The sequence below is a fragment of the Cucurbita pepo genome, chromosome 6, assembly GCF_057944985.1.
Source record: "Cucurbita pepo subsp. pepo isolate OVF chromosome 6, ASM5794498v1, whole genome shotgun sequence".
NCBI lineage: Eukaryota > Viridiplantae > Streptophyta > Magnoliopsida > Cucurbitales > Cucurbitaceae > Cucurbita > Cucurbita pepo.
In genome coordinates, this window is record NC_141803.1 from 13,638,551 (window position 1) to 13,707,073 (window position 68,523).

A 68,523-nucleotide genomic window follows, 5' to 3' on the forward strand; every position below is an offset into this window, starting at 1 on the left:
CACGTAAGACTCACAGGGGTCTTAGGAAGGTGGCTTGTATTGGTGCTTGGCATCCTGCTAGAGTGTCATTTACAGTTGCCAGGGCTGGTCAGAACGGATACCACCACCGAACTGAAATGAACAAGAAGATCTACAGAGTTGGAAAGACGGGACAGGAAGCCCATACCGCCATCACTGAGTTCGACAGGTTAGCTAGCTACTACTCGAGTTTGTTCATAAGGAATTCCCTTGTAGTCTCTAATATTTGGTTCTTGCCTTGTGTTTGAAACAACAGGACTGAGAAGGAGATTACTCCAATGGGTGGTTTCCCTCACTATGGTATTGTGAAGAGTGACTACTTGATGATCAAGGGAGGATGTGTTGGACCCAAGAAGAGGGTCATCACCCTTCGCCAGTCGCTTCTCAAACAAACTTCCCGTGTGGCTCTCGAGGAGATCAAGCTCAAGTTCATCGATACGTCCTCCAAGTTCGGCCATGGTCGCTTCCAGACAACACATGAGAAACAGAAGTTCTATGGTCGCGTCAAGGCTTAAGCTTATATCTCTGCCTGCCTGCCTGCCTGCTGCCTGCTGCCTCTGTTACTGTCACCCATGAATTTTTGTTATTTATTTATGTTATTTCAGGATTCTGAGTAGTTGAGGTGTTTTGATTTGTTACTGAAAACTTAAATTTTGAACTTATAGCTTGCAATTAATCGGATTTGATTTCACCTTCTACCATATACTCTGACATTTCAATCTTGTTTTAATTTGACATTAGTTTTTGAAGGTTTAATCTATCTTTAAATGATTCATAATAATTAGAGGTGTAGTTTGTTAGAATTATGACCTAGTAATTTAATATACGGGTTTACATGGAAAGGATTGGTTGTCGGATAATTTATATATATATATATATATAGATATATTTTTTTTAATGTTTTTAAAAAATTATTTATCTACATTATATATAATTATTTGATTCATGTTTAAAGTTTTCAAAAATAAATTAAAAAAAAGTTTATTTGCCTACAATTATTTGATTCATATTAAAAGTGTACCAACATAAATTAATTTATTATAATTATTCAAATGAAAACTCAACTGAATTTTTGTTTGATAGGCCTTATACCAATGAAGATAGTATTCTTTGTTTATAAATTTATGATCATTCCGAGAGATAGTATTCTTTGTTTATAAATTTATGATCATTCCCTAAATTAGCCGATATGGGACTTCCATCATCCAACACCTCCTCAAACAAAATTCGACTTCTTTGTTCGACATTTGAGGATTTACCAATTTATTGGCACAACTAAGTCTAGGGCATGACTAAAAAATAATTCATCCCAATGATATATTGATCCAATTCAACTCCTATAATTCGCACGACTAAGTCTAAGTCTAAGGCATGGCTAAAAAATAACCCATCCCAATTGATATACTGATCCAACTCAACTCCTATCATTCAGGTTGGGTTCTTAGTTTAATAAAGAGATTTTTTTTTTTTTTAATTTTTAAAATTTTCAAGCTCAAACTAATACCAAACAGTCCCTTTCAAAATCTTTGAAAGACTAAATATAAAAAGACGAGTAGAGGGTGCGGAAGCATAGGGAGTTCATGCCACATGCCATAAACAATGAGTGTTCGTCTTTGGTTTATGTGGATTAGGGGTCCAAGAATGGGATTAGAGTAAGAATGGGATTAGATACTCTGGTAGTCCATGTTGTAAGCAATGAGTGTTTGCCCTTGGTTTACGCAGACAGGGGCCCAAGAACAGAATTAGATACCTTCGTAGTCCATGCCATAAACGATGAGTGTCCGCCTTTGGTCTATGCAAATTGGGGCCCAAGAATGGGATACCCTGGTAGTCCATGCCATAAACAATGAGTGTTCACCCATGGTCTATGCATATTAAGGGCCCAAGAATGGGATATCCTAGTAGTCAATGCAATAATCCATGAGTGTTCACCCTTGGTCTATGCGGATCAAGAGCCTAACTAACGCGTGAAACACTAACCATTAAAGACCAAAAGTATTGGCTAAGAAAATTTACAAACAAATAGAAACTAAGTTCCGAACAAATAGAAACTAAGTTCGAACTTCAAAATAAACATCCAAGTTCGACGACCTTTAGCATTTTAAACTAAATATATTTCATTATAAAAAATAAAAAAAAACACAAATAATCTGATAAACAATTTATGTGCACAAGAAGCTTACAAGTGGAAATGGAAAGATTTAAGTTCTTCTCAAGAGAGGAGATATCCAGAAACTCAAGCCCTTCGGGATTTGGAGGCTTGTAACTTCCTAATCAAATACTCACCCAACCCAGAGCCTGCTTCCACTATTCTAGTGTCTCTTCTTACATCTTTCTTCAAAATCTTCTCTAAAATTTCACATAACTTTACAGTGTCCTCAACTTCACAAATTCCAGATATAACAATCTCCCAAGTTTCAGAATGAGGAGCTTTCCCATCCTTCAGCATGTCTTCAAGAACGCTACACGAATCGTCGATTCTGCCAACGTTAATGAAACCCTTAACTAAAGTATGAATGACAGAGAAATGTGGGCAAAAACCCTTTAATGTCATCTCCTCAACATAATCCTTTGCCAATTCAAACATTCCTTGATCACATAATCCATTAGTCAAGCTCTGGTAAGACACTAAGTTAGGCAAACAACGGTTCGACTGCATATCCTCCAAAATCTTACAAGCGTCGAGAGCGCGCCCTTCTCTGCAAAATCCTGTTATAACTGTATTGTAATGAGCAACATCAGGATTGCAACCCTTAACCTTCATTCTACAGAGAAGTTTATAAGCTTCTCTCAGCTTTTTCTTCCTACATAAACTATTTAACAAAGTGGCATAGCTCAATGTGTCTGGAACGTAGCCTTTGTTTAACATATCTTCTAGCAAGTCGACAGCACCAATCACTTGATTCTTCCTGCATAGACCCTGCATTAATATCCGATACGACTCGACATCTGGAACGACATCCCGTTTGAACATTTTGTTGAACAGAGTGTAGGCAATGCTAAGATCTCCATTCCAACAGAATGCACGCATGAGGATGTTGTAAGACTTGGTGTTGGGCAACACACCATGATGACGGGCATTCTTGAAAAGATCAAAAGCTGGCCGAATGAAGTTACGGTGAGAAACCAAAATTTCTAGTATGCGGTTCAACTGTTTGGACGATGGCGTACAGCCAAACTCGATCATAGTATAAAAAGTTTTGAGAGCTTTATCTGGTAAATCAGCTTCACCATAGATTTTGATTATGTAGGAGAAGACAGTTGGAGAAAAAGGGTAGCCTCTAGACTTGAAGCTAAGAAGTAGATCATCAATAAGAGAGAAGTACTTGGAACGCCCTAGCTTGAGGATAAGAACGAGAAAAGAGGAAGACGATGGGCGAAAATGGGGTTGACGACAAGCATAATCGAAAATTTCCTTGGCAAGAAGAGGATCAGATTGGGAAGCAATGAGTTTCTGGACCCTACATGGAGACCCAATTGAGAAATCTGGTTGCTCTTCAAGGCGTTTATGGTTTATGTTGGTGGCATTCAGAGTTTTCAATTCGTTATGAACATTTAAGTCTGGTTGATAAAGAGAGGATGATGAGGAGATTGAGTTGTGAAGCAATGGAGTTTTGGGGGCAAGATGAACAGCAACAGTTTCTATAGTCTTATAGTTACACGGACGAAGAAGGTGTTGCCGCATAATTTCAGCAACAGTTCACAAAGGCCAGATGAATTATGTAAATGTTTTAGAAGAATTTAACTACAAGAGGCTCAATTCTATATTTTCCTGCAACCAGCAAATTCAACTACTCCGTTGGAAAGACAAAATTCATTGGCACTGTTTAGAAGAACAATAGGAATTAAAGGAAGTCTAGGCTGAGGTTTCCACCAGCTAATTGAAGAAAAACAAAAACTCAAAAATCACAACCATCCAGGGATTCTAAGGATCAAAATTTCATAAGATTAAGACTGATGCTAAGTCTCTTAGCAGATTCTCACAATTAAGGTGCTGGAAAAGTGCTTACAACTGCGATGAACATAGGCACAAGTGAGAATTTCGCCGCGCGGAACGGACTTGCTTCAAGTCTTCAACCTATTGCACAAGGAAATGGAAATGAAGGACTCGATCTCTAACTTCACAAAGAGAAATGAGAATTACGCGGCTCACCTACTCGCTTCGGTAGATTCTTCCATACGTCAAACTCGTGTGGATGGGAAATTGATGCATAATCGGCGAGCCCTTCCTCGTCAGTGATTTTTGGTTTTGTGTTTGCGGTGTTAGGGATTTCGATTTTGAGAAGATCAAAAACAAAACTCAGAATGAGCAGAGAGAGAGATCAGAAGTCAGGGCAGATGATATACGGCGTCAGGGAAGCCGCGGCGGCGGCGGCGACTGTGAGGGCTTGTAGGAGGAAGATAAGGAAGTTGAATAACTTTTTTTATTTTGTGTTAATTAAGTTTTGTGCATTTTTTAAATAATTTTTTTTTTTTTCTGAAATAAATTTAATTATAATAATTAAGTTAAGTAACGAAAGGTGGCCAGTGGTTGAGAATATTTACTAAAACCACTCGATATAAATTAAATAATTACAAAGATAGAAAAATAATAATAAATAAAAAGATACGGTAGCGAGCAAATATATAGATATATGTATATTTTAAAATATTTATTTTTCGATGTAATTTTTATTAAAAGTGTATAAAAAAATTATAAATATATATATAATTATTTTAAAATATTCATTTTTCAATGTAATTTTTATTAAAAGTGTATTAAAAAAATTATAAATATATATATAATTATTTTAAAATATCCTTTTTCGATGTAATTTTTATTAAAAGTGTATAAAAAAATTATAAATATATAATTATTTTAAAATATTCATTTTTCAATGTAATTTTTATTAAAGGTATAAAAAAACTTATAAATATATATAATATTTCTGTAACTTAATTTCTAAAGGTTTAAATTTTAATATTACAACTTAATCTTTATTATTAAAAAAATTTATAACATAATTTTTAATTTAAATATAACAAATAGAGTATCAAAATAAATATATAAATAAAGCAAATCGGGTAATTAGGAGAGCATGAGAAATATAATTTAGTTTGATATAATGGAAATAAAAATGTTTCACTCACTTCCTCATTTATCATCTAAAAAGGAGAATCCCCTCTAAATTTGAAGGTGAGTAATGATCGGGAGGTAACATAGGCATCTCTAGTTTAAACGAGAGGATTCTAAATTTGAAGTTGATCATGGTACGGAGGTAAAACAAACATCTCTAGTTTAAACAAGGGTTTTAAATTTGAAGCTGATTAGTGGCCCGAGAGATAAAATAGACATGTCTAATCTAAACAAGAGGGTTATAAATTTGAAGTTGATCAGTGGCTCGGAAGGTAAAATAGACAACTCTAGTCTAAACGAGAGGGTTCTAAATTTGAAGTCGATCAGTGGCCTGGAAGGTAAAATAGACACCTCTAGTCTGAACGAGAAGGTTCTAAATTTGAAGCCAATCAATGCCCAGGAGGTAAAATAAACATTTGTAGTTTAAATGAGAGGACTCTAAATTTGAAGCTGATCGTGTTCGGAGAGATAAAATAGACATCTCTGGTATAAAGTTGATCAGTGGCTGGGAGGTAAAATAGATATCTCTAATCTAAACGAAAGGGTTCTAAATTTGAAGCCGATCAGTGGCCCGAGAGGTAAAATAGACATCTCTAATCTAACGAGAGGGTTCTAAATTTGAAGCCGATCAGTGGCTCGAGAGATAAAATAGACATCTCTAATCTAAACAAGAGTGTTAAAAATTTGACGTCGATTAGTGGCCCGGGAGGTAAAATAGACATCTCTAGTCTAAACGAGAAGGTTCTAAATTTGAAGCCAATCAATGGCCTGGAGGTAAAATAAACTTTTCTAGTTTAAACGAGAGGGCTCTAAATTTGAAGCTGATGAGTGGTCCGAGAGATAAAATAGACCTCTCTTGTATAAAGTTGATCAGTGGCTGTGAGGTAAAATAGATATCTCTAATCTAAACGAAAGGGTTCTAAATTTGAAGTCGATCAGTGGCCCCAGAGGTAAAATAGACATCTCTAATTATAACGAGAGCGTTCTAATTCGAAGCCGATCAATGAACGGGAGATAAAATAGACATTTTTAGTCTAAACGAGAGGGTAGGGTGGGGTCAACCATGGTTGAAGGCGAAGAGAGTGATCTAGGCGCCACTATCTCCTTCTCCACCCATCATTTCTTTCAGATATGGTAGACGCGCAGACACGACGAGGGGCTCATAGCTTCTTGATTCATCCATCGCCCAAGATAAGACCCAAAGCAAACGCCCATCTCCAAAACCCTCAAGCTTTCACCCTCCAAAAATGGCTTCCCTCGCTCACCCAACCCCCTCTCTCCCTTCTCTTCTCCCATCTCTATCTCCTAAAACCCCTTCTGCTATCAAACTCCCATTCCCTTCAAGATCCTCTCCTTCCCAGTTTCTTGGAGCCCAGATTTCTCATCACATTTCCCCTTCCTCTGTTCCTTCTTCTTCTTCCTTCAAATTTACTGTCTCTTCTAAGGTAACCCATTATCTTTTAATGGGGTTTTTATATTTTTGAAGTGTTTGTTCTTACATTTTGGGTTTGTTTTTTGATGGGTAGGTGAGTAAAGGCCAAGCCCCACCTGCTTTCAATTTGAAAGATCAGGATGGACGGAATGTGAGCTTGTCTAAATTTAAAGGGAAGCCTGTGGTGGTGTATTTCTATCCTGCTGATGAAACTCCTGGTTGCACCAAACAGGTACTATTTCTATGCTTTAAAATGTGATTAGTTTGATGCTGCTATGTCTTGGGAGTCGTTCTTGCTAGTCTATGCATGAGCGGTGATTTGGTTGTTTGGGTCGATAAGCTTAGTCTTGGAGCATGAATGGTCCAACATGGTTGTTGCTAGTCTACTATGCATGAGCAGGGATTTGGTTGTTTAGGTCATAAGCTTAGTTTTGGAGCATGAATTTAGTAAAAGGTTATATTGAAACTACCAGAAGTTGTATAATAGAAGAAAGATTAGATAATATAGACTGAATTGTATATACCAAAAAGTGGGGAGTCTCCGAAAAACAAGATAATAAGACATAATCGAAGATCAAAAAGTGGGATGTTATGTCTAAAGGTGCCTTGATTGACGGGCTTGTTCAGTCTACATAACCTGTCTCCACCCCACAGCTTGGTTCATTTTTCTAAACTCAAACCGAGACCGGGAGAAACTCCCTAACCTAATGTGGCACCGGGTTTGGGCCGCAGGGAACGGGTGGGGGGTTCTCTTAAGAAAAAGAAGACAAATAGAATCTAATTCATGTTCATGCTAACAGAAGAGCGAATCCAATACCAAGACGACTTCTTTCTCAGGAAGTGCAGCAAGTACTTGAGTCATTTTTGGGTATCATGCCCCACGAGTGAGTTGCCAAGTGCCCCTTGAATGGTCCGGTGTTGCCCAGACTCGTGTTGCTAGTGTATGGCACGTGAGTGGTAATTTGGTTGTTTGGGTCGATAAGCTTAGTCTTGGAGAATGAATTTAGTAAAAAGTTGAATGGTCCAATGTGGTTGTTGCTAGTCTAAGACGCACGAGGGATGATTTGGTTGTTTTGGTTGTTTTGGTTGTTTTGGGTCATAAGCTTAGTCTTCGAGCATGGATTTAGTAAAAAGTTGAATGGTCCAATGTGGTTGTTGCTAGTCTACAGCGTACCAGTGGTGAATTGGTTGTTTGGGTCATAAGCTTAGTCTTGGAGCATGAATTTAGGAAAAAGTTGAATGGTCTAGTGTTGCTGAGGCTCGTTGCTAGTGTATAGCACGTGAGTGGTGATTTGGTTATTTGGGTCGATAAGCTTAGTCTTTGAGCATGAATATAGTAAAAGGTTGAATGGTCCAATGTGGTTGTTGCTAGTCTACGGCGCATGAGTGGTGATTTGGTCGTTTGGGTCTTTGAGCATGAATATAGTAAAAAGTTGAATGGTCCAATGTGGTTGTTGCTAGTCTACGGCGCATGAGTGGTGATTTGGTCGTTTGGGTCATAAGTTTAGTCTTGGAGCATGAATTTAGTAAAAAGTTGAATGGTCCAGTGTTGCTGAGGCTTGTTGCTAGTGTATAGCACGTGAGTGGTGATTTGGTTGTTTGGGTCATAAGCTTAGTCTTGGAACATGAATTTAGTAAAAAGTTGAATGGTCTAATGTTGTTGAGGCTCGATGCTAATGTATAGCACGTGAGTAGTAATTTGGTTGTTTGGGTCGAGAAGCTTAGTCTTGGAGCATGAATATAGTAAAAAGTTGAATGGTCCAGTGTTGCTGAGGCTCGTTGCTACTGTATAGCACGTGAGTAATGATTTGTTTGTTTGGGTCATAAGCTTAGTCTTGGAGCATGAATATAGTAAAAAGTTGAATGGTCTAGTGTTGCTGAGGCTCGTTGCTAGTGTATAGCACGTGAGTGGTGATTTGGTTGTTTGGGTCATAAGCTTAGTCTTGGAGCATGAATATAGTAAAAAGTTGAATGGTCCAGTGTTGCCGAGGCTCGTTGCTAGTGTATAACATGTGAGTGGTCTTTTGGTTGTTTGGGTTGATAATCTTAGTCTTGGAGCATGAATAAGTAAAGCGTTGAATGGTCCAATGTGGTTGTTGCTAGTCTACGACGCGATTTGGTTGTTGTGGGTCATAAGCTTAGTCTTGGAGCATGAATATAGTAAAAAGTTGAATGGTCCAGTTTGTTGAGGCTCGATGCTAGTATATAGCACGTGAGTAGTGATTTGGTTGTTTGGGTCGAGAAGCTTAGTCTTGGAGCATGAATATAGTAAAAAGTTGAATGGTTCATTGTTGCTTAGGCTCATTGCTAGTGTATAGCACGTGAGTAGTGATTTGGTTGTTTGGGTCATAAGCTTAGTCTGAAGCATGAATTTAGTAAAAAGTTGAATGGTCTGGTGTTGCCCACGCTCTTGTTGCTAGTGTATGGCACGTGAGTGGTGATTTGGTTGTTTGGGTCATAAGCTTAGTCTTAGTTAATGAATTTGGTAAAAAGTTGAATGGTCCAGTGTTGCCAAGGCTCGTTAATGGTGTATAGCACGTGAGTGGTAATTTGGTTGTTTGGGTCGATAAGCTCAATCTTCGAGCATCCAACTATTGCCAAAAAATCGAGTTTAGCAAAAGAATGTTAAACGACAAATTAGTTTGATGTCTTTTGAAAGTACTCTTACCAATTTTTTGGACTAAAAACATTTAAGACACGTTTGGATTGACTTTTTAAGGATAAGGTCAGTAAAAAAAAAAACATGAAGGACATGTTTAGATCGACTTCGAAGTGCTTAAAAAGTACTTAAAAGTCGATTCAAACCAGTCTGAAGGCTTGTCTTGGCAACGTTTTTTACTTTTGAGCTTTGAAAGCACGTGTCAAGTTAGAAATCACTGAAACTGAGTTTGGATCTAGGACGGGAAATTGACATTTTTAACGATTGTTTTGGTAAAAAAAACATTAAGGATATATTTAGACCGTTCTAAGTTCTTAAAAAGTACTTAAAAGTCGTTTCAAACTCGTCTAAAGGCTTGTCTCGGCAATGTTTTTTTTTACTTTTGAGCTCTGAAAGCACGTGTCAAGTACTTTTGAACTTTGAAAGCACGTGTGAAGTTAACTAAATCTCGAGTTTGAATCGAGCAAATAGGACGGGAAATTAACATTCGTGCAGGCGTGTGCTTTCAGAGATTCTTACGAGAAGTTCAAGAAAGCAGGAGCTCAGGTTGTAGGCATTAGTGGCGATGATTCATCATCACACAAGGTAATTCATCATCCAAAATTTGTATTTGATCCAACGGCTATGATTTATTTGAAACATTTATTTGATCCAACGGCTATGATTTATTTGAAACATTTATTGGAATTATAGGCTTTTGCAAAGAAATATAGACTTCCATTCACATTGCTAAGTGATGAAGGTAACAAAGTGAGAAAAGAATGGGGAGTTCCTTCTGATCTCTTTGGTGCATTACCTGGTAGACAGACTTATGTTCTCGACAAGAACGGCATCGTGCAGCTCATTTATAATAACCAGTTCCAACCCGAGAAGCATATCGACGAGACGCTCAAATTACTTCAGACCCTTTAAATCTCCCTTGTTTATAGCTAGGATGTTTGTTTGTTCGTATCGTTCGAGAGGCAATTATTTGATTCTGAATCGCTAATATGAGCGAAGAATGATGATCGTTCTTGTTTTTGGTTTACTACTCGAAAGTGAAATTATGTATATTTGGATCATAATGCATTCTACTTTAATATGCTTTAGATCAAATTGTAGGATTGTATGAACTTTTGCATGTGAGAATTGATCGACCGTTCTTTTTACAGGTTCAAGAGCAAAACGTTCGACCAATCCTTTCACAAGTTCACGACCCGACTTATACCATTCTTTTTGAAATGGGTTCGAGTTAAAATTACTATAAAGTTTTTACGGGTTCAGAATGAAATCGTTACAAATAATTTTTTGAGTTTATGATTAAATCGCTATATAAAATCTCATGGTGCACTACACTATTTATTAAGATTAATCGAGAAGGTGAAAATGAATATAGCATTGAACATAACTCGTTGTGGGAAACACTTGCACTATTTATTAAGATTAATCGAGAAGAGATTACACGACATTCGGTAGAATAATAATTAAATAAAAAACTAACCCATCAAAATTATTACATTATGAAATTTAAAATTTAAAATATAAAATCGAGATTTTAAAATTTTTTAAAAATACAAATGAATTTTACCGAGCTTACTTGGATACTTGTTACCTAGATAGCTTGGAATTCCTTTATTTCTTTCAGTATCTTGTTATCCCGAATGTGCTCCAACATATCTTCGTTGACCGTGGTTTTCAAGGCAAACATTTTTGTCTGCTTTGATTCTACATTTGCTTAAGGTGTTATTAACATCCTCATCTGGAGGTGTAATTTCGTTTTTCCAATGACCTATCGAAGGCCTTGTCCTATTAGATAGGATACCGTGCATATTGCTCACGAATTATAGTTGTTCGTGTTTAGTTTCTTGATTTCTTCGACGACTTGGAGATCACCCGTTTTTTTTTAGCAATACCTTAGTAATACCAAACAAGTTTTTTCAACATAAAACTTGTAGAGTCACGGGCTACTTACAACACAAAGAAACTCACTCAGTAATAATCTCAATAGATCAGACACCTATAACACATAGAACATGCTTGCAAAGTACAAAAAGAAGATGGTTGGGATTTATGCCATAATTTTTATTATTTTATTTGTAATTTAATTGTTATTCATTATATGAAAATTCAAGGTTATTAATGTAATCTTGAACGTGGTTGACATACAAAATGATCGTGTTCAAGTAATAACCTAAAGAGTCTATAGTATATGGATAAAGTTGGGTGCCTTATCCTGGTAACACTATTGATACAGCCCACTTTGTAATCGTTACAAATGATTTGATTCAAATCGTTCATGTGGAGACATGTAAGTGAGAGTATCTTATACAATGAGTTTGTATAAGACTGGACAAAGAAATATTTAATCTCTCTTTATAAATCCGTTAATTGAGAAGATTAATATTTCATATGAAGATCATATACGACTCGATCTTAATCCTGAGTAAGTTATGAACTCGTGCCTGTGAGGGCTTGTCCTTTAATTTACATGGGTGAGAATGATTCTTTTGGCGGATTCAATATACCTACCATTTTGGGACTTTGACCAAATAGGGAGTTGGGAACATAATATCATGAGATGAAATTCACTCTTTTCATATAAGAAAAGTAGATGAGTTGTTCTCTTAAGTACTGATTTCGGGACTTGAACAATAGGAACCCACTCTCTCATTGGCCTGAGAGGGACTTGGTTTATGGTTGGATCATAAATAAATTGTTGAGAATCAGTGGGCAAAAGATGTAATTACAGGGATAAAACGGACTTTTGACCCAGCTGTAATTATGAACAACTCGTGAGATCGACTTACTTGTAATGATTATATCAATGGACATAACTTGATTAATTAAAGAGTTAATTAAAAGATTCAATTTATTTGAAAGAAAATTTGAAGGGTTCAAATTGATATTTAAATACAGAGGAGAAAATAAATTTAATTTGGAATGTCAAATTAATATTTAATATATTAGATATAGAGAAAAATATATTGATCTAAAGAGTTTAAATTATTAGATATATTAAATAAAAAATATATTTATTGTATTTTGTAAAATTAAATATTAAAATAATGTAAATACATTCCATAAAAATATATTTGAAATTTGAATGAGATTCAAATTAGTTAAATATATATTAAGATATCTTATAATATCTTAATATATTAAATATGCAAATATATTATTTGATAAATATTATCCCAGATTTCATGAATAGGACCCTTGAGTTGAGCTAAATAGATACCAATCTCTCCTATTTTCTTCAGGGATTTTCTTTGAAGAGGCTCCCACAAGTCTTGACCTTATGTTCGAGTCATAGCAATCTCGTGGAATTTTAAATAGGTTTTGCATGGTTGGAAAACTTCAAGGACTTGCAAGCTATGGTTTCTACAAAGGTAGAGTTTTTGCTCTCGAGTTTATTGCTTTTGTTTTAATTCTTAATAAAAATCAAAACGATTCATAATGCTTCTGCTACGTGGATAAAGAGTTCATTCCCTTTAAACCTAGACTCCCACAAGAGGCGCAAGTGGAATTGATATGAACCAAGAGACATCAATCATATAATATACTTTAATGAAGATGTGAAGAAAAGGTTGTCAAAATTATCAAAATATGTTTCAATTCATGTCACATAATGAAGTTTGATTGTTATAAATTTTGAGTGGGTTACAATTTAGAGTAATTTAGAGTTATTGTATTTTAAGACTTTTTATTTAATTTCGGTTACATTTACCTAATGGCTAATTATGGCCATAAAGTATGAATGTTACAACTCTTGTAATGTTTTTAATAGTTTCATTTTTTGAGGCTATATAAAGCCTCGTATGTTGTATTTGTAAGCAGGCTTGGAAAATATAGTAAAAGAAGCGTGCTCGTTTTTTAGCCAATGACTAAGTTTCTTTGCAATTCTATGTAGTTTAGGTTGCATGTAGAATCATTCAAGCTCGACATGATCAATCTTGCTTGTGGAGTGATTCGAATCTCAAACAAATGTTCTTGCGTTGAGATATTTGATCATCAAGAATCATTCAAGCTAGACATGATCGATCTTGCTTGTGAAGTAATTCGAATCTCAAACAAGTGTTCTTGCCTTGAGATATTCGATCAACAAGGTAATCCGAATTTTACTCCCCTTGTAGTTGATTTCCTTATCTTATCAGGAATTGAATGGAGGAGAAAATGATAAAGAAGCTGATCTGAGAGCATGATCAGCTACACTGAGACTGAGATATGACCCACGGACTCCTACGACAGGCGCAAATGAAATTGGAGGGAGGAGAAAGTGACAAAGAATTTGGTCCATGAAGATGATCAACTACACTGGGACTGAAATATGACCGAGACTCCTACGTGAGACACAAATAGAATTGGAGGGAGGAGAAAGTGATAAAGAACTCGGTCCGATAGGATAATCAACTACACTGGAATTGAGATACGGCCTAGACTCCTACAGGAGGCGCAAATGGAATTGGAGGGATGAGAAATTGATAACGAACTCCGGTCCAAGAGGATAATCAGTTACACTAGGACTGAGATACGACTAAGACTCCTTCCGGAAGCTTCCTATCTAATAGAATAGGATCCCACGATCTTGAATCAAGTTGCTCTTCACCTATTGATAGCCTCTACTTGTGTCTTAGCTCATCCCGACTCAACATCAAAGTAGTCTCGGGAGCGCCATCCAACTGAAGTCATGAACTTAAAAAAAAAAAAAAAAAAAAAAAAAAAAAAAAAAAAAAAAAAAAAAAAAAAAACTAGGGCACGTCCAGATAAATCTGTTTTATTAATACGGATGTATGTCTTCTTTACACGCTTTTCACCGACCCGGTGGCTACACGGAAACTCATAACCTCTTCCTTCGCCGGTCCGGCTGCTGCATAGAAGAATTCTTCGGATTATATGCATCTGCCGACATGCTCCAATCCAATTTTATGAGTGATTCTTCTTCCACAACAACAGTCGTTCTTCGTCCAACGCGGATTTCTCGTCTTCTTTGTCATCGTCGTCGTAATCGTTTTGTAATTTCCAGGTACACCCTGTGGAACGATATTAAACTTCTTTAACTTATGCTGGAACTCTGTTTTGTGCATTCTGGATTTTGGAATTGTTCTTCCGTAATTGAGGAATTGTATTAGGGTTCGTGTTTTTTTTTTTTTTTTTTTTTTTTTTTTTTTTGTCGAAATCTTTCCCTGTTGGAGTTCTGGGCAATTCGCGTAGTTCGCTATTGAGATAGGTATGAAGGGGCAGTCGAACCGCCTTCAGAATATGGACCCTCCTGATGATTGGGTCAATGGTTCGTGGACTGTGGATTGTATCTGTGGCGTCAATTTTGACGATGGGGAAGAAATGGTTAATTGCGATGAATGTGGTGTCTGGGTGCACACACGGTGTTCGCGTTATGTGAAGGGAGATGATATTTTTGTTTGCGACAAATGTAAGGGGAAGAACGAGAGGAACGATCGTGAGGAGACCGAGGTTGCGCAGTTATTAGTTGAACTTCCTACCAAAACCATGAGCATGGAGAGTGCATATATCTGTAATGAGCCATCCCGGCGTCCACTTAGGCTTTGGACTGACATACCAATTGAGGAAAGAGTTCATGTTCATGGCGTTCCGGGTGGCGATCCTGCTTTATTTAGCGGGTTGTCGTCGATATTTACTCCACAGTTGTGGAATTGCACTGGGTATGTTCCAAAGAAATTCAATTTTCAGTACCGGGAGTTCCCCTGTTGGGATGAGGACCGGCGCGATAACACAGACAATGAAAAAAATGAAAATTCTGCTGACAAGGGTGCTGGTGTTCTTTTCTCTTTGTCGAAGGACAATGTGTTGGCCACGCCTGTTGCAGCTTTGATTGGTGTGAGAAGCAAAGTTGAGGATGTATCATGTGACAGGAATGGTATATTGAGTGAAAAGCAGGGGGTAAGTGAGGATTTGGATAGATGTGCTGAGAATGGTGTGAGGGAGAGAAGCTTTCTTCGACCGCTCATACTACATTCTGGAAAGTGCAAAAAAGAAGACTCTTCGGTATCAAAAGATCAATGTGGGAAGATTAAGTCTACACCCTCTGATAAGGCGACAAACATGAAAAAGAGGATTGATCATGGTAAAACAGGTACTTCATGATCATACTTTCTTAATTGATATCTTAAATTATTATGAGGGAAACGTGTTCGGTTTTTCACATCAGGCACCATTTTGTTTTGTTCTGTTTTTTTTTTTTTTTTTTTTTGCCTGTTGTTATGACTAGTGTTCACATCCATGAATGATGAAAAACAATCGGCGGGCAGAGATCTGAAGCACTTCAGAGGCGACAGTGAAAATCCTAAAAACAAGAGTTCAAGGGGAACGTTGGTTCGAGAATCTTCATCGGATGCATATGATGTGGCTAATAAAATTGTCGATAAATCTAAATGTAGTTTTGAGCTCTCTCCTGATATTGTTTCTTCTGAGACAGTTAAAACCAATAGTGTCAGTGCAGTTGCACCGAAGGAAGAAAATGGAGCTCAAGTTACTTTGGCAGTTGAGAATTCCACAAAAATTGATGGAGTTGCACTACCCCTCTCTGCTAAAAAGGATGTTGGAAACGTTGTCATGAAGCAGGCATGTCCATCTTTTGCATAATTATCTATACTGCATTGCGTTTCTTGGTTTTATGTTGGAAGCATGGCATTAGTGGCACACATATTTTCATGATTGCAACGATTCCTAGAGTGTTTTAGATGAAATTTATTATTGTATTGAGGAAATCTCATACAGGTGTGGGGTATATAGAGCCAGTTTTTTTCTTGCTCCTGAGTGGATTTCTTATGCCAATGAGTAGTTTGTAGTAAACTACACTTCTGTGGTTATAACACTGGAGTTGTAGATAGCGTATACTCTCTGACTTCACTCATACAAATCTGTGGTCATGATCCTCGGGATGGGGTTAGTCTTTTGCCCTTCCGCGTCTATTTATTATCTCTTTGCCAATTCATGGTTTCTGAAAGAAGGGGGAAAGTGAAGAAGATAATCACAAAAGTTTTTGAATTTTTCAAGAATGTGTTGGGGTTGTGAAAAAAAGAGAAGCCAAGCTTCATGAAAATTACTGAAAGGCAATATCAGAAAGAGAGCGTAAAATAAAGGAGCGGTTTTAGAAAGAGAACTTAAAACAAAGAATATGGACAGTTATGGAATTATTTTCCCCTTTGAAACTCAAAGAGAGATTAACTTTTCGTAAGCCAACACCTCCTCCAAGGTCTCTTTAACTTCTAAAACTTCTATACATCCCAGGAAAAAAGTAGCTCGCGGGCCTTCCCTTCCCAGAAAGGACGAGTGAAACAATACGTCCTCCATCAGAAACCAACATGTTTTGTTGCAAGCCAAATGTACCCTGAAAATCTCCAAGATTGATGATCAACTATATAAGAATTTAATGCCTGTGTTAATCTATTTATATTCTGGAGCTATTTCTTTTTATTACACATTAACTTCTAGGGGGGTCGTGTTCTTCTGTTCTACTTTTCATTGTTTGGTAACTCGATCATTCAACTGCAGGGGAGTTGTACAGCACTTGACTATTTAGACGATGGTGTTGAAGGAAATTTTAGGAGTGCTGTGAAGCCTTACATTGAAGGTTTAGCTAGCTCTGCACATGAAATCAAGGATGCTCAGATTCATCAAGATGTTAAGTGTGGCAATTCAATTGATTCATTGAAGTCAGATGCCAAATTGAAAATAGAGAAGCAACATGATGTATCTGGAGAAGCTTTGAACTTCCAGGCTTCGTTGCACGCTGATGCTACAGAGCCGCAGAAATGTAAAGATTGTATGCATGAGAGTTGTAAGGTGAATTCTGGTGGTGCAGTGTGTGGTTCACAATTGGATGGCCACAAGGCAGAAGAATTCAACAGAAGTTCTGAAGCTGCTAGCAATTTTCGTCTTGAAAAGGCTGATGAACAATGTAGTAATCCATGTGAGCTTAAACAGGAATTGGACTTGCCAGAAGGCAACACAAAAGTGCATATTAGTTCTATGAAACCCCAAAATGGCTCTGAAGTTGGTGCCGAAAAGCCATCAAAATCAGGTGGAATGGTTTTCCACCAATCTGCATTACCTAGTCAACACAAAACAACACTATGTGTTGGGATGTCTTCCCCTGCATCGGCGAATATTATAATTTCTAAACCATCCATATCCAATGATTTAAAACCTGCAGATCCTGAAAACCTAGAAGGTACTTCTGCCAAACATGAGACTGTGTCTGGAAGTTGTGGTGGCAGTAGGAAAGAACGTTCTTCAAACGTTGACAGAGACGAAGAAAGGGAAAAACTTCCAAGGAGAAGAGTTAAAGAGCATCCAAGTACCGCAGCAAATTCCTTATACTCTAGGGACTTGCAAGATCCTATTTCAAAAAGAACCACATCGCAGTTAAAAGATTCTGTTGTGCTCTCAACGGTTAAGTCATCTATGGTACATGTATCGGACAGTTCAGGCAACAGTGAGTCAGTCGAGTCACATCTCAATCATAAGGGTTCAACTGCACAAAACAAGAGTGCAGACTCGTGTTTGCCACAAAAAGTCGACAAGCCTAGCCAGACGAACGTTCTTCCTCCATCGAAGGTCAATCAGCGTCATGCAACAGCCATGTGCCCTCCAGCAACTACAAATCCATCTGCTGTTCTGAGTGATGAAGAGGTTATTAAAAATTTTCAGTTTTTTCTTATTGAATTCTGTTAATGGGCTTTTGATATGACTTTACGTGTAATACTGTAATTACTTTGGCTTGTGGCAGCTTGCCTTCCTTTTGCATCAAGAGCTCAATAGCTCACCTCGAGTTCCTCGTGTACCGCGATTGCGTCAGCCAGGTAGCTCACCACAGTTGGGTTCTCCAAATGCAACAAGCATGCTAATAAAGCGATCTTCTTCTTCTAGGGGAAGAGATCATGCTACGGTAAAATATATGCATATATCTCCTTCTTACGCATGTACCAATTTACTCTACTTTTAGATACGCCGACATGTTAGTTCTAAGAGTTATCTTTAAAGTATTTGTGGTTAGATATTTTATAGGCTTCTAGAATGAAAAACAATGATGTCTTGAGAGATACATTTCGCAGTGCCTGTGAGCCTGACGACGATGTTAAAAGAACTGATGAAGTTCTATTTTCTCCTGATCAGAGAAGGCAAGAGACGAGTAATTCTGCAGAAGCTTCGAAGAGGGAAGAAAATGGAGCTCAAGCAAGACTGAATGCTCTTAAAAAAGGTCTTCTTTCAGCCTATGCTAGAAATACCACAAGTAGTGGTCCATCATCATCAGTGGAGGCAAATGATCATAACAATTCATCTATACGTAATTCACCAAGGAACACATCTGATGACGATACAGGCACCATTGGAGAAGGTTCTGTTCATCACACCTTACCTGGTACGTGTGTGAACTGAACTGTATATGTGAAAGTTTTCGTCTCATTTCCATAAAATTAACGAATTTTACAATTTGGGACATCTGTCTTATTTCTATATAGGCTTGATCAATGAGATTATGAGCAAAGGAAGGCGTATGACTTACGAAGAACTATGTAATGCCGTATTGCCTGTATGGTTTTTTTCGATATGCAGTTTTTATTTATTTGAATGTTTAGGCTTATACATCCCTATTTGCTTATTTGTTTGGACAATCATAGAAGATTTATTTTTCTCCTTTTATTTTTTGTGTATTTGCTTACTTTGCTACTTTTCTTTGCAGCATTGGCATAACTTGAGGAAGCATAATGGAGAGCGCTATGCTTATTCAAGTCATTCACAAGCTGTTCTTGATTGTCTAAGAAACCGACACGAGTGGGCTCAACTGGTTGACCGCGGTCCAAAGGTATGCTTGTTATTTGTTTTTGAGCCATTTCTATTCCGCAACGGTGTATTGTAAGAGTGAGCACTTTGTGCCATGGAAGTTACATTAGAAATAGATTATAGTAGCCATAGTTGAGCCCTTTGTGCCATAGAAAAGCATCCATTTCGCCGAAAACAATAGCAAAATTAGAAAAAACTACCCAAAAGGAGATTACAAAATCTTTAGATAGGGAGCACCAAATGGAAGCAAACATTGTTACAAGGTCTCAAAATTCCTCAGAATAATCTCTCCTCCAACAACTCTTTGGTTTCTCTAGAACTATAGTCTCAAAATATTGGCTATTGCAACATTGAACCACAAAACAATCACTTGGTTCTTAAAAGGAGAAGCTTTCATCACCCTTTTGAGTAGCACCTTTCCAAGCCATAGGAACGAAAGAGTTTGGATTGGCTAACAGTATGCAAAAGGTTATGTTGGGTCTCCAAATAACTTCCATGGTTCGCATGAAAATCGTTTTCTTCGGGAATTTATATTAGTTTATACGATGGGTGTCGAATTAGGATTTTAATTTATAAATCAGGGAAGCTTTATAATCTTACTTTCTTTTAGAATCAGTAGAAAGAAAGAAATCAGAAAATATTTGCAAAAAAGACACAGACCTACACAACTTTTCGACAATATTGTTTACCAAACTATATCTTGGTGTAAACCGTCTAATAGTTTTACTTCCTATAGTTATACCTCCCTCGTTGTAAATTGGGAAGGTCTTTTGTAAACACCACGGATTATACATCCTTTCTGAAAATTTCAATCATAAAAAGAAAGAAAGAAAGAAAGAAAGAAAGAAAGGTGTATTGGGTTAACTTTCCATCTGGCTGCCATAGTTTTTAATGGGGGATAATCTAATTTTGAGACATTTTCAATACCAGACAAATTCAAGTAGGAAAAGGCGCAAATTTGATGTCGAAGAATCCGAGGATAGTGAATATGGTAAAGGGAGAACAACAAAGGCAACAGAAGGTAAAGGCCTCGAGACCCAGAAAGAAGAGTTTCCGAAACGCAAGAGAAACACTCGAAAACGAAAACTATCTCTTCAAGGAAAAGGTATAAAAGAGATTAGGAAGAGACGCAAGATGGAGATGTTTACTGACGACGACGACGACGTTGGGCTGCTTTCTGATTCAAGTGATGAAAGCGTGTTCAGTGAGGACGAGCTACAGGACGTTCATGAATGTTCAGAAAGAAGGGAAGCCTCTGGCTCCGATGACTGAGATGAGTAGTTTGGACGGTATTCTCCGAATTGTGGATGTAATTTCTTGTAGTTGTATCCGAGTTACGACACGTCATACCTAGCTAGGGCAGCCTTTGTTACATAGTTCTGGTAGTGTTTAACTTTTACTTAAGTTAGTTTCATCTTCATCAGGTTGCTTCATCTATCCTTTTTAGAATGGCAATTTGTGAATAGTACTGCTACTTGTGCATATATGTATTGATTCTAATATCTTTGGTGTATTAATTAGTGAAGAATTAGCCTTATTTTTCTTCCAAATACTGCTGTTAAGTAGGGTTCTCATACGGGCTTGCTGTGTAGGTTGTGTGGAAATAGGTTGGAAGGGCTATACATTGATGTGATGTGTAAGATTTTAATATGTAATATTGGATAATATTGATTAGCAAATTAAAACTGATCTTTTTGCTGTGTTTAATCCCGTGTTTAATGTTGTTTTCGGGAATAATTTGAGCCCCTAATCTTTTAGTTGAATGTATATTGTGCTTGGGCAGTGAGAGCTTTCAGCCACATGGATCGTTCAATGTGTTCATTGGTGCCTGATCTTGAGATGTGGATCATCCGAGGCACATTAGCATGGCGTACTTCTCTTGTTTGAATTGAGGTTTGAAACCGAACTTCTCCTCAGGAGGATAGATGGGTCAATTCAGGTGAGATCAAATGTAGATCCAGTTTTCTATTCACTCGTGGGATCTGGCCGGTTTTAGGGGACCACCTTGGCTCCTCTCTTCTCGAGAATCTATGCCATCCCTTATCAGTATGGACAGTTATCTCTTGAACACAGGTTTAGGTTCGGTCTCAATGGGAAAATAAAATGGACCACCTAACAATGTATCTTCATATGCGAAGAACTACGAGATTGCCCCTTTCATTCTGGGGTGACGGAGGGATCATACCGGAGCTTTTTTTTTCATGCTTCTCTCGAAGGTCGGGAGGAAGCTCCAATTAATAGGATTTTCTTAATCCTCCCTTCCTCAAAGCAAAAGGAAGAACGTGAAATTATTTTTCCTTTCTTCTACCGAGACTTGGAGATTTGAAAAGGGATCTTAGAGTGTCTAGAGTTGGGCTAGGAAGATTTCTTAATGCCTTCTTTTTCTTCTCATCTGAGACTTGATGTTCATTGAGATATAGCTAATTCAAAGACTATATTTTGCAACAAACCGAATTGAAGAACGCTATGATGATCCGTTTGTTTTATAGAACATTGAGGTGTTCGGTCATTTGGAGTCGATTTAACCTCACAAATGTACATATTTCAAACATTTTGTAAGTTTTTGCCATTAAGCATCAAATAGTACAAATACTTCTCACTATAAGCGAACATGAAAACTATACACGAAGTTAAACTCTCATTTGACTCAATCATTGTCAATCATTTAGGATGTCTTGGTTCTTGTCTGAAAATGAATATTTAAAACAAAAAAGTCGAGTACTAAAAATACCTAATAAATTACCTTTTTGTTGAGGGTCGTGTAATGCAACATGCAACATGACATGTTCCTTCTTAATGGGACCTAAAACCATGGTTTTGGGTCCCAATTATTTTATGTTCGGGATGTGTATCATTTCATACACATAGTTCTATGTATACCCTCAACCACTGTCTGTATGTGGAGCCCACCGAGCTCATACCACTTTTGTACATTTTGAGCTTCGCTTGGTGCACACCACTTTCATATGTAAGTGATATCAACCAACATCACAATTTACTCAACCAAATCTTCACAACAACTTAAGTCGAAGAGGAGCTAAGATAACAATGGTGTATAATATGTGAATTTGTACCTAACAAAAAAAAAAAAAAAAAAAAAAAAGGGGGATAAGGAGAAGGAGAAGGAGAACGGGGTTAGTGACGTCAACAACTACTTTAATAGAAAGTATTAGCGGAGAATGTCAGCATGACATCAGTCAATTTCTTTGATCTCGTCCATTTATTTTTTTTATGGTTTTTGAGGCTCATGGAGTCCATTTTCGAGCGGTTATCACCAAATTTATTCTTTTAATTTAATTTAAGACATTTTTGAAGAATTTTAGAAAAATTATAATTTTCAATGAGCTCGAACCAACCCCGAGAATTCAACTGGCCAAGTAAGTCATGGACATAAATTTTGCCGAACAGTTATAGTAAGACAATACAACATGAATCAAATAAAGGGTTTGAAACACTCTATGATTATACTGAATAATTATGAATTTCGAATAAATACAAAATTTTAAAAAAACTTAAAAAAAAAAAAAAGTTAGCAATCGGAGAACCCAACCCGAAAATAGAGGGTTGGGTTGTGAAAATTTTTGGGTCGGGTGAACCAACCCAACTCTTGAGTTGCATGAAAAAAAAAATCTCTCAACCCAACCCAATGCAACCCGAACCATATATACCCCTAAATTTCTTGAACGAGCATGACCAACCTTGCTCAGATTTTAATTTAAAAGATTCACTTTATTATAAGAAAATAGATGAAGTGATAAAAAACAAAAACAAAACAAAACAAAAAAAAAAAAAAAAAAAAGGGAAAAAGAAAAAAGAAAAAGGGAAAAAGAAAAAGGAGATGCAATGCTGGTGGTATAACCAACCTCTTGTCGTTGCAGCAAAAGAGCAAATTTCCCAGTGAGGAGCGCTTGAAGCAAACACAATGGAGTGTTGGAATTCTCATCTCTTCCCTCTTGATTCAAAAGGAAAATGTTTCTTCCAATCTTCATCATGAACACATTCAACTCCGCGATTATCAACTTCGATTCCTTTTCCAGCCTTGTTTTCGCCGAATGACAAATGTAGATTGAGATATGGCTTTATCATCCTATTGCTTTCTTTGCTTGTTTCATTTCAACAAATCGAACAATTGGTTTCGCCAAGAGACCAAGATTTACAAGGGATTTGCTGGCGGAAATGGAGATTTCATTACTTCGCAGTCGAGGCAAGCGGCTGATTCTCTTATCACTCGCCACATTTCTTCGAACTGGAGACTGAATGCTATTGGCCTTGACTCGACAACCAACTCCCAAGCTCGTATCCCCACCATTCACGACAAAGCCCACAATGCCGCCGCCGTTGCCACGATTGAAATCCATGTCACTTGTTACCAGGTGATTCTCTAGCCATCTCTCCTGTCCTCTTTTTGGTTTAATGATTTCTCTGCTTATTTCACATTGATGATTTGCTAAGGTTTGTGAGCTTTATTGTGGTCTATTCCTGTTTTGCATTGATGGTGTTGTTTTGTCTGAATCCAGTGGAAGCATAACTCTGATCCAAATTTCATGCTGGTTTCTTTTATTCTTGTTACATTTTTTTTTTCTGTTTGGTTTCTGTTCGGTAATGGATTCATCCTTTGATTTTTTGTAGCTTAGCTGTAACTTAAGTTTGTAGAGATTGTTGGATGAACAAAATTCTGTTCATGCCACTAATTTAACGTTTAATTTAACGAAGCATTAAATGGCAAGGTCCTTTCCATGAAACATAAAATGACATTAATTTGTAGATTTCTTTTAAATACTCATGATGCCATCCAAAGAAGGCTCCCTCATTATGCCCACTCCCCAAGTTAGGGCATCATGCTTAAAAAGAATGCTGAAACTCGGGCATTTATTCACCAAGTGTGAATTTCCTAACAAATTCTGGAATTTTCTGAACTCCTTTGGCTTGCAGATTCTGTAGTATCGTGACATTAGTAGGCTTCTTCGTTCCTTAATGGTGGGACACCCCTTCAAAAGAATAAGTAGATCAGTTCGATGAAGTTAATTAGGATTTTTCTTTGGAGGTTTTGAATGAAAAGGAACAACAGTATATTCAAAACGGTTATGAGTCTTGGGAGTTTGAAGTCTCTGGTCCGGATGGTATGGACAAATAATTTTTTTAGTAAGTCTTAGAACATTGTGAAAGTTGATTTGCTAAGGGTGTTTCATGATTTTTTTTTTAAAACGACATGGTTATCAGAGAACAACTATAACGTAATTGTGCTTGATTCTAAAGAAGCTGAGAGCTAACTGGGTCGGAGAGTTTTGTCAACTATTGAAAAAATGCAAGCTGCGTTCGTGGAGGGGAAACAGATTCTTGATGCAATCTTAGTAGTCTCAGAGGTGGTAGGGGATTATTTGGGATCCCTCTTGGGGGACAACACAAATCCTTTTCTTTTTGGGGATCCTTTGGTGGACAAGTTCAGAAACAAAATCACTAAGTGGAAAATTCTTTACTTTCTAAAGGATGAAGGCTGATCGTGGTTAGTTCATTTCTAAATGGGCCTATATTATTTTCCCTCCTTAAATCGCTGGCTGAAGTTAATAATAGTGTGGAGAAAATTAGGCGATTATATAATGGTAGTCATCTTATGAATTGGGAAATGATATCCCGGCCTTTACATCGTGGTGGTTTGGTGTTGGGTTCATTTAAACATTGAAATGTTGCCTTCCCCTTACCAAATGGTTGGGTGTTTTGCTATTGAATAAAACACCCTCTGGAAACAGGTGGTGAGTAACTATGGCAAGGTGCCCCTTAGGTGGAGCTCCTCCCAGCCTAAAGGTTGCTCTAGAAATAGATGTGGTTTGACCTTGCTTGTTTGACCTCCATCTTTTTTAAGTTTGCTATTTTTAAAGTTGGGAAATGGCAGATAATTAGATTTTTGAAAGATACTTGTTTTGGTGAAATCCCACTCCCAGAAGCTTTTCCTGAAATTTATAACATCTCCTTAAAAACAGATACAACTATGACTGATTGTTGGGATAATGTGCCTCGAAACTGGAAATTGAGCATCAGACGGAGAGCTTTTGGGAGAGACCTCCTTGCATTCGGTAGTCTATTTGAGATGCTGGAGTCCTTTTGAGGAAGATGCCCATTTTGGTTGAGCCATTGTTTTTCCTTCTTTGTAGGTGGACAACTGAGGACCTTGATCATATCTTTTGGAGATGTGATTTAGTTCACGCTGATTGGAGCTGTTTCTTCTAGGAGTTCTACTTATGCATAGCTAGACATAGTGGTTGCAGAGAGAGCTGTGGTGTGTATTGTTTTATGGGGCCTTTGGAGCGAGAGGACAATGCTTGATAGGTGTTTGAGTGATGTTTGAGTCCTTGTTAAGCTCGACGTCTCTCTCTGAGTTTTGGTGGCAAAGCGTTTTAGTAATCACCCTTTAAATCTTGTTTTATTTTAGCAATCACCCTCATCATAGCTTTCTTTTGAAATCTGTGGAAAGAAAGAAATCAAAGAATATTCACAAAAAAGACAGATTTATACGAAACTTTTCGACTATATTGTTTACCAAGTTATATCTTGGTATAAACTTTCTAATAATTTTACTTCCTATAGTTATACCTCCCTCATTGTAAATTGGGAAGATCTTTTGTAAACATCATGAATATTTCATCCCTTCTGTAAATTTCAATCATCAATAAAATTCTCTTATAAGAAAAAAAAAAAAAAAAAAAAAATCTTCTTTTACTTAATTGAAGTCCTTTTCTTTAGCTTGCCTCCTCCTTTTGTGGGCTTTATTTTTTTTTACGCCCTTGTATTCTTTTATTTGAAATGGAAGTTTGGTTTTTTAGCACAAAAAAAAAAAAAAAAAAAAACTTCTTTTACTTAATTGAAGTCCTTTTCTTTAGCTTGCCTCCTTCTTTTGTGGGCTTTATTTTTTTACGCCCTTGTATTCTTTTATTTGAAATGGAAGTTTGGTTTTTTAGCACCCAAAAAAAAAAAAAAAAAAAAAAAAAAAAAAAGTATAAGAGGTTTGAAGACTTTATACCTAACATATTTTTATTCGAGCAGCTACAAGTTTCATTAGCCTTAGCCTGACCGTGTAAGCCTTTTATGCCCAGTGTCCAAATAATTAGAAAATATTGATTTTGGCAACAAAGTCAAATGTTAAAGAGCACTCAAAGCCTTGAAACATACTTGTAACTTCTTTGTTCTTGTTTTTACTGGGTGACAATCCTGTCTTAACAACACTTGGGTTTAATCTTTTATTTTACAGAAACTTATGGTTTTTACAAGGTTGGTTGTTCAGTCTATTTAAATGGCTGGTTTGCAAGCTTTGAGACATCTTTTTCATTGTTAACAAAAGTCACCCATTTTGATTAATACCTCTTTGGAATCTATTATTAGGGATGGTTAAACTCAACCTACCAATAGCAGTTATGAGATCCTTGTATGTTGCCTTATCGGTAACAAGCCTAAACAATGGGACATTTCTTTGTCTCAGGCTTAATTACAACCATATGCAGAATTGGTCCATAGGGAAGTCCCCATTTGAGGTTGTATGTACTCATCTCCCTTGTCTGACTACTGACTTAGCTAATATTCCTTCTTCTATTGACCTTAGTGCTGAAGCTGAGAGTATGGCTACTGTATTCAAGAGCTGCGAACAAATGTCAAGGATCATCTGGAAAAGGCAACCACTTACTATAAATCTTTGGTAAATGCTCACCGCCGGCTTGAGGACTTTCAAGTGGGCGGTTTGGTGATGGTCCACCTTTGTAAATCTTGTCTACTGGCTGCCCATCACAATAATCTGACTAACAAGAAGATTGGGCCTATTCCTAATGTTGAGCGGCTGGGTAGCAATACATATCAGATTGGTCCTTCCTCCTTTGCGCATCAACAACACCTTCAATGTCAAATACATTTTCTCTTATCATGCGCTGGATTAGTTTCCTTTACATGACTAACTTGGGGTCAATTTTTTTTCTTCGAAGGAAGGGTTTAATGTAGGACATCCATCCTGTTCTTGGCCCATTCTTGTCCTTTCTTGTAGCTTCTTGGTTCTTCTCTTGTTTTAACCGAGTGATAATCCTGTCTTAACCACATTTGGATTTAGTCTTTTATTTTAAGGATACTTTTAGTTTTTACAGCCTTGTTAAGTTGACTGTTGCTGCAAGGTTGGCTGTAAAGCCTATTTAAATGGCTGGTTTGTTAGCCTTTAGACATCCTTTTCATTTTTATAAAAAGTCCCTACATTGATTGCGTCATAACATCTCTCAATGTTTGGATGTGCCAAATGAATGAGTGACAAGTGTCTAACTTTGATAAAGATCTCATCCTTGCTCTTTGTTACATGCATCATGGACTAAATGATTAGACATTCATGTGTGGTTGTTTTCTTGTTCACGTTTTGTATGCTTTAGTTTTTAAAAGCTTACATCAGAAAAATACTTTTCATATGTCCTGTATAATTCCATGTTACAAACATAGGTTTTAAAGGAAGAGAACTGTACAACTATCAAAACTAGGGTAACGATTACAAGAATATGAGAAAAGAGAGAAAAATAAATCATATACATATGGGAAGAAGAATAAAATGGAATATTTGAGGAAGAGAGACAAGTCCACGAGGGTTGAGGACATGGGTCCTAAATGAGGCATTTGGTTTTTTCTTTGTTAGCTCTCAAAGTTGTAGGGAGTCGATTGAGGAGCTTCTTATCAGTTCACTTTTTTTCTTTTTTAATGAGAATAAGATTATTTTTGTGGTAGGCTGAGGTTTGTGCTATTTGTGGATTTTTTTAGGCGAGAGAAGCAATAGGCTTTTTTAGGGGCAGGAGAGATCTTCTAGCGATGTTTGGTCTTGGTCTCTTGTTAGACTCGATATTTCTCTTTGGGTTTTGGTGACAAGACCCTTTTGTAATTACTTTTTTAGGTTGTACTTTACTTGATTGGTTCCCCTTTTGTAGGCTTTATTTTTGTATACTTGTGTATTTTTTCATTTTTCTTCTATGAGAGTTAGATTATTCATTAAAAATAAAACAATTTTATATTCCATAGAAAAATATTGCTTGCAAAATCTAGAAAGACCATATATTTATAACTTCTCAATAATACAAAGCATTATATTAGAAAAAAGGTTGCTACCTGTGAGGTGTGATAGTTTTGACATTTTTTATTTTGTAAATTTATTCTCAAATGCTCGATGAGTTTCAGTATGTTGTTTATTATTCCATAGCATCTATGAAACATCTTGTTTCTCATAAAAAAAAAAAAAAAGAACTTTGTTTCTACAAAAAAAGAACTGTGTTTCTATAAACTTATGAATTATGTTTGACATGTGCCTTTTGTTTTCTCTTGTCTTACATATGTATCCAATAATGACTTCGATAGTTTGTGATTGCATCATCTACTCACCTTTTTATGTTGATTTTTTCCAACTATTATATGATACAAATGTTCATTGTGCAGCTTATTGGTGTCCCAGATCAAGCTGAAAAAGATGAGATTGTCAAATCAGTAATGGAATTAAGAAATGTTGAAATTGAAGAAGGTTACTCCATTGATGCTATTTCATCTCGCCAGGTTGGGACTTTATGTTGACTTGTTGTAGTCCATCGTTGATTCTTCATTACATCTCTGCCATTAGTTGTTTAGGCTTAAAGAGGTTTCTTGTCTTTTTATCATGGCTATTAGTATCATATGATTGAAAACAAATCTTTTGAAACCTTCTTTGAAGAAAGATTTAGAGATTTGTCATGGAGTGCTCTCTTCTCTTATATTTCTACTTCATTAGTATCACGGATTTTAGTAGTTGTTGCTTTGAGAGTAAGTTTTTCATCTGGCTGTCATTATATGATCTTTTCAAGATTGAAGAACAGGCAATCACCATTTCCATATTTCTCCATGTACGAGGCAACTCATTTGGTTTGAAGAATCCATGGCCAAGTTGGTGCAATTCCCCCTGGAAGGCCATTTCTTGAGACAATTAAAAAGGAACTTTGGTATCTGTTGATTACTGAAGAAGTACAATCAGCATGGCTAGAATCTTGAATGCATTTCCATCTCGAACTTTGGAATGAGAAATAGTATTGTAGTATCAGAACTAACAAGTGAGGTTGCTTAGTATTTTAGGAAATGGAAATGATAAGAGAATTCACGTGGAAGCAAATTGAGAAAGAATACTTACCTAGGGATGCTAGGGTTTTTTTTTTGAAAATATACATGAGAAGGAAGTCCAAGGACAGCCTGCTTTTATAAGAATAGTTCAGTGCAGGATAAAGCACGGTACTCAACAAGCATATTGTGTAAAAAAGAGAACTTATGCACATGATGATTGGAGAAAGATCTCCAATGCATTGCAGAGGCAGTTTGACAAGGAAAGTACGATAAATCCTTTCATGGCTGACAAGGCTCTATCTGGCCCTTCATGCAAAATGGGGTTGGAGACGCCTTTGTATCTGGTAATAACCAGCATTTATGGCCTTAATTCTTTTGGATGGCGCACAATTAGCAAAATCTATGGATATTTGAGAAGTCCTTGGGTTAACATACCAAAACAATGGAAGCTTCTGGAACACTTAGTCCGTCAAAATTGGAAATGGTAAATGTATGTCTTTTTGGTGTGGTGTTTGCTTGGGAAGCCCTCTGCTCAAACTCATTTATCCACATTCATATTGATTGATTTATTTCTCCAATATTCTTATTTATAAATTTTGCATTGACCAAAATCAAATTGCCAAAATATTAGCAAGATCGCCTATATTTTGATGATTTTCTGCAAAAAAAGATTTTCCCTCTTTATCGTTGTCAGAGTTGCAAATATACTAATATGATGATATTTAGCGAGTCCTTTGGAGTTGTCAATTTTCTTAGTTGACTTGGTGTTGATAAGGAATAGGAAACATAAAAGAAAACTAACTATTCCTTCAGGGAATAAGAAGCAAAAAAGAAAAACTAACTAATCCTTAAGGGAATAGGAAACAATACAGAAGAGGAAACGAAAACTAGGCTAATTCCCTTATTAAATGGGATTACACCAATTTTCCTCAAATTAAGATTATTTCTTTCACACTCCCCCTCAGGCGGAGTAATAGATATCATTTATTCTTAGCTTGTATACTAACTCATGAAACAGTAAACTGTGAATTTTTTTTGTTAACACATCTCTCAGTTTAAGTCGTGAGAGCACATAATTCATGCATACTATTCCTTTTTCTTAATCAAATGCCTATCAATTTCAATATGTTTTGTCCTATCTCGTTAGATAGGATTAAGAGCAATATTGATGACTGAGTTATTGTTGCAGTACAGTTTTATCAGACATTCTCCCTTCATCTATAAGTAATCAAGGATTTATCTTCAACAATAAGTTCTCACATAGTTCTTATGCAATAGCTTGAAATTTGGCCATGCACGTGGCTCGTACATGTATTTTCCTTCCATTGTTGCAGTACAGTTTGATGACTGAGTTATTGTTGCAGTACAGTTTTATCAGACATTCTCCCTTCATCTATAAGTAATCAAGGATTTATCTTCAACAATAAGTTCTCACATAGTTCTTATGCAATAGCTTGAAATTTGGCCATGCACGTGGCTCGTACATGTATTTTCCTTCCATTGCAACTCTAGCTAGCTTGCCTCTACTCTAGATCAAGTCCTAAAGACCTTGCCTTGAATGTAGGTTAAGGTCATTTAAATGCCGCATCTCATTTCATTGTCTAGGTTCTCAACAGCACTACCCTCATTCTTCTTCATTGATTTAAAACTCACCGGGATGAGTTTAGACCCTTTGTTGGCTCAATGCTCTATTGAAGTTTACCAGATGATTTAAGCACTTATTGAGGCATAACTATGTAAGTCGAAGTTATTGAGCTATTAGAATGCTTATCAAGACATATCAACTTAGTACAATGTTAACCGGGAACTCTGGAGTCTCACTGTTGCTTCATGATGCCATCTTAAGCCTGGGAAAGGATACACTACTAGACATCTTAGTTCCAAAGGATATTTTCTAGGTCTTATGACTTTCCTCTGCAAAGGATACACTACTATGGCCTCAAAAAGAAGGAAGAGCGTAGTGTAGGGAATATTGTGTCCTTTGTATTTTGGTCAAAATAGCCCGTTGGGGTTGGTTCTGTTTGACCTATTTGTTTGTTAGCTGATCTTTTACGTCTTAGTTGCATCTTTGGCTGTTTGTTAGCTTCGGCTTTGGTCTATATACTGTTGTGCTTGTCCTTTGTTAAGGATATTGAAAACTTGATATAATTTCAAATTAAGGGTTACATCAGAGTGCCTCCTATGTAATCAAAGGTATTAACTCTAAACAGAAAACTCCTAAAAACGTAACATAAAACAAACTAATTTATACAGAAAGCTAATCACATGTAGTTTGCAAGTCCCAGATGCCTAGGGGTTATATTAAGTTATACATTATCATTTTATAAAACAGGAGAAACACGTATTTCTTCACATTTATATAATTTGATATTTGGGTATTTTTCAGGATCTTTTAATGGATGTGAGAGATAAACTTCTATTTGAACCACATTATGCTGGTAATATGAAGGAAAACATCCCACCTAAGTCCTCCATTCGAATACCTTGGGCTTGGTTGCCAGGTGCACTTTGTCTTCTTCAAGAGGTAAGTCCAACACTCATAGTAAACTCATCTACATGAGAAATACAGGTTATTTTACGGAATTGTTTTTTAATATTTCATATTTAAACATTAATGAAAAGTCTCATCTCCTTTTGAAAAGATAAAACATCTTATTTAAATGCATTTAGGTTTAGTTCAGTTTGTGGCAGACTTGCTATTAGTGTATGTGTGTGTGTGTGTGTGTGTGTGTGTGTTTATATATACTCCATTTTCTCTTAATAAGAAACTAATTTTTATTGATAGATGAAAAGGATACTATAAGGATAAAATTAGGAATGTTATTAGGGACCTAGGGTATTCAGGGTATGCAAGCAATTAATTAAGGAAGTGGTTATTTTTATTTGTTATATATAGTGTGGGAAAGGATGAAGGTAAGCTTTGATTTTGAGTGATCTTAAGAGAGGGAGGATCTAAGTACCTCAAATTACTTGGCTTATTGTGTAATTACTCTTTAGGTCTTATTTGGCTTGTTTGATGCCCTTTTTAGGCCAATTGGTCCCAATTGTTTTTTTTTTTCCCCTTTTGTATTCTCCTAGTTTTATTTCATTTATTCTCAATGAAAGTGCCTTTTCATCTACAAACAAATTTTGTAGTTCTTTAACTTTTACCTTTTTAACTTGTAGCTCTTGGACCCTCCCTCTCCTGAAATCACTCAAGCCTATTCCAATTAAATCAATACCAACCTTCATTTCATCCTTTCATCCGTTCCCACTCACTCTACTTATAACAACTCACCACAACAACTTCCCTAACTGATTACTAATATACCGTTAATACCAAAAAAAAAAAAAAAAAAAAAAACATTCTTAGTTTATCGTAATAGCATTCTGATCAGTTTGTTAAATTATAGGGTGCACTGTTGAGTAATTAGGATTTTGCCCATAAAGTTTGGTTCTCTCCTTAATTAAATATGCAACCTCTTTTTAATTGTTAATATTTCTCATGCTGACATTGATTGAAATTTACAAAATCTGAAGCAGTTTCTTAGTGATTTTAGTTTGTGAGCTCATTCTATTTCTTCCTTTTACTTTCCTCTTGGAGTGAGATGAATTGAAAAGGATTTCAGATAAACGATGTATCATAAGTTGTTATTTTTTGCCCCATTTTTGTAGGTCGGAGAAGCAAAAAGGGTGCTTGACATTGGACAGACAGTTATTCAATGTCCAATGGCTAAGCCTCATATGCATGACATACTTCTTTCTATGGTATTAGCGGAGGTATGCTGTTATGGACAGTAGGCGGGGACTCTTGAAGCCCCATTCTTGTTTTAGTTTTGTTGTATATTGTATTCTTATATTGGGTGCTTTCTTGAAGTGTGCAATTGCAAAAATCGGGTTTGAGAAGAACATGGTGTCTCAAGGATTTGAAGCTCTTGCACGTGCTCAATATCTACTAAGGAGTCAAACATCTCTTGCGAAATTAAGATTGTTATCTCAGGTGAAAGGTCCACTTTTTTTGTTTGTCAATTTTTTCACGCTAATAATTCGTAGGCATTTTTACAACTCCACCTATTAATGCATGTAGAATCTTGTACCTTCAATTACCCACCACTTCTTTTTCTTTATGATAGTATATTCCATAGTACATTCCCTCCCCTCCAAAGGGGTTTTTAACTTGTATATATAATTGTCTGGAATATTTTTGAGAAGAAACTGACCTTTTTATTAAATTAGTGAACAGATATGAAGTACAGCACTTGGAGCAACAAAATTCTATGAGCTTGAAAAAAGTTTTAAAATAAGGATTTTGAGCAATGGAAATCTCTCTCTTTAGTTTTCTGTTAATTTTTACTCTCTTCTTTGATCCCCTGAGTGCACGCTTTCATTCTCACTTTGGGTTACGGATTCTGAGTAGTTATGTTGAGGACAAGTATTTTTATATTTAGATTGAAAAAGATAGGTTCATTATTGAAGACAAGGGGAGGAATATTCAGCTTCCTCCCAATCTATCCCAGAACCAGTACTTTTGTATTTGGATTGAAAATGATAGGTTCATTATCTTCCAACAACTGGCCAAATTATTGATGTACTAACTAAGAGACTTCCAAAGAAGAACTTGACTAACTAATTGACAAGCTGACTGTAGAAGACATCTTTAAACCAACTTGGAGGGGAGTGTTGGAGTTTCTACTATTTAGGAATATTTGTATGTAAATATTACAAATATTGGCCGTCAATATTTGGCCTTTATAATTGTTATTTTTTCTTTATCTGTAATAGGTCTATGTTCTATAAGAAGATCTAAGTTGCACATATTCATATATATATATATATATATCAATATATTTTTATTCTCTTAAAATTAAAAGTAACCATGGAATTTGGTAGACATATGGGATGGAAAACAATTTAGGGATGACATGTTAATTCCTTTTTGGTTTATTTATGCCGTCCAAGTTTATTATTTCTCCTCTATATTATTTTTGTTACTTCATTATTAAATTGTTGCATATTTTAAATTTTATGGATGGTTGATCTGTTATATCATTCAATTGTTAACATTTTGCCCTGGAAAAAAGGGGCAACCAAATGAGATTTTTGCTTCCCCTGGTTTCAGATTGAAGAATCTTTGGAGGAACTTGCACCTGCTTGCACATTGGAGTTGTTGGGTATGCCTAGCTTACCCACGAATACCGAACGGAGAGCAGGAGCAATTGCAGCATTACGTGAATTGCTGAGACAAGGTCTTGATGTGGAAACATCATGCCAGGTTCAGGATTGGCCATGCTTCTTAAGCCAAGCTCTTGGTAGGCTAATGGCGGCAGAAATAGTAGATCTTCTTCCATGGGATGAATTAGCTCTTATTAGAAAGAATAAAAAATCAATCGAGTCACAGAATCAAAGGGTTGTGATTGATTTTGATTGCTTCTTAATGGCTTTTAAAGCTCATCTTGCCCTTGGGTTTTCAACTAGGCAGACAGAGTTGGTAATTTCTCTTTTGCAGCTGATCAATCCATAGCATAATAGAAAAGTTTTGTTTAATGGCACATATGCATACCCCTTGCTCAAAATATTTTTGAAGATGATTGAATAACAATCACTAAAATCATAAGAGATGATTGCTATGTCTCCTTTTATTAATGCTATATCTTGTACTATTCTTATGTAGATTGAAAAGGCAAAAACTATATGTGAATGTCTGATGTCATCAGAGGGTGTCGATTTGAAACTTGAGGAGGCTTTTTCCATTTTTCTTCTTGGTCAGGTAGATTGTTTTTAATATCACATATGTAATCCAGATGTGATAAAATAATTTAATGATCTTAATGTATCTTAAACTGCTAAAATTTGACATGTAGTGTTACTTTAGTCATTCGATGTCTAGTATTACTCATATTCTGGCTATTATGTTTACAGTGCAGTGATTCTGAGGTTTTTGAAAAGCTTCAACAGTCGACTTTGAATTCTAAACCAGCTATGCCTACCCGATTGTCAAATCTAGGAATGGAGAAAAAGAATGCAGAGAACACATACCAATCGTTGGTAAGTTCACTTTTTGACCATTTGATTTTAACCAACAGACAGGGTACTTCGGAAAAAAAAAAAAGAAAAAGAAAAAGGAACAGAGAGTATATACTGTTAGGATAAATATAGGCATATATTGACGCCCTATTAAGTATGGGTGATTTTGTTCCTCAGTTTTCTAATCTTTTCAAGTGTTTGTGCATTCTGAGTGTTGTATCTTACTTTTTGTTGGCCTCTGCAACGTATGTAAATTTTCACGTCTTCGATGAAAAATTTTGGTTTTCCTTAAAAAAAATTAATAAGAGACCAAAGACTATCAAACCCTCTTTATAGATATAGTATAACAGTACTATTGATTTTCACATGTTAGATTAAGTATATTTTTAAAAATTTTGAAATTAGTCGTTTGTCATAAGTTTCTATGGTTTTCAAAATACTTCTCAATGGTTCACTATTATCTATGATCATGCATCCAAAATGTCATTTTGGACAATGCATTATTTATACCCTTGAATGGAATAGAAGTGCTATAATTAAGCTGTTCTTATAAATCGTTTGCTTCAAATTTGGTCTCGGTTGAAAAACATACTTTTGGAAATATGAAACATAAAATATATGTAGCTTGGGAGGCATAATTACTTTTCCAACAATGTTCACTTCATATACTCGATTAATTTAAAATTCTTTATCTGCTTTTATTGATGTCTATATTCTTTTTATATCTGAATGCCTGTTGAACTTGAGCAGGAAATATGGTTGAAGGATACTGTACTTGATGTCTTTAAAGATACGCGGGATTGCTCCCTGACGCTGGTGAGACTCGTACCAACTGATCAGATTAGAGAACACTTTTTTAAACAGAATATACTGAACTTGGCTGCGGCAGCTTCATTTTTTTATTTTTTTATTTTGCGTTTCTTTTTGTTTGTTCAGGTTAGTTTTCTCCATGGCAAGAAGAAAATGGATGCAAAGAAGAAAATTAACCATTCTCAGCAGACTATCACAAATAACAGGCCCATATCCTCTTCTTTTGTATCAGAGTGGAGGGATGTTGAGAACTCCTTTCCTAATTTGAGTTCTTCCCAAAATCTTGGGAACATTATTAGACAGTTAACGCCTACTAACTTGCCGAGTCAATTAGGAACGGAAAAAGAAAAGACTGATGCCAACTCATCATCAGTTCAATTGAAAAGGAACCTTCGCCTAAACAAATGGAAAATTTCAGAATTTTGGTTGGCCAGGGACAGTCTTGTCTGTAACATGAAAGTTCTTGTCGTAGTTGGATGTATTAGCTTTGCTTCGTTCAAGCTAATGAGTACGATGATAAAGAGGAAACTCGTTCCTCCATGGACCCCACATATAGCAAGCCTGAATGCAAGCTCTCTTTTCAGCGATGAGGGTCTGTCCACAGATAATGTTATAGGAGCTCCAAATAGGAAGAGCCGTTCAAATCTTAGTAGTAGTCTTAAAAGGCTTTTGTCGAATATAATGAGGAAGGGCAGGAACTTATCAGGCACAAGTGATACGCCACTGTTATCTGCAATTTCAGCTCTGCATCAGAAGCCGATGTCGGTTGAAGAAGCCGAAGCCCTTGTGAAGCAATGGCAAATGATTAAAGCTGAAGCTTTGGGACCTAACTATCAAATTTATAGACTTGCGGAAATTCTTGATGGAGCAATGCTTTTCCAGGTAAAGTTCATTTATGTTCAAGCTGTTTCATCACAATCTAGGGTCAATATTTCTTGTATATGAGAATTTGGGACGTTTTCATATGATAAGAACAGGAAACCGAGAATCTTTTTAGATGTACCTGTTTTTGAAATAAATTGAAACAAATACCAAGAAACATGAAATGGAAAATTATTAGACACCTTTATCTTCTCACCCATTTTTGTAATGCATATTTCTCTCTCTCGCGACTTCCAGCCACCTTTCCTTCAACAACTGCCAATGGTGAGATTCTTAGTCAATACCAATCTAATGAAGTCTTGAAAAACATTCTTTCGGGGCCTAACTACCAACCATGCCGAAACTAAATGCATCTTCCATCTCTTTGTTTGAACCTAGTCAAAGCCTTCACTTCACCAACTACTTTTCCTTCCAGTTCCAACTTCCAAAGGAATGGCCACAAACTCTTGCCATTCATTTGGTTTATTTATTTATTTTTAACAGGAAACATCATTTTCATTGTGTTTATTTTCAAGCCTTTCTTCACCTTTTATTCCTTGCAAGCATTTATCTTTAATCACAAGTAATTATTGAGGTTCATTGGATAACACTATGTTCACCATTTTTTAAAAATATCTTTCATTCTTTCATTGGAATATTTGGTGAAGATATTTTACTGCATTTTTAATTTAACTTTTTGGCTTCAGTCTTTTTCCAAGAAGTTATTTTGGCTATATTAATTATTGGGGATAGGTACCATTAGCTCTTCCACTACTAATGATTCTATCTCCTCTTCAGTTGTCCATGATATCGAATCTGATGAAACATTTGATGTTAGTGATCAATGAGGAATCTAAAACACATTTAGCTGATATAGTGATTGATGAATTTTCTATCGTAGACTCTTTTGTAAAAGTATTCAAAAGTCTCTTTTCAGTTTATGATAGAAGAAATTTAGTTGTAGTTATCAACATCATTAGTAAAATATCCTTCCATTGTTTCTAAATTCCATTTCTCAATGAGGTTTGTGGATTGCAAATGAAAGAATCATGTCTAGTCACCGCAAATTAAAATCTAGTTATGTTTCACTCGTTTGTTATGATCGTCCAATCATGAAAAGTATTTCTTGGTATTCCTCAGGCTTTGGAGACGTTTTTTCTTCTTCTTCTTCTTCTTCTTTCTTTCTCTCTCTCTCTCTCTCTCTCTTTTTTTTTTTTTTTTTTTTTTTTTTTTTTGTGTTGCCTTGCAGATCTTTTTCAGTTTCAATTTTTTGAAATTCATTTAGAAGTTCGAGAGTTGCCCGAAGCTTTTTTTGGAAGATTTTGGGGCTTTTTATTTTACTGGCTTGGAGCTGTGTAGTTGAGTGTTTTTAAGTTATTTCTCCTTTTCAGAATTTGATTATGTTTTTATGGGTTTCTGTTTTTGGTCAATATATTCTGGTTGTTTTGGTCTTTTCTTTCAGCTTTCAAGATCAATGTTTTTCAATTTTCCTTGGCCTTCACTCCTTCGGTCTCTTTTGATGTCTGATTTCTTGGCCTCTATCTTGGCGTTTTAGTTGGATTATTATATTTGGTTCTTTGATGAAGAAGATTTTGTTTTATTTGAATTGTTATTTTCTTAGTATCTTTTTTCTTTCGTCTGGGGAGTTTTGTATCTTTTGAGAAATAGTTTGATTTATCATTGAAAAATTCTTCTTGTTGTAAAAAAATTATTTTTATATGTATTAAGCTTTATTAATGAAAATAACATCTGCATGCGTACGAAAAAAAGATGTAGAAAAATAACAAATTTATTGAAATAAGATTCATCTGTTCTATCTTTTGGATTGATGGGAGTTTAATATTATATTGTTTTCTTTTTTGTTTATAGTGGCAAGCTCTAGCTGATGCTGCAAAAGCTAAATCATGCTATTGGAAATTTGTTTTGCTGGAATTGTCTGTCCTACGAGCTGAACTCTTGTCAGATAAACTTGGAGCAATGAGTTTAGAAATTGAGGTTCATTTAGAGGAAGCAGCTGAGCTTGTCAATGAAGCTGAACCAAAGAACCCAAGCTACTACAGGTAACTGGAATAAATTAATTGTATTTCATATACGTTTTTTCCCTTTTTAACATAAACAAAATTTTCATTGATATAACGGAAAGATTAAAAAACAAACTCCACTTTCGAAAAAGTAACAGCAAATAGAAATAGAAACCTAATGTTGAACTGCTAGAGGTAATTGATAAAGAAACCAATAATTCAGAGTTCAGACGAAGAACTCCATAGAGAGGCCTTAAACTTAGCTATGTTGAACGGCTTGCACCAAGTTTTGGATTTATCTTCAAAGATCTTTGATTGTGCTTGAACCAAACTTCAAAAATAATGGTTTAAATAGCATTGATTCATAATAATCGAGCTACTGGATTTGAATTGTAACGGCCCAAGCCCACCGCTAGCAGATATTGTCCTCTTTGGGTTTTCCTTTTCAGGCTTCCCCTCAAGGTTTTTAAAACGTGTCTGCTAGGAAGCACCAAGTTTTGGATTTATCTTCGAAGATCTTTGCTTGTGCTTGAACCAAACTTAAAAAATAATGGTTTAAATAGCATTGATTCGTAATAATCGTGCTACTAGATTTTGAATTGTAATGGCCCAAGCCCACCGCTAGCAGATATTGTCCTCTTTGGGCTTTCCCTTTCGGGCTTCCTCTCAAGGTTTTTAAAACGCGTCTGCTAGGGAGAAGTTTCCACATCCTTATATAGAATGTTTCGTTCTCCTTCCCAACCGACGTGGAATCTCACATGAATTGTTGGAAGAAGAGATACCAACAATTCAACGCATAAGCATAGTTAAAGATGTGATTTTGATTCTCTAAAGCCATAAAACAGAGAACTCAAACTGTGAGGGCCGTAACAAAAAATTAGACATCTTTTGTAAAACATCTGCTGCATTCTGTTCTTTATATGGCTGTCGAGAACTATATGCAGCATCCTAGTGTTCTGTAACGGAACAGTAGACATAGAAATCACTTTGAAAACACGATGAAACCTTGACTTCAACGTAGAATTCCCACACCACTCATCATTCTAAACTTGAATTCTGTTACCATTACCAATTCTAGACAAATATAAATGTGATATTTTGTGAAGCTAGCGAGGAATAATAGAATCTTTAGAATGTTGGAGAAATCTTTGGGTCATGTTTGATCTCTCATTAGATTTCTTTTCTTTTTTTTTTCTTCTCTGATAAGAAATTAATTCGGTAATTCCTTGGAGAGGCTTGTGCCATATTTAATAGGGGAACAGGTGGAGGAAGGGAAGAGTTCACACGTGGCAAACTGCGAGATGGCAGCTAGACTGCTGGAGCTTGAGGTTTGGGTATAGGGAATCTTAGCCACTAAGCTAGCAAGACCTCATTATGTGCTCTGTGGTGCTTTCTTCGAGAGTTTGATAATCTTTGGCACAATATTCCCTAGAAAGCTATTTCGGACTGGTTCTCTTTCTTCTCTCAGTTACTTCATTGTTCATTGGTCAAGGGGTTGAACACTTATTTCTAGGAAAAAAAGTGGTTTCAGAATAGTCTCCTCTGCTCTTTATTCTCTGTTTTCACCATTTGTCAACTTTAAAATTTTCTTGGCCTCTATCCTGCCATCTTATGGGAGCCCTTCGTCTCCTTTGGTTTTTGTTGGCCCCTCTCCGACGGGGGGGGGGGGGGGGGGGGGGGGTGTTAACAATATTGTGTCCTTGAAGGGACTTTCATTTGTGGATAGCTAGTCCTTCTGTTTGGTTTTTCTTTCCTTCCTTTGGAAGATCAAAATTTTGGAAAAGGTTAAATTTTTTGTTTGACAAATCCTTCATGATCAAAATCTTCGAATTTGAGCTCGACACTACATGAAACCTCAAATCATTCTTTTGTTTTTTTGTTAGTTTTAAGTTGTCACGTCATTTCTCGCATCTTCTCTGTTTTTCTCTTTCCCTCCAGGTTTGCTTAGCCCTTTACCTTTCCTAAAGCTTGTCCATCAACTGACACGATTTGTGCTAAAACAAATGTTATTTATTGTAATGCCTCACCAAGTATTTTTCTCCACTCCATCTCTCAATGGAAGGCCCTCACCTGCATTTTCGTCATTTAGCAATGAATTCTAGTTTCTTCTCGAGACCATTTTCCTTCATTCTGTCTCTATACTCTGTTGTAATAAGGGACGGTAATTTTTCAACGGTTTGCAAAAAGTTTTTTGGACTTTTCATTAAATTTTGTGGCCCAGGAAGGACGTTCTGAAATGGTATAGGAAAGAAGTTTTTTACTGTCCTTAACATTTTCGTTTGGGATGATGAAAAGTTTTCCTACATGCTATCCTGGACCCAATCTTTGACCGATCTAACAAACGTTAGAGATAGGGAAGCAATCCTAGACCCAATCCTACACCACTTTATTTCACATTGTCGACCCACGCCATCTTCCCGCAAATTCTGAGTACATTCTTGTAATGGCCCAAGCTCACCACTAGTAGATATTGTCCTCTTTAGGCTTTCCCTTCCGGGCTTCCCCTCAAGGTTTTTAAAACGCGTCTACTAAGTAGGTTTCCACACCCTTATAAAGAATGTTTCGTTCTGCTCCCCAACCGATGTGGGATCTCACAATTCTCTTATGTCAAATTATAGGTAACTATCAAAAGACATTTCTACTATTCCTTACAGACTTCCAATTCCCCCATCTGGTGCGAATCTAGCAACTTATCCTCACCCCAATGATTTTGTCTGTTCAAGTAGTGGTTTCCTCATTATCAGCTATTTGATTGTTTTCCTTCTCTTTTATATGGCATATCTAACTTTAGTTTATGATTAAATAAAAGTTATATCCTTAGAGCAATGTAATTTAATTTATGGAATTTAAATGTTTTAAACAATATTTTGACTAAAATACGTGTAGTGGACAGACATCTGAATTTTTACAGTTGTATTTTATTTGTGCTGGCGTAGTCTGCTTACTAGCTTAAATAGGCTCAACATTTTATAGTATATCCCTTTAGCTTGTGTTACATTCTTCTCAAGTCATCGAAGGGTATAATTATGAAAATATTCTGGTGGTATTTTAAACTAAAGCATTTCTTTCACAAACTTAGCTATGTTTTTATAGTACTTCTCTTTTTGTTTCTCTTACCATCTCACATTGATCTTTAGGGAAAAAGTATCTTAGAATGAAATTGCTGAACATAAGGGAACATATTCATAATAGTCATTTTATTGTTCCAGAATGATAGTAACTTCATCGAATTATGTTGTCTTTTCTTAAAGTTGTGTAAATAAAAGTTCTAAAACCTATCTATGTTCTTAAAACTTCAATAGCGTAAAACTTGTTCGGTGGTCTGTTGTATGAAAACTGCGGAACATGGAATTATTCATGTATTATAGTGTAGATTGTAAGCCTACGTTACCAGAACCAGAAGTTCTGAATGATGACGGTGAGATTCCACATTAGTTGAGGAGAACGAAACATTTTTTTTATAAGGGTGTGAAAATCTCTCTCTAGCATACGTGTTTTGAAAACCTTGAGGGGAAGTCCGAAAGGGAAAGTCCAAAGAGGACAATATCTGCTAGTGGTAGGCTTGAACTGTTACAAATGGTATCAGAGCCAGACATTGGGCGATGTGCCAGTAAGGAGGCTATGCCCCAAAGGAGGTGGACACAAGGTGGTGTGCCAGCAAAGACGCTGGGTCTCGAAGGGGGGTGGATTGTGAGATCCCCACATCAGTTGGGGAGGAGAACGAAACATTCTTTACAAGAGTGTAGAAACCTCTCCCTAGTGGACGCGTTTTAAAAACCTTGAGGAAAAACCCGAAAGAGAAAGCCCCAAGAAGAGCGGTAGACTTAAGCTGTTACATAAACTACATTCATATTACCATTATTGTCATCATAACTCTTAGGCCCTTCTACTCTTTGAAACTAAAAACTTTTCTTGATCCTTGGTGGCGTGCAGCAATTATAAAGTTCGTTATTTGGCAAAGAGGCAACAGGATGGTTCTTGGAAGTTCTGTGAAGGTGAAATACAAGTACCAGCTTAGTAGACTCATTCTTTTGTAAGGAATAGAGAATTTTAGGTCATTTGGTCTCTCCAAACTTGTTGCATCATTGATCTTCATCCACCAAGTGTATTAGTCAATTAATCATCTACTTTATATTTGTTATATCAACAATATCATTAATATAGTTAATCTTATTGATACACTTTATTTAGATATACTTTATTTAGAGTGTATCATTGATAATATATAATTTGATTGGTTAATGAATTCACATATTCATGAAAGATGGAGGAAGAACGTTCACTGCCTCGAAATCATGAATGATATACTACTTATAAACTATTCATAAATTAATGATAGATATATATTTTTTAACGTGTATTATAGATACATTTTAGTTCAATTGTTGATATATCTGATATGTTAATTTGTGATATATTTACATCATTCATACAACTCATTGATATGCCTAAAGGCGGCAACAAATTACATCATTCAAATATAAATAAATCCAAAAGTTATAAAAACGAATCGGGTGTTAGAATACAAAACATAATGAGTATCTTTTGGACCTACTTAAAATTTCGAGTTGATTGAGTTGTGATTTAAGCCACACATGAATTGAGTTCACAACTCAACCCTATCCCGTCCAACCTTCTATTCCGATTGGATTGGATAGTTCTTTTTTTAAAGTTTTTTTTTTTAAAAAAATCATATTTATCCACCGTACATGTTATATTCATAGCTAAAATCTCAGATAATTCAAATATTAAACATTTACAAACCATAACACATTTCTAATCAGTTGCAAATGCTAAGTAAGGTTGGGTTAGGTTAGATAATACAAATTAATTTGCTAAAAATTCATGAAAAAAATTTAACCCAATCAACTTTTATAATTTAGGTTGAATAGTTGGAATTGGTCGGATAATAAAATTCCTGTTCCATGCAGCTATCGGGTAACAATATTAATCAACTTAACAATTTAGAAATTTTTGATTTTTGATTTTTTTTTTTTTTTTTTTTTAATGTCATTACCCCATTAAATATATTCAATTTAATTATTTTTTTTTAAAATAAAAATAAAAATTTTAAGAAAAATAAAAATTTATAACTAAAACCATATTTGACAAATTTGGCGAAGGAATGTATGGTTAAAAAAACGTTGCAAGGAGGAATGTATTCTCTCTACTGACGTTGATGAAAGACGTGGAATGAAAAATAATCAGAAATGCCTCGAAACATGAACGGAAGCAGACACGAAGGCCGAGAAGATGAGAGCGGAATGCTGTGGAAGCTTCCAGTTTTGAAATCTTCCAGAATCGGAAGGTTAGGTCCCGCCTTCGGCCTCGGCGTTGGTTGTGGCGTCGGCTTTGGCATCGGCCTCGTCGGAGGTTAATTCTTCATCATTTCTCTCTTTCCTTTTTGTTTCAGTTGGATTCCTTTTGTTTTACTACTTCAATTATGTTGTTAAAATCAATTAGATTACCGGAATCACTTTGTTTAGTGCGTATTAATCTTTGGTGAATTGAAAATTTTCCTTATGGATTGTGTTCTACGCTGCAATTTGCTGATTGCTTTAGTCGGAGGTATGCTTGTTGAATCAGAGATTAAACAAGCATTTCTTCATCATTTGTCTTTTTCCTTTTTGTTTCAGTCGTAACTCGCTTGTTATTCCTCTGTTGGATTCCTTTCGTTTTACTACTTCAATTATGTTGCATAAAATCAATTTAATCAGCGGAATCACTTTGTTTAATGCGTATTTATCGACTACTTTGATGAGGCTTAGCTATTGGTGAATTGAAAATGTTGCCTTATGGATTGTGTTAACCCTGCAACTTGCTGATTGCTTTAGTCGGAGATATGCTTGTTGACTCAGAGATTGAGGTAGGTTGGGTGGGGTTATTCTGTCTGTAGTGTTTGTTTGGTTTAGGCTGATAATCGTTTCAAGATGATTTAATTGGTATTTGTGCCTTTTACCGTCTTTGACTTTTGTCCTTCAATATTACATGTTTCTTGCATTCTGGTTTAGAGAATATGGGTATTTGGATTGTATGTACATTGCCACGCTTGCTGTTGAAATTCTTTAGCCCTATGATTTTTTCCCCAAGTCTAGGAAGCATTTGACCTTGTTTTGATGGACCAGACGCAGATCACAACATTTCTGTTTTTCCAAAAATTAATGATAGAAAGGTTCTATGGTTAAAATATATTTTAACACATTGCGACGTTTTATGAATGTTGAAATATGTAAAAGCTTAGACTTGAAGAAGGGAATGCTATGGATGAAATTCAGTTCGAAAATCACCAAAAGGAATAAAGTGTACTACAGAGCAAATAACTAATTTTCGTACAAATAGCTAAAACATGAATCCCCAAGTAGGCCCAGATGTAGTTCATTCAGATTTCAGGTGGGTATCTTTTCATTTTCTTTATTAAGATCTTCTCTTGTCTGTTTTTCTTTATTTGCTTCTTCTGTTTCTTTTAGTTTATATGTTGTGTGCTTTAACATAATTTTTATTTTATTTTTGTCCTTTGCCGAGTGCGATGTATTTTTTATCTTTCAAGTGGAGAGAGGATGGTATGAGCGGTATACTTCTGCATGAATTATCTGCATATTGTTAACTATTTGTGCTTCATCTTTATTATTCAACAATTTAGACATGTCTTTTGATGGATACATTCGAGAAAAATAACTAAATGTGTATTAGTGGCTGTGGAATTTATGGACGCAACTTCTTCAAGCAGTTTATTGGGACGTAAGTGTTTTTTATGTGTATGTATGGTTGTAATCAACATCAGAGCTTTTACCATCCACACAAGTACATCACCCAACCCCGTTTTTTTCGTCTTTTCATTTTTTTTAAGTCAGCATATATATATATATATATATGTGTGTGTGTGTATCTTTTTGTTAAATTATGGTGGCTCTCATGTTAGTCGGGAGGGTGGGTTTTGAATTTTATTTATCTCAACTTTGGACTCTACAAGCGGTACTTGGCTACATGTTTTAAACTCCATCAATCTGTTTAGAAGGATTTTTTGGTGCCTAAAGCTCAAAATGTATAAGACTTAAAAAATTGGAATTCACATAGTACTTACACGTTGATGAGGAATAAATTCTCTCTATCCTTTATTATAGTATGATTTTTAGTATATAAGAAGATTTTCTTTTTGATAGTAAACAATTTATGAATGAAAAAAAGAGGACAAAAGGAACTGGGAAGATAAAGCGTCTTCTGGGTCTCTCACATACACACTTGCGTGCACACATGCATAGAAGAGGAAACTATTATGCATTTGGGTTGTGGTAGAAGGTAGGGCTTGAGTGTCAGCTCATAAATGTTATCACTATGAAAATTTTACTTTGAACCTTGAACTGTGGTGAACTATCCTTGTTTAATTTAAACTAAAATAGATGTATTTGCAAAATTTGTTCTCCATTCTAGGTGCTGGATTTGGTCCAGGAATTCCTGGCCTACAACTTGGCTTTGGTCTTGGTGCTGGATGTGGAGTTGGCTTAGGATTTGGCTATGGTGCGGGCAGGGGCATTGCGCAAGATGACAAACGAAGATACTCTAACGTTGGGGATCTGTTAAATGGTCATCAAAGTATTTTTCCTCAGTAAGTTCTAAACTAACTGTTTTCAACTTGTGACTATCCTGTTCTGTTCCTGCATGCATTATTACAAGTCAGGGATAATTCCCATTTTAGTGCTTATCTAGATTTGGTGACCTGGCTTTTTCCTAACCATGTATTGACTAAGGTGGCAATTTTCCATGATGTAAATTCCAAAAAAATAACCCCAGTGACTCTCTTTCTCTCTCTACTTGCCTCCACACCTCCACCTCACCTTCATTGGAAACTATAACGGCCCAAGCCTACTACTAGCAGATATTGTTCTCTTTGAGCTTTCCCTTTTGGGCTTCCCCTCAAGGCTTTAAAACGCGTCTGCTAGAGAAAGGTTTCCACACCCTTATAAAGGGTGTTTCGTTCTCCTCCCCAACCATTGTGGGATAGCATAATCCACCCCCCTTCAGGGCCCTGCGTCCTCGCTAACACTCGTCCTTTTCTCCAATCCATGTGGGATCCCCACCAAGTCCACCCCCTTCGGGGCCCAACGTCCTTATTGGCACACCGCCTCGTGTCTACCCCCTTTGGGGAACAACTTCCTTGCTGGCACATCGCCCGGTGTTTGACTCTAATACCATTTGTAATGGCCCAAGTCCATCGTTAGTAGATATTGTTATCTTTGGGCTTTTCCTTTCGAACTTTAAAATGCGTTTGTTAGGGAAAGATTTCCACACCAACCAACGTGGGATATCACAGAAACCATGAACAACTTTCACTTAGCCACTGTACTAACCACCCATCCAATGAATAAGTGAACAGAGAAAGTCGATAGTAGATACAGAGGTAGTTGTGTTAAGTTTTCTGACTTAAAGAGAGAGAAAGCTTGCTTCATAACCATCCATTGGAAATCTCTTCGATGTTGAGTTGATACCTTCCAAACCCTCCTAACTGCCCAAATGAATCATCAGAAAATTTTTAAGGAGGAATTTATTGACAAACAAACTATTTGGTGCATAAATCATCAAACCAAAAGGGTAGACTTGCAACAGTTGCCTTTCTTCAACATAACATAGAAAGTCTCAACAAACTTTTTATACCTGTAGGAGAAGAGAGAATAGGATGGGTAGTTTTTATAATTTTATTACCAACCACCCACCTGCTCCATCATTAACAACTAGTTATAAGCCAAAGCCCCCCTCTTCTCCTGATCGGGAAGGCAACCGTTAAACCAACCGCACTTTGTCCCCTCCCCCGCAATCATTAAAAAACCCACCAACCTCCTACAAAGCGGCTTTGACTTGTAAGTTATCTCCTTATAATGTATTGATATTTAAAGGAAGAAATTGCCATAAGGCAATACAAAACTCTTCAGCTTATTTGAGAGGCCTGATAAACTCTCTTTCCTTACAACTTTCTAGAAAAGATAAAACATGAAAATTTCTACACCTTCTGTATCATACCTATATATGCTGCTTTTTGCCCCAACATTTCCTTATAGTGATCCCACGGGTCCCCTCATCCTCTCTAACTCTCAGATGGTTTATTTCCTTTTTTGCCCCTTCTAACGTAAGTAAAATCAGGGTTCTCACATAACCACTTAAGTACAGTGTCCTGTATACATAATTGACATCCATCCTTTTGTTTTAGATATTGGAGACCTATCCATCGTCATTAGTGGACAACACTTTCACTATGATTGGTTTTTGAAGCTATGTATGAGAGAAAATAATTTTGTACTTCTTGAGTGATGAGAAAGACTCAAACTTATGCAAGAGGATTACCCATCATATGTGCTAGAAATAAGCTATCAACCTAAACTTCTATGTAAAGAAAAACCTAAACTTCTGTCATCAAATCCCAAAGGTAAGCCATTTAAAAATGCATTCTTTACACCAAGTTGAAATGGTGGCAAATCTAGATTTGTTGCGATAGATAGAAGTACCCGAATAGTATTTCACTTGGCGTGTAGCAAAGATTTCCTGATAGCCAATCTAGATTTGTTGCAATAGAGATATGTAACTATGCTACTTCAATTTGGGGCTCTTTACTGGAGCTCAATATTTCCATGGCCCCTAATAAGTCTGGTGTAGCTCAATAGTTGAAGATGTGTTGTTCCATTCCCCTTCGAAGACAGCAGACGTGTTTTGTTGAGGACTACCTTTTGAGTTGCTTTATGGAACATTTAGCGGGAGAGAAACAAATGGATTTTTAAGTAGTAGAGGGTGTGTTGGGGGAAGCTCTCTCTTATAGCCAGCTTCTGTAACCAAATGGTTTAATTTCTTCTTTCTTTCTTTTTCTTAACCTTTGGAGACCTTTATTCTGGGGCGGGGCTCATTTGACTTGCCAATGCATTGCACAGAACTCTCCCTGCCGCCTGTTATGCCTGGTCTAAACCGACTGTTATGCCTGACCCTGAAAAGAAATTTAGCTCATCTAAATTAAACAATTTAGCCTTTTATCATAAGAGATTTTGGATCACGTGCATTGGAAATGTAAATATACTACTATAATTTGGGCTCTCTTCTGGAGGGAGACCTTCAATATTTCCATGGCCCCAATGGCCCCAATGTTAGGAATCACGACTCTTCTCAATCACGACTCTTCTCAATGATATGATATTGTTCACTTTGAGCATAAGCTCTCATGGCTTTGCTTTGAGCTTCCTCAAAAGGCCTGATACCAATGGAGATATACAACAATCCTCAACACCCAATATAAGTCTCGTGCTGCTCAATTGTTGAAGAGGTGCTGTTCCATTCGCCTTCTTAGACAACCGAGGTGTTTTGTTGAGGATTGCCTTTCTTATGGAACATTTAGCTGGAGAGAAACAAATGGATTCTTAGGAAGGGGGTGTTGGGGGAAGTTTTCTCTTTAGCCAGCTTCAATGGGTGTCTGTAAGCAAAGAGTTTACATTCTTTCATTTCTTTTATGAAAGAAAAACAGTTTTATTGGAATGGTAGATGAAACAGTGGAGTAAAAGCTCCAAACAACTAGAGGTGAATTACAAGGGAAAAAAAACTCTCCAATGGGCGATGAAATGAATAAGCTATTATGATAGAAAAGAAAGTACTTATTCTTGCACCAGAAGGCAGTAGAAAGAACAAGTTCTATGAAATGGTCAAAAGAGTAGGAAAAATCCCCGTGAAAAAAAAAACTCAAATTTTTTAACCTTTAAAAAATATCTCGAAACCCGGGTAATATTACAACTTTGAAAGAGTGAGTATTTTTTAAAGAAAGGGCAAGGTTCAAGTGTTCTTCGTAATATAGTCTCTTTTCTTTTATCTTATTCACGGACTGTGGATAAAACCCCTACTTTTGAAGCTCTTGAAAGCAATTGTGTTCTAGTGAGATGCACATTTGATACTCAGCTTGCTTTATGGTGCTACCTACAATGTGTGCTAGCCGCTGAGGTTGATTTCCATGGTTTTTTTCCGCACAAATTCCTAGCACCCTTCTATTTCTTGTTCCTGTTCGACTTGGAGGACGCTATCTTGGCCACGTCAATTGTTTTGGTTAAATCATTGAAACTAACCGTTGATTGTCGAGATCGTTGAACTACGATTAGGATAATAATTCCCTTTTGAAATCATCCTCTTGAGTTGAAACACAGGATGAAGAATGATTTTCTCAGCTGAAATAACTGGAATCCAAACAAACAGTGAAGCTAGAATACAACTGGTGGCATTTCCAAGATGGCTTGAACTGTCTTTATTCGCCTTTTTCATATGTAATCTGTGCAGCTATAGAAGAACTTTTATTATTCTGACATCAAGACACATTTCTTGACTTCCATTTTTACTTATCAGTAGGGACGAGATCGGCGCGCTTGTCGACGAGCTCGCCCTCAATACAAAGAAGCTTATCCGAGTTACTGCAAGGGAGATTGACAAGTGGAAAAGATGAAGTTCTCTGCGTTTACATTAAGGTCCAATCCCCTTCCCCCATCGTTAGTAAGATCCATAATCAAAAGCATAGAAGAAGGAAAAACTACAACAAAAAAAAAGGAAAAAAAAAAAGAAAATTGAAATCATGTTCAATGGTTATTAAAGAACAGGCTGATTTAAGTTGCCTTCAACAATATAAGATCATCGGCCATATTTTAGTGATTATATTCTATAATTTCGACCTTTTAGTATCAACCATTTTGCTTGAAGCCTTAACTTTTAAAAATTAACTAGAGATTTTATATGACTTGAGAAACTGATTATCCTAAACTATCCAATTTAAATCATAAAAGTTTAGTCAGTGGTCGAATTTTTAGAAAATAAAAAATTTTGGGTTAATTCGTAGGTTGATATTATTTTAGTCAAGTTAAATCAACCAATTCGAAAATAGTGTTAAGAACATTTAATCCGATTAGTGGGTTGACATTATTTTAGTCAAGTTAACCCAACCAATTCGAAAATGGTGTTAAGAATATTTAATCCATATCCAAAAAGAAGCGAGCTACGTCTGAGTTAAACTTGGAGATGGAAGTCTTCTTCCGTTTCTAGATGGTGAAGTAAGACTAAGCTCATGAGCTTATTATCCTAGGTCGGAACAAGTTGATAGGATCCTTTTTTTATGTCCCCATGTCCCTCTCGTGTGGCGACATGGAGGCGAAAAAAGGAAAGAGAGAGGGATGGAGTTTTTTCTCACTTTTGGCATAGCGGGCCCCAGCGGGAGGCCCACACGATGAGCTATTAGCTCAATGGTAGAGCGCGCCCCTGATAATTACGTCGTTGTGCCTGGGTTGTGAGAGCTCTCGTCACATAGATAGTTCAATGTGCTTATCAGACCCTTAGATGTGGATCATCCAAGGCAATCATTGTAATCTAATTAATCTAATATGTATAACAAGTACTAAAAAAAGAACCCCGGCTAACCTTAAATAACAAATAAAAAATAAAATAATTGTGAACTCTATTTAAGTTACTTAGACCATTAACCTACTATATTGATATCTAAATTTTAAACTTTTATTTTTTAACCCTTTTAACTAAAAAATAATTTTTGAATTACTTAGTTATTCAACCTATTATCTAAAATTATATGTTAAATAATTCATAATGCAAACTTAAAAAAAATTAAAAAATCAAAATAAAATTAAAAAAATCGAGACTATTATAGATTTTTGAAAAGCATAAAATTATTTTGAAATGTTAGGGGCAAAAGTGAGATTTACATATAAATTATAAGAATAAAAAGTGGTTTATTTATTTATTATTAATTATTTATTAGGATAGCTAACGATATCCAAATCAAGCAATAAGAGAGACAACCTTAAAGGACACATCTGCCACGTCACTATACTCCACCAATCAAAACACTGCATTGGATCTCTCAGCATATGAGTAATCACGACCCCAAATCCTACGTGGCAATCCACATCCACCTTCACCAACCATATAGCTTCTTCCTTCTCCACGTCTTGCATTCATTCCGCCCATGGCTTCTTTAGCTGCCTCCACCGCCGCCGCCTCCCTCGGCGTTTCCGAAATGCTCGGAAGCCCTCTAAGCTTCTCCGCTGCCTCTGCTAGATCCGCTCCCTCTCCTAGTCCAGACACCTTCAAGCCTGTCGCAATTTTCGGGAAGAAGCCCGCCCCCAAGTCGAAGCCCTCCACCGTCTCTCCGATCAATGACGAGCTCGCCAAGTGGTATGGTGAGTCCCAACCGCCGTATTCAGATCTCTCTACTCCGTTGAAAACCCTTCACTCAATTATGTTTTGTATTTCCCAAAATGATGAATTCCATTTTTTTATTCTATTAGGTCCCGACCGAAGGATTTTCTTGCCGGACGGGCTGTTGGATCGATCCGAGATTCTGGAGTACTTGAACGGAGAAGTCCCTGGCGAGTATGGTTTAATTTTCGATATTGTCCACTTTAAATTTTCATGGATTTGTTTTGGGCTTACCCAAAACATTTCGTTCTAATAGGGATATATTCTTTACTTGTAAACTCAGAATCATTCTTTAAATGAGTGAATGTGGGACTCCTCCTACTAATTCTCTCTTCAAACAAAGTACACTATAGAAGTCTCCTCTGATGCCTATGGAGCCCTCGAACAGTCTCCCTCAATTGAGTCACTTTTGACTATACCTTCGAGGCTCACAACTTCTTTGTTCGACATTTGAGGGCCTATGGAGTTCTGAACAGCCTCCCCATAATCGAGGCTCGACGCTTATCTGGAGTTCTCGAACAAAGTACACCCTTTGTTCGAAACTTGAATCACTTTTGACTACACTTTCAAGGGTCCCAATTGACACTTGAGTCTCTTTTGACAACACTTTCGAGTGTCCCAATTTCTTTGTGCGACATTTGAGCATTCTAGTGACATGACTAAATTAAGGGCATGACTATGATACCATGTTAGAAATCGTGACTCTCCACAATAGTATGATATTGTCCACTTTAAGCTCTCATGACTTCGATTTTGGCTTCCCAAAAGACCTCAAAACAACGAAAAGGTATTCCTTACTTGTAAACTCATAATCCGACCCGTTTGGACTCAGCAAGAATCCAGAAAACTTCACCAAGTAAATAAATCTCTATTAATCTAAGAACCCAACACTAATTTCTTCAATTATATGAAGCTTACATAAAGATTGGCTTGTTTTTTTTGTTCTATTTCTTGGGTAGATATCAAGCCTTTGAGTTGATACATGCACGATGGGCGATGCTTGGGGCTGCTGGTTTCATCATTCCTGAGGCCTTCAACAAATTTGGCGCCAACTGTGGCCCGGAGGCTGTCTGGTTCAAGGTCGGTTTGATTGTGTTTATATATACTTAGTTTTCAAAGCAACAAATTAAGAACAAAATTGTATGTGAATTATTGGGATATGCAGACTGGAGCTCTACTTCTTGATGGAAACACATTGAACTACTTTGGAAATAGCATTCCGATCAACCTCGTCGCCGCCGTTGTTGCGGAGGTTGTTCTTGTTGGTGGCGCTGAGTATTATCGGATCATCAATGGCTTTGTACGAATTTTTTTGGATAAAGTTCTTTAATTTAATAATAACTTTACAGGGTATCTGAGAATATCTGCTAAAACCATGCACGTAAGTGGTGGTGGAAGTTCTCTATTTATAATCAAGTAGATTACTGTGGAAATGGAGAGAGGGATACACGATATTAGTCTATGATCAAGGGTCAAATATGATACATATGGTAAACCGTAATGGAAGGCTTAAATATCCTTAATAAGAGATCTTGTATTCAAAGCAGTGTAATTGTAGGTTCTCGTAAGTTAATTGTGAGATCCCATATCGGTTGGGGAGGAGAACGAAATATTCTTTATAAGAGTGTGGAAACCTCTTCCTAGCGGTGGGCTTGGGCTGTTACAAATGATATTAGAGCCAGATACTGGGCGGTGTGCCAGCGAGGATGCTGGGCCCCGAAGGGGGGGTGAATTGTGAGATTCCACATCGATTGGCGAGAGGAACGAGTGTCAGCGAGGACGCTGGGTTCCGAAGGAGGGGGGTAGATTGTGAGATTCCACATCGATTGGAGAGAGGAACGAGAGGATGCTGAGCCCTCGAGGGGGATGGATTGTGAGATTCCACATCGATTGGAGAGAGGAACGAGTGTCAGCAAGGACGCTGGGTTCCGAAGGAGGGGTGGATTGTGAGATTCCACATCTATTGGAGAGAGGAACGAGTGTCAGCGAGGACGCTGAGTCCCGAACGGGGGAATCGCGGATTGTGAGATCCCACATTGAGTGGGGAGGAGAACGAAACATTCTTTATAAGGGTGTGGAAACCTCTTCCTAGCGGTGGGCTTGGGCTATTACAAATGATATTAGAGCCAGACACTGAGCAGTGTGCTAGCGAGGATGCTGGGCCCCGAAGGGGGGGGGGGTGAATTGTGAGATTCCACATCGTTTGGCGAGAGGAACGAGTGTCAGCGAGGACGCTGGGTTCCGAAGGAGGGGGTGGATTGTGAGATTCCACATCGATTGGAGAGAGGAACGAGAGGATGCTGAGCCCTCGAGGGGGGTGGATTGTGAGATTCCACATTGATTGGAGAGAGGAACGAGTGTCAGCGAGGATGCTGGGTCCCGAACGAGGGAGTGGCGGATTGTGAGATCCCATATCGGTTGGGGAGGAGAACGAAACATTCTTTATAAGGGTGTGGAAACCTCTTCCTAGCATACGCGTTTTAAAAACATTGAGGGGAAACCGAAAGTTACATTAATATTGAAAATCATTACTAAATGTTATTGTTTTTGTAGAACTTTGAGGACAAACTTCACCCGGGAGGGCCGTTCGACCCGTTAGGGCTAGCGGACGACCCAGACCAAGCCGCGATCTTGAAGGTGAAGGAGATCAAGAATGGGAGATTGGCAATGTTTGCAATGCTAGGGTTTTACTTTCAAGCATACGTGACTGGAGAAGGGCCAGTGGAGAACTTGGCTAAGCATTTGAGTGATCCTTTTGGAAACAACTTGCTCACAGTCATTTCAGGGAATGCTGAAAGAGTTCCAACCCTTTAAATGAATGAATGCCATAACCCAACCCCAAGTTTGTGTATTGAATGAAAATCTTGGATGCTTTTGTAAATTATCGTAATGATTCACTCTCGTGTCTTTGACGAACGAGAGTTAATGATCAATTTTTCTATCAAAACTCTGACCGAGCGGAATTAGATTAGGTTGATGAGTAATTTATAACCCGCGCGAACTATAAATTATGTTAAAGTCAAGTTTTGACTCACAATCTCTCCCATAAGCTTGACTTTACTCGAGAATTCTCTACTCCAAGAAACTTCTGTATCTCAGCAAATTTAACCCTTGCTAGGGCCTTAGTGAGAATATTAGCACATTGCTCTCTAGTGTAGATGAACCCTACAACGATCTATTGCTTTTCGACAACTCACTGCATCCGTTAAATACTGGATTCTTCATCAATGTAATTGTAGATTTGTTGTTAATGTAGAGAGTTACTAGCTTTAACTCGCTACTGGTCACCTTGCTCAACAAGTTTCTCAGCCCTAATGCTTGGCATGATACTTGCGGTGGCTGCCATGAACTCATCCTCATAGGAAGATAGCGACACAGTTCACTGTTTCCAAGATTACCAAATGATCAAATTTCTATTGGTATATAACGTCAGTCCTCTGATGCTTTTTCTATCATCGATGTTTCTAGCTAAATAACTATAGGTAAAATCGACTAGTTCTTTAGGTGCTTGTCCTTTATCATACTTTAACCCATTGCATGTGATTCTCCCGGTTAAGGATAATGTACTTGACTGCTTGATGATGTATGGTAGTAGGTTTCTCCATGTAACACCCAAAAAAATGAAGGAAATTAGCTCCAATTAAAATAAGCCACCCACGTAAGACTCAAAAGATTCGAGGAAAGAAATTAAGGGATTTAAGCATGGGGAAGGGTCTTACGGATGTCATTTCTATACCCTAACAAGTAATTTTAAGGTTTTAAGGTCTTTAGAATGGTTGGAAAGGAAAAAAAAAAAAAAAAAATAAGTAAAAGGACGAAATGGTCATTTTTCTAATTTTTAACAAACTTTCCAGATTTTTTTTTGAGGAAATAATAATAATATATTTAGAAAGTGAAAAATTATCAAAATACTCCTGTATTTATGGATAATTACGGATATGTCATTCTACTAAAAAATGAGAACCTCCATACTTTGAGTCTCCTACTCTCGAGTTTCTTCTAAATTCAAGGGGCTGGCCACAAAACTCCTTTAACTTACCACACCCAGTGGGGTCGAACCCACAATCGCCTCATTAGATAAAGCTTTTACTTACACACTCCCAGTGGGACTCGAACCCACAATCCCCTCATTAGATAAAGCTTTTACTTACACACTCCCAGTGGGACTCGAACCCACAATCGCCTAATTAGAAGTCAGATGCCTTATCCATTAGGCCATGGGCGCCTTTTATTATATGACAACTCGTATACTGTGAATGTTTAATTAATCCACCACACCTAAATGGTGTGAAAGTTATCTTATTTATAATCAAATAAATTACAAGGATATGGAAATAGTAATAAATGGAAATAATGGAAAGATATCTATGGTAATAAGGCAAATATTAGATATTTGCCTTATAATAAAATATCAAATATATATGGTAAACTATAATTTATTACTAAATATCCTTAACACCCCACCGCAAGCTGAGCGTCGGATTTGAACGAACGTGAAGCTTGGATCTAAAAATTCAAAGTGGTTGAGAAATACTTTTCGTGAAGATGTCAACAACCTGGTTCAGAGGAGGCGTAGAGAAACACTTTCTTGACCATCGAAAATTGCAGAGGGATCGCCGCTCAGCGGCGATGCTGCCTTGGCTTCGATGAGAATATGTCTAACCCATGAAGAGGGATCGTCGCTTAGCGACGATGCTACCTTGGCTCTGGTGAGAATATGTCTAACCCCAAGAAGTAGAAGGGGAAACCTAGAGCAAGGGACAAAGACAATGTTGAAGCTGGAAGAGTCGCCACATTAGGGCGAAGGAGCCAATTTTGGCAAGAAGGGCAGCTGGAAGAGTCGCCACATTGGGGCGAAGGAGCCAATTTTGGCGAGAAGGGCGGCGGCAACTTGGTTGGCGAAGATGCCAGTGCCGCGCCCAGATTCCAAAGGTAAATCTCTGCAAAGGTCGATGGGCTTATTGAGATTCTGTATATTTCCGAAGAGAACGCTGATGAAGATCCTAAGATTAGGGTTTCTGTGAAGGATGAAGGGAAAATTGGGAAGAAAATGAAAGAGGCTATGTTTGGAAAGGGAGAGGTTGTATGTACAGAGTATGGCGAAGGATGATTTGGAGGTCAAAAGGGTGGAGCCAAAGAGTAATCAATCGGCTTTGCATGTGGCAGCCATGGCGACTGCCCCTGTGGCGTCGAAGCTAGTGGTGGTGGAGAAGAATAATAGAAGATTTCAAAAGCCATTGAAAAAAAAGAATCAAGATTGTTAAACCGAAACGGCTCTGATACCATGAGAATGTTTGATTAATCCACCACACTTAAATGGTGTGAAAGTTATCTTATTTATAATCAAATAAATTACAAGGATATGGAAATAGTAATAAATGGAAATAACAATAAATGGAAAGATATTTATGGTAATAAGGCAAATATTAGATATTTGCTTTATAATAAAATATCAAATATATATGGTAAACTATAATTTATTACTAAATATTCTTAACATATACAAATTGAATTTTCAAGAGCATGGAGCCCATTGATTTTGTTACAAATCTCTTGAATTGGATCTTTGTTGTTAGAATAGGGATTTCTTTGGTTTCGAAATCTTAAAACCTTGGTTCTTTGTTCTTAGCATTCTTTGTGTCTTGGCATTGTTTTGGTGTGTGATAAACTTACTAAATACATATTCTTAAGGTGGCTTCCTAATTACCTAAAAGTCAAAGTCTCATCTCGAGCTCATTCTTATTTAGGGCAACACTTTATCGGAGGCATCTAAAATATCGAGATGCATGTTGTTTACAAAATTCTTCACAAAATTGTTTTAAGAAAAAATTTAGATTAAAGATTAAAATTCTTAAAAATAATGATGAAGTATTCAAAAGTTTTAAAATGCCAAAATACCCTTAAACTAAAAAAAATTATGAAAATATCAATTTTCAAAGAATCATGCAATCGAGATTAGCCTGTACAAAACCCTTCGATCTTCAAATTCAACTATTAGATTGAACTCTAATTTTAGTAGGATCAAGAAGTAACTCTTAATGACTTGAGCCCTTACATTTACATGAGCTCTGTTATCCTAGCTTAATTTACAGATAATGTATATCTAAATTTAGGGAATACGTCTTAATGTACATACAAGTCCATATTCATCAATAATTTTGATGAAAGTGGAAGTCCATATTCATCAATAATTAGATGAAAGTGGAAAAAGTGAAAAACAAAATAATAAAGCAAGAAAGATAAAAGGGTAAAGAAACAAAGATGGTAAGAATATGTCAGGAGACATATTCCACCCATGATTTATTATTATTATTATTATTATTATTATTATTATTATTATTATTATAATAAATAATAAATAGTTTAACAACTATTGAGTCCTCTACATATGATGATGTTTATATTGGTAGTTGAGAATCAAAAAATGGATCATTGAGATCGTAAATTGTGTCTTCCTCTTCTTCTTCTACTATAGAAGGAGAAGATGTTGATTCGACTGATGCGGCCTCTTGAAAAAGCTTTTGAAAATCAGCTTCCGAATTTGTTTAGGCTAATGCAGCAAGTAGCTTCGACTTTGAATTAAGGTCTTCTTCTTAGATAAATCCTGAAGGTGGCCATTCTCAGATAACCAGACCTTTACCGCTTTGAGATCCGCGTGGGTATGAGTGTATTTATCCCACCATTTGATTTTGATAACTTTGAAGACCTGTTTTACTTAAGTCTTCAGTTTCTTTTATTTGAAAATTACAAGTTAAAATCCAAGGAATTTGAAAGTATACGCAAAAGCACATGGCTAAAGGAAACAGAGTTTTGAATATGTTTTGAATGAAGTAGTGAAACGATTCTTGTATTGGAACGGGAAATATATCTTTGGCTGATCCAAAGATTTTCCACCATTTGATGAACCAAAATGGGTAATGAATTTTATGAGCATTCTGGCATAATTGAATAAACCATGAGTGCTCGTAATTTTGATACCAAATGACATTGTACCATACCATCTGATAATCTCTGTATGAGTAAGAGTGAGGAACAAACGGTTTTGAAAAAGTCATTTTCGTGAACGTATCTTGATTCCAATACGTCGGATTCATGACTTTGAAAATTTTTAATTTTGAGTACGCGATTTTTGAAGGATCATCGCAACTTGGAATATGAGTAATTTCGACGGACTTTGTGTCGACCAAAATGAATTCATAAAACCTTCTAGTCTTATGAAGATCATCCGGGATATAAAAGAATCTCGATGGATAGGCTTTCTTGACGACCTCGCTGATCTTTGGGTTGTCGTATTCTGGTTCTACCAGAGCTTCTGGTATAGACACAGATTTTTGAAAACAGGTCATGATTTTAGGAACTGGAGAGAATCGAATGGGAACAACCACGTCCGAGTAGGTTGAGGGGACAGAAAGTCCCTTTGAAGTGGAAGAGACAGCAAGTCTCGATGGAATAACGGTAGATGGCCGTGTAGAAGAGGCAGAAGGCCTCGTCGGAGTGATAACCTCTGCTTATTTTTGAGAAAGCCTTGCTTTAGATCTGGTCACCAATGTGAAGCCAGTATCCATAGCATAGCCGTCATTGGAGTAGGAGTGTTAGAAGAAGCAATGGGCTTCTTCCCTTTTTCCACTATTTTCTTTCTGATCATTGCAGGGTGAAAGGGATCAGTTAGAGAGAAGATTTCTTCGAGAGTAAGAACTCGCTTGAGAGGTTTATCCGGCAAGGGGTTTTCGACCCCTCTTATAGGCAAAATTTGAAAGTTGAGCAAGATAAAATTGCTTGCCATCTAGCGAAAATTTGTTTAGATACAAGATTCTTGACATCCTTTTCTAAAACAAATTTAGATGCCCTAGAATCGGTTTTGATAACAAAGCTTTTGTTAATTAAATCGCTTTGAAATTTCTGTACACAAAGTACTATTGAAAGTATCTTCTTTTTTACTGTTGAGTAATTCTTTGAAGTAGAATTCCATATTCCCGAATGAAAACGGACAATGGATTCTTTCTTGTCAAGGGACTATTTTAGGATTCCTCCATATCCAATATTGGATGTGTCGGTCTCCACTATTAAACCAGCCCTTGGGTTTATCAGAGATAAACACGGAATTGATTTGACAAGGGATTTGATTTTTTGGACTGTTTTGGTGTGTTCTTCAGTCCGGGGCTTGGGATTCTTTTTGAGCCTTTTAAAAAGTGGCTTGCAAAAGAGTCTGATATTTTGAAGGAAATCAACATAATTGAGACATCCCAAAATATTTGTAGTTGTGTTTTATCCGTGATCTGATCCGGAAAGTTTGAGGCAAACTCAATGGATCTTTGAATGGGTTTAATTAGACCCAAATGAATTTCAAATCAAAGAAAACAGATTTTTGTCTGAAAAAGTTTAATTTTCAGGTTAGACACAACTAAACAGTTTCTTTTGACTATTGTAAAAAATGTTTGAAGGTGCTTAAAATGTTGGTCGATGTTTTGAGAGAAACTCAGAACATCATCAATATAAACAATGAAAAGTCTTGAAAAGGTTTGAAAATATCATTCATAATTTTTTGAAATTCGGATGAAGTGTTTTTTAGCCCAAATGGCATAACGTTACATTCGTATTGTCCGAAAGGGATGTTGAAAGCCGTTTTATATTTGTCTTTTCCTGAAATCTGGATTTGCCAAAATCTTGATTTCATATAAGTTTTGAAAATACTTTTGCATTTGAAATTCTTTGCATTAAATCTGATTTATTTGGATTGGATATCTAATCCATTCCAAAACCTTATTTAAGGGGTTGTAGTTTATTACCAGTCGCGGACTCCACGTTCCTTCTCTACCTGGTTGTTGACGTAAAAAGCCGCGCATGACTGGGGCCTCTTTGATGGCCTAATAAGACCCTTCTGCAAAAGATCATTAATTTTTGCTTTGCAGAATGTTAGCAATTCTTTATTCATTTGAATAGGTCGGGCCTTCGTAGGAATATTTTTCTCATCCAAGGTTTTGACATAAGGAAGATTAACTATACGTTGCTTCCTATTCCAAAAGGCATTAGACAAAGTTGAACAAATTTCTCTCTCTATTTGATCGTGTAATGTTTTGATTTTAGACGGGACAGTCTTACTTTGAAGATGTTCTTCTATTCTTTTGAATGAAATTTCTTCCTCCAGAAAATAGATTTGTTTTTCTTTACAATTCAATACATTTATAGATTGAATAATTGTATTTTTTTTTAAGGTTATTTATCTAGCTAATCCTTGTAGGGTAAAGAAAATTAAATTTTATCTTTTTTCCTAAGGCTTTTGACTCTTACCCGTCTTTTATTTTGAAAGGGTATAATTGAGTAATGAAAGAAGTACCTAGTAATAACTATTGTCCTTAAGTCTTTTACTAAAAGGAAGGAATTTACGAAGCAAATTCCGTCATTGCAAACATGGACTTTTGATAATTTGTAATTGATTTTGAGTCTGTTGTTGTTTGCACCTCTAAGGCCCTGAGTAGTTTTTTCAAAATACTACGTAGGTATTAGGCCTTCTTGAATGCAATTTTGATCGGCTCCTATATCTATGAGAGCCTTTAAGGTGATTTTGAAATCATAAATTTTTAGAGTAACGAGAGCGTACCATTTTTGATATTGAGAAATAGTGATGGCTCCAACGAAAGAACTTTGATAATCATCTTCGTCCAGGTTCGGTTGCGCCGTTTCCCTTTGTTCGGGCTGCCTTTCCTGAAGTTTGAGAATTTCTTGGCGAAGCATATAAGATTCTGACATGGTTTCAGATCTTAATGCCTGTACTTCTTGTTTGAGATTATTAATCTCTCTTTGTAGGTTTTGAGTATTGAGTTCTCTCGGTTTTTTGAACCTTTGGAGAACTGATTGAAGTCTGTAGGGATTTCTTTCTTCCATTTCAGGTGGCTTAGAGATTGTCATGGCATCTCTAAGTCGTTGAGCAATTTTTTGTTAAATTTCTGGATCTTGAACTTTTTCTACCACCTCGAGTAGAATTTCTTGATCCTTTGTAAGGACATTTATGCATCCTTCACACGTCATTTTTCCTTCTTGTTCTGATTCGTATTCCGTGCTAGAATATGAATCGGATTCTTGTTGAAGTTCGAGAATCTCTCCCTCGTTTGATTGTTCTGAGTCGGTTAGAACTAGTTGTAGTTGCTGATTCTTCAGCTCTTGATCAATATCCAACTCATTGGTCTTTCCTTTGATCGGACACTTATTAGCATAATGTCCTTCTTCGATATTTGAAGCAAGTTTTTCTTTTCTTTCCTCTATGGGTTTTTGTAGGGGTATACCTCTTCTTTGAATACATTGGCTTTTGAGATTGCACGGGTTTATTCCGATACTTTTTTCTAGGCTTGTATGAATTATAAGGCTTTGGATACATTTTAACCTTCTTTCTAAAGGAGGTTGAGGGAGCTTCTATCCCGTTGCATCCATATTGGTCGCAAAATCTTCCAAGCTGTTTTTCTGTTTGATATCGAAGAATTGAGCTTATTTTGAATTTTTGACTCATTACAAGTCTGAGTCCTTCTTCTGTGATGAAGGATGCTATTGATCCGTATGACAAAGTTTGCCATGGAATTGTTCCATTATACTTTGTCTTAAGATCGTCTTTAATCCTCCTTGAGAAGTGTTTTGGTAGTCCATTGACAAAATTCTCTTTCCAGAATCCCAACGAACTATCTGTTCTAATGAGAACTTTGCTGAAATACATGTCTTTGTACCACCTAAAATCGCCTAAGGTAGGGCACTTCAGGTTCATGAGTATTTCACCGGATCTCTCCATGTATTTCAGGGGGTCGCCAACGAAGAATTCTATGAGGGTATAAATGAGGGTGTTGACAGCATCCTCTACCCTTTCATGTTGTACTTCGGTTCTAGTTGATGGACCTTCTTCTTTGATAATTTGAGTAGTTGGCCTAACAACATAGTGGTTTAATATCTGTTGTCGAGTTCCTTCGTCGAGATATTTTTCTCACCAGTCTTTGAGCTGCCCAGTAAATTCGGTCACTAAAAATGAGCTATTTGATGGTTGGATTTATGGCTCTGTAATTTATACGCGCCTGGGGCCATCATCATTTCATTGACAACATTCATTATCAGATAGTCGGACAATCCATCGATATTCCATTCATAGATTGCTAGACCATCGTAATGAGCTTGAGTTTGTAGAGTCTTTTCTTCGATTGAATATTTGGAAAAGACGGTTGAGGATACTAGTTTTTCTTATTACTGGTATTATTTTAACTTATTCTAGAGATTCTTTCAATTCGATTGTAAAGAGGTTCTTCTATCTCATTTACAATCTCGTCTTCGAATTCCTGGTCGTCGTCATTGTTAACAACATTGACAGATGAATCTTGAGGTGTCATTCCAGGATTTAGAATCCTGTCCAATTTTTCCTCTATCTTGGCCATTGCAGGCTCTTCTTTTGAAACTATTTTTGTAAATATGTCAAGATTTGCCGGTATGAGTATTGGGATTGACTCATCGATCTTTGGTACAGAGCTGCTTGCTTGTTCTTGCTGAGTACCAGATATCTTTGAGATTTTTCCTTCGATACTCTCAAGTTGAGTAGCGATCGTGGATAAAATCTTATTTGAGTAATTGTTTTGATGCTGGATATTCTTGATATCCTTTAGGTTTGGATTACCCTTTTCTAGTCTTTCTGGAATATTTTTGAAATGACTGGCTTTGACTTTTTCTCCGTACTAGTTGTCAAATTCAACTTCTTCCAACGGAGGATGTTTTGAGTATACCTCGCCTCTTTTGGTAGTCTTCTAATACCTGCAAAATATTCTCTTCAAACCATTCGAAGAATGGTATAGTTTCTTTGATGGCTTCCATATGAGAATACTATTGAGCTCTTAATTCATTTCGATCAGCTTCTTTGTAGGTTTGAAAGAAGGCATTTCTTTTTGAAGAGTGGGTGGTTGACATAAAATCTGCCCTTAAAAATTCTTTGTCTATCTCGAAATCAACTGTAATAACGTTCAGCTGACTTTCTAGACGGATTGAGTGTCCATATGTGTATGGGTTGGAGATCTTGAGCCATCTTCATAGTGGATTGATGTTTTTTTATTTTTTAATTTTTTATTATCATAATTGACCTCTTTTACCCTTAAGGGTCATACATTGATCTTGAAACTCGTGAAGTACTTGGTCTTGAACTCAGGAATTCTTTTACTTTCGACTCTGATGAAGGTTCCTTGCTGAATTTTATTTTAATGCTTCAGTCGTCATATTCAAGGTTTATTATAAACTCATGAATACAAACATTTCCCCAAGAGCATTACGATCCTTGCCAAAGGGATCGACCATGCTCATAGAAGTAAATATTGGAAAGTCCTCAATGACTATCCCAAAAACTCTTTCTTGGGATCAAATAACCAGAAATTTGTTCAAAAGATCAAAGATCGATGTAATGGTGAAACTCTTTCCATTTTTCTTAATTCAGTTGCTTTGTTAGTAAATTGTGTTTGTAACTTTGATAATTTGTTGAGTAATAAACAAATATTTCTAACAAAGCTAGAAAGGTTCATACATATCTTGCCCACAAAATCAATATTTTAACATTATGGCCCCTTTTTTTAGAATAAAACTCGAAGCTTATTTCCATCTCAAATTAAAAATTAAAACAGTAGCTAACTAGGTCTATGATAAATTCTTATATTATACCCTGCTACCTTTTTTGAGTTTGAGTTGTGGACATTTTTCCACTTACTAATTCATAATTACATAAAATTATTTTAATAATCTAAATTAATAAAAATAAGATAGTTAACATCGTAATTATCTAATTTTAAAAAATGTAATCAAATTATTGAAAATATTTTATTTATACACTTTTCCTACAATACTATGCATTTATTAATTTATTTATTTAGATTATGGTCTAGAATATACTAGGCAGCTTGTGGTCTAGAATACACTAGGCAGCTTGAGCATCTCTAATTGCATAGTTAAAAAAGATTTAAACGAGACTAGCACAAAGCTTTGTCTTTTTTATAACCCTTATTTAATAACCCTTATATTGGAGAGAAAGTAAAATATTCTAAACATTGAATTTTGATGTCGCATATTTAGAAGGTTCAAAGCATACAATAAATAAATTCAGATTGCTTTGTCTTTTTGACCGTAAACAATTCGACGTGTAGTTTGGCTATTTGATGTGTAGTTTGGTAAGAACTTATATTATGAGCCTCCATGCCCACGCTTGGAAAATGTCACCTGTAGTTTGGCAATTGGACGGTGGCTTCGAAAGCAAATCTCCAATTGGCCAACAAAATTGGCGAAGACAATTTTTGTTTGGAGAAGGAATCTGATACTATAGTTGTTGTGAAGAAATGCATTTGCTTTAGAGACGAGGGAAGTTGCACCGATGATCCTCAACCCCAATGGTTCAAACTTGTTCCAACAAATGTTGCTTAGTCTAATAATTAGTTTAAAATAGAAATTTAGAATTTGGTCCAATATACTAGTAGTTGTTGGAATTTGAATTTAGGGTTGGCATGAAAGTTTTGAAAATGCCGGAGTCATATTAGGGTTGTCGATTTTATGCTTAAATTCGCAGTTAAATGGTCAATAATTATTTTTCTATTATTTATTATATGTCCAATCTTTTATACGATCATTATTGTTGGTATTATTTTTCATATATGTTTGTACGATAAATAAAATCGGTTATAGTTAAGCACGAGCATGAATAGAATTAGAGATAAAATAGGGGCCAATTCAAAGTCGGGCATGTCATATATTTATTCTTCCCAATACATAAGCAACTCACAACGTGTTGGTTTCAACGAGTTCAAACCATTGACTTTGGGTGTCTTGGAGGCAATTTGGAGCACCATCAGTGCAAATACATGAGTTTGTCACAATATTTGAAGAATTAGAGCTTTCAACCTGCAAGCAAAGACTCTTCCCATCTTGAGTTACGGTGGCCAAATGAAGCTTAGTGTTTGAAATGGCTCTCCAAGAACTCTGAGGGCCGAAGCAATCCGTTGAGAGAGATGGCATAAGGCCTTCTCCGCTTGTCTTTAAGCATAAACCAGTGCTTGACATCCTAATTGGAGTGCTATCATTGTCATGAGTCCATCGACTTGAGATGGAGCAATTACCCATGAAAATATCTTTGTTGTCATTTGAGACTTGGATGCATTGGCCACTTTGTGGATGATATATAACATACGAGAACGATGCATTGGAATTTGGATCTGTGCACCGTAAAAAAATGTCTTATACACTTGTTATAGATCCATATATTCAAAATCGTTAATATATTTATACTTACCTTGCAACATAGTCTGCAATAGTTGAAACTTCTGGACAAAGTTAGGATTTTTAATTTGAGTCCAATTGGAGTCGAGAACTCCAAAAGTTTCTGCCGGCCCTGCTTGACCTTCCCTGTAATAATAGCTACCTTGCCAAGTCCATAATGCCCAATCTAAATCTTCTTGTGCAAGATGAGCTGTGAAGCAACTCATGAACCGATTTTCTGCATCGTTAACCTCTCTCTGATCGTACCCATATTCGCTGACAAACAAAGGAAATGGGTTTGGTCCTTCTCTAACAAATTCAGCATGGTCTACAAAGCCATCGATAATATTTGCACAAATATTATTTAGTGGCTGGTTTATAAATTTACTCTCTTGATCTCCACTGAACGAATACAAGTGCACCTCAAAAACCAACTTGTTGTCTAAGGTGCTTACATTCAAGGGCTTCTCTTTTAAGCATCGAAGATCATTATCAAAATTTAGGCCCGAAACAATCACCAAAACATTTGGGTTAATGTTGTGGATTGTTGTTACTCCTTGAGTAACATAATTGTTCCAATCATTTGCATTTTCATTGGTTCCTCGTATCTCGTTTCGTAGGCTCATTCCAACCACCTAAATGTCATAACAAAAGAATGTGAGAATTTAGTTTCAAGAGTGTGAGAATTTTCCTTAATTTGTACGTACCGTTGATTTCTTGGAAAAGCGTTGAGCAACTAAGCTAAGACCTTGTAGCCATTCTTGAGGGTCAAAATAGCGGTCTCCAAAATATCCATTGCCATCGTCAAGAGAGCAACACCATCTTGGCTGACTCATATGGTTGTCGGCAATCACCATTAAACCACTCTCTCCAAGCACATCAACAACAGCTTCATAGGCTTCAGCAATAGTCTTGTTCAACACAAAAGGATTATATTGAGCCAATCCGGCTTTTGCTTGCTCTAAATCGAGGAGGTCAAAATTCTCTTCAACTGTCCTATTTGCATAACGAGTGAACATTTGAGTTGCATACGTGAGTCGTACACAATTAAACCTCAACTTGATTGCCTCATCTGCCAGCTCTTTTAATGGCCTGTGGTTGAGACCTTCTATTAGCATGCTCTGTGTGTGGGAAGGCCAATTCACGCACACAAGCTTCACTCGACGCCCTGTTGTCGAATCAACGATCCACCTTCCTTTTGTTGACAACGGTAAAGAATAAACAGAAGGAGATAAAAACACAAACAATGCTAGAAAAAGAACAACTTGAAAAGCTCTTCCCATTTTTTCTTCTCTTTTATGAATCGGGGTGAGAGAAGCATAGCCCAAAGGTTGCTTATATATCTCATTAATAGGTTGAAATTTGTTCAAAAGATCAAAGATCGATGTAACGGTGAAACTCCTTCCATTTTTTTCTTAATTCAGTTGCTTTGTTAATAAATTGTGTTTCTAACTTTGATAATTTGTTGAGTAATAAGCAAATATTTCTAACAAAGCTAGCAACGTTCATACATATCTTGCCCACAGAACCAATATTTTAACATTATGGCCCCTTTTTCTTAAATAAAACTCGAAGCTTGTTCCAGTCTCAAATTAAAAATTAAAATAGTAGCTAACTACGTTTATGATAAGTTCTTATATAATACCCCTACTACATTTTTTGAGTTGGGGACATTTTTCCACCTAATAATTCACAAATACATAAAATTATTTTAATAAAAATAGAATAGTTAACATCTTAATTATCTAATTTTAAAAAATGTAATCAAATTATTGAAAATATTTTATTTATACACTTTTCATACAATACTATGCATTTATTAATTTATATATATATATATATATATATATATATATATATATATATATTCTAGGAGAGAAAGTAGAATATTCTGAACATTGAATTTTTGTTGTCGCATATTTAGAAGGTCCAAAGCATACAATAAATAAATTCAGATTGCTTTGTCTTTTTGACCGTAAACAATTCGACGTGTAGTTTGGCTATTCGATGTGTAGTTTGGTAAGAACTTATATTATGAGCCTCCATGCCCACGCTTGGAAAATGTCACCTTTTGAATTTGATTGTGTGGAAGGAGAAAAAATGAGGTCTATAATTTTATGTCCCCACTGATAAAAAAATAAATTGGCCATCTGACCTTCTTTTTTCAAACAAATTCTCTTTCTTTTTTCTTGATGGCGGGTTAAAAAGTCACGTCGTTAAACTCAGGCCAACTTTTGAAGGGACGAGCCATTACACC

General features: G+C 36.4%; 8 protein-coding genes and 1 non-coding gene across 14 annotated transcripts in view; 6 read left to right on the forward strand and 3 right to left on the reverse strand.

Annotated features, from left to right (window-relative positions):
• Nucleotides 1–719, forward strand: part of LOC111778848 (large ribosomal subunit protein uL3-like) — a 2,894-nt gene extending 2,175 nt beyond the window's left edge. The window contains exons 5-6 of the mRNA XM_023658832.2: nt 1–187; nt 275–719. The exon at nt 1–187 is cut by the window's left edge and continues 223 nt beyond it. Coding sequence (XP_023514600.1) covers nt 1–187; nt 275–533 — 446 coding nt within the window. The 3' untranslated portion in view covers nt 534–719. The remainder of the gene's footprint in view (nt 188–274) is intronic.
• Nucleotides 720–2,138: 1,419 nt separating this feature from the next.
• LOC111779245 (uncharacterized) lies at nt 2,139–4,452 on the reverse strand. 2 transcript variants are annotated; one of them, XM_087124539.1, is made up of 2 exons: nt 4,176–4,452; nt 2,139–4,096 (listed from the first exon to the last, which is right to left on the reverse strand). In XM_087124539.1, exon 2 carries the CDS (start codon nt 3,701–3,703, stop codon nt 2,255–2,257), a length of 1,449 nt encoding a protein of 482 aa, XP_086980665.1. In that variant the 5' UTR covers nt 3,704–4,096; nt 4,176–4,452; the 3' UTR covers nt 2,139–2,254. The 2 variants fall into 2 exon arrangements, with proteins under 2 accessions (XP_086980665.1, XP_023515125.1); XM_023659357.2 differs by having other exon boundaries at nt 4,172–4,452.
• A 1,758-nt stretch (nt 4,453–6,210) lies between these two features.
• On the forward strand, nt 6,211–10,306 carry LOC111778191 (peroxiredoxin Q, chloroplastic). The gene is made up of 4 exons (XM_023657879.2): nt 6,211–6,579; nt 6,661–6,798; nt 9,721–9,810; nt 9,919–10,306. The coding sequence occupies exons 1-4, from the start codon at nt 6,382–6,384 to the stop codon at nt 10,135–10,137; spliced, it is 645 nt and encodes a 214-aa protein (XP_023513647.2). The 5' UTR covers nt 6,211–6,381; the 3' UTR covers nt 10,138–10,306.
• A 3,666-nt stretch (nt 10,307–13,972) lies between these two features.
• LOC111778189 (uncharacterized) lies at nt 13,973–20,563 on the forward strand. Of its 2 annotated transcripts, none has more exons than XR_015421455.1 (8): nt 13,973–15,313; nt 15,449–15,801; nt 16,735–17,874; nt 17,972–18,130; nt 18,358–18,604; nt 18,705–18,758; nt 18,926–19,048; nt 19,957–19,982. XR_015421455.1 is itself a non-coding variant. In XM_087124828.1 (8 exons), exons 1-8 carry the CDS (start codon nt 14,434–14,436, stop codon nt 20,296–20,298), a joined length of 3,315 nt encoding a protein of 1,104 aa, XP_086980954.1. In that variant the 5' UTR covers nt 13,980–14,433; the 3' UTR covers nt 20,299–20,563. The 2 variants fall into 2 exon arrangements, 1 of the variants encoding a protein (XP_086980954.1); XM_087124828.1 differs by having other exon boundaries at nt 13,980–15,313; nt 18,705–18,775; nt 19,957–20,563.
• Nucleotides 20,564–22,869: 2,306 nt separating this feature from the next.
• LOC111778076 (plastid division protein CDP1, chloroplastic) lies at nt 22,870–43,008 on the forward strand. Of its 2 annotated transcripts, XM_087124846.1 has the most exons (13): nt 23,267–23,399; nt 26,498–26,710; nt 28,465–28,578; nt 31,499–31,636; nt 32,767–32,871; nt 32,969–33,091; nt 34,211–34,579; nt 34,763–34,858; nt 35,011–35,136; nt 35,866–35,931; nt 36,052–36,807; nt 38,656–38,846; nt 42,741–43,008. In XM_087124846.1, the coding sequence occupies exons 3-13, from the start codon at nt 28,516–28,518 to the stop codon at nt 42,823–42,825; spliced, it is 2,118 nt and encodes a 705-aa protein (XP_086980972.1). In that variant the 5' UTR covers nt 23,267–23,399; nt 26,498–26,710; nt 28,465–28,515; the 3' UTR covers nt 42,826–43,008. The 2 variants fall into 2 exon arrangements, with proteins under 2 accessions (XP_086980971.1, XP_086980972.1); XM_087124845.1 differs by lacking the exon at nt 26,498–26,710 and having other exon boundaries at nt 22,870–23,399.
• Nucleotides 43,009–43,925: 917 nt separating this feature from the next.
• LOC111784921 (glycine-rich protein) lies at nt 43,926–50,380 on the forward strand. Of its 2 annotated transcripts, none has more exons than XM_023665440.2 (3): nt 43,926–44,180; nt 46,236–46,410; nt 50,166–50,380. In XM_023665440.2, exons 1-3 carry the CDS (start codon nt 44,018–44,020, stop codon nt 50,260–50,262), a joined length of 435 nt encoding a protein of 144 aa, XP_023521208.1. In that variant the 5' UTR covers nt 43,926–44,017; the 3' UTR covers nt 50,263–50,380. The 2 variants fall into 2 exon arrangements, with proteins under 2 accessions (XP_023521208.1, XP_023521209.1); XM_023665441.2 differs by having other exon boundaries at nt 50,169–50,380.
• A 1,377-nt stretch (nt 50,381–51,757) lies between these two features.
• Nucleotides 51,758–54,966, forward strand: LOC111784918 (chlorophyll a-b binding protein CP26, chloroplastic). Of its 2 annotated transcripts, XM_087124395.1 has the most exons (6): nt 51,758–52,000; nt 52,109–52,202; nt 52,834–52,875; nt 52,979–53,099; nt 53,185–53,319; nt 54,573–54,966. In XM_087124395.1, exons 1-6 carry the CDS (start codon nt 51,787–51,789, stop codon nt 54,831–54,833), a joined length of 867 nt encoding a protein of 288 aa, XP_086980521.1. In that variant the 5' UTR covers nt 51,758–51,786; the 3' UTR covers nt 54,834–54,966. The 2 variants fall into 2 exon arrangements, with proteins under 2 accessions (XP_086980521.1, XP_023521205.2); XM_023665437.2 differs by lacking the exon at nt 52,834–52,875 and having other exon boundaries at nt 52,109–52,193.
• A 1,205-nt stretch (nt 54,967–56,171) lies between these two features.
• On the reverse strand, nt 56,172–56,244 carry TRNAR-UCU (transfer RNA arginine (anticodon UCU)). The gene has a single exon. It is a non-coding gene; the product is annotated as a tRNA-Arg (tRNA).
• A 9,545-nt stretch (nt 56,245–65,789) lies between these two features.
• On the reverse strand, nt 65,790–67,549 carry LOC147792348 (glycosyl hydrolase 5 family protein-like). Its single transcript, XM_087124559.1, has 3 exons — nt 66,974–67,549; nt 66,301–66,901; nt 65,790–66,223 (listed from the first exon to the last, which is right to left on the reverse strand). The coding sequence occupies exons 1-3, from the start codon at nt 67,547–67,549 to the stop codon at nt 65,790–65,792; spliced, it is 1,611 nt and encodes a 536-aa protein (XP_086980685.1).
• Nucleotides 67,550–68,523: the final 974 nt, after the last annotated feature.

What these genes read in the sequence shown, in the direction of transcription:
- LOC111779245 (XM_087124539.1), bottom strand. Translation starts at nt 3,703, where the DNA reads ATGCGGCAACACCTTCTTCGTCCGTGTAACTATAAGACTATAGAAACT.
- LOC111778191 (XM_023657879.2), top strand. Translation starts at nt 6,382, where the DNA reads ATGGCTTCCCTCGCTCACCCAACCCCCTCTCTCCCTTCTCTTCTCCCA. An exon ending in AATTTACTGTCTCTTCTAAG is followed by an intron (nt 6,580 to 6,660) that starts GTAACCCATTAT and finishes TTTGATGGGTAG; the next exon opens with GTGAGTAAAGGCCAAGCCCC. An exon ending in CTCCTGGTTGCACCAAACAG is followed by an intron (nt 6,799 to 9,720) that starts GTACTATTTCTA and finishes ACATTCGTGCAG; the next exon opens with GCGTGTGCTTTCAGAGATTC.
- LOC111778189 (XM_087124828.1), top strand. Translation starts at nt 14,434, where the DNA reads ATGAAGGGGCAGTCGAACCGCCTTCAGAATATGGACCCTCCTGATGAT. An exon ending in GATTGATCATGGTAAAACAG is followed by an intron (nt 15,314 to 15,448) that starts GTACTTCATGAT and finishes TGTTATGACTAG; the next exon opens with TGTTCACATCCATGAATGAT. An exon ending in GGGGAAGAGATCATGCTACG is followed by an intron (nt 18,131 to 18,357) that starts GTAAAATATATG and finishes TCTCCTGATCAG; the next exon opens with AGAAGGCAAGAGACGAGTAA.
- LOC111778076 (XM_087124845.1), top strand. Translation starts at nt 23,100, where the DNA reads ATGGCTTTATCATCCTATTGCTTTCTTTGCTTGTTTCATTTCAACAAA. An exon ending in CACTTTGTCTTCTTCAAGAG is followed by an intron (nt 31,637 to 32,766) that starts GTAAGTCCAACA and finishes CCATTTTTGTAG; the next exon opens with GTCGGAGAAGCAAAAAGGGT. An exon ending in AGAACACATACCAATCGTTG is followed by an intron (nt 35,137 to 35,865) that starts GTAAGTTCACTT and finishes GAACTTGAGCAG; the next exon opens with GAAATATGGTTGAAGGATAC.
- LOC111784921 (XM_023665440.2), top strand. Translation starts at nt 44,018, where the DNA reads ATGCCTCGAAACATGAACGGAAGCAGACACGAAGGCCGAGAAGATGAG. An exon ending in TGGCATCGGCCTCGTCGGAG is followed by an intron (nt 44,181 to 46,235) that starts GTTAATTCTTCA and finishes TCTCCATTCTAG; the next exon opens with GTGCTGGATTTGGTCCAGGA. An exon ending in CATCAAAGTATTTTTCCTCA is followed by an intron (nt 46,411 to 50,165) that starts GTAAGTTCTAAA and finishes TTTACTTATCAG; the next exon opens with TAGGGACGAGATCGGCGCGC.
- LOC111784918 (XM_087124395.1), top strand. Translation starts at nt 51,787, where the DNA reads ATGGCTTCTTTAGCTGCCTCCACCGCCGCCGCCTCCCTCGGCGTTTCC. An exon ending in GTCCCTGGCGAGTATGGTTT is followed by an intron (nt 52,203 to 52,833) that starts AATTTTCGATAT and finishes AAACTCATAATC; the next exon opens with CGACCCGTTTGGACTCAGCA. An exon ending in CGGAGGCTGTCTGGTTCAAG is followed by an intron (nt 53,100 to 53,184) that starts GTCGGTTTGATT and finishes TGGGATATGCAG; the next exon opens with ACTGGAGCTCTACTTCTTGA.
- LOC147792348 (XM_087124559.1), bottom strand. Translation starts at nt 67,549, where the DNA reads ATGGGAAGAGCTTTTCAAGTTGTTCTTTTTCTAGCATTGTTTGTGTTT. An exon ending in GCTTTTCCAAGAAATCAACG is followed by an intron (nt 66,902 to 66,973) that starts GTACGTACAAAT and finishes TATGACATTTAG; the next exon opens with GTGGTTGGAATGAGCCTACG. An exon ending in ATTGCAGACTATGTTGCAAG is followed by an intron (nt 66,224 to 66,300) that starts GTAAGTATAAAT and finishes TACGGTGCACAG; the next exon opens with ATCCAAATTCCAATGCATCG.